At 41.3% G+C, this 72,089-nt stretch overlaps 1 protein-coding gene across 3 annotated transcripts; it reads left to right on the top strand.

Annotated features, from left to right (window-relative positions):
- Nucleotides 1–12,373: 12,373 nt before the first annotated feature.
- Nucleotides 12,374–69,405, top strand: Rgsl1 (regulator of G protein signaling like 1). 3 transcript variants are annotated; one of them, XM_090340304.1, is made up of 22 exons: nucleotides 12,374–12,432; nucleotides 17,177–17,259; nucleotides 18,753–18,827; nucleotides 20,537–20,570; nucleotides 22,142–22,246; nucleotides 23,127–23,288; nucleotides 25,149–26,101; nucleotides 28,989–29,051; nucleotides 30,324–30,543; nucleotides 34,304–34,411; nucleotides 37,097–37,202; nucleotides 41,308–41,501; nucleotides 43,229–43,346; nucleotides 44,378–44,492; nucleotides 46,956–47,085; nucleotides 53,239–53,398; nucleotides 61,087–61,225; nucleotides 61,464–61,588; nucleotides 63,979–64,088; nucleotides 65,917–66,018; nucleotides 68,150–68,247; nucleotides 69,127–69,405. In XM_090340304.1, the coding sequence occupies exons 1-22, from the start codon at nucleotides 12,420–12,422 to the stop codon at nucleotides 69,163–69,165; spliced, it is 3,252 nt and encodes a 1,083-aa protein (XP_090196430.1). In that variant the 5' UTR covers nucleotides 12,374–12,419; the 3' UTR covers nucleotides 69,166–69,405. The 3 variants fall into 3 exon arrangements, with proteins under 3 accessions (XP_090196430.1, XP_090196429.1, XP_090196431.1); XM_090340303.1 differs by having other exon boundaries at nucleotides 20,441–20,570; XM_090340305.1 differs by lacking the exon at nucleotides 65,917–66,018 and having other exon boundaries at nucleotides 20,441–20,570.
- Nucleotides 69,406–72,089: the final 2,684 nt, after the last annotated feature.

Genomic DNA, 72,089 nt, shown 5'->3' with positions numbered 1-72,089 from the left:
AGTGACCACAGGCACGAAGAGAAAGGCCAAAAGACAGCTGAGCAAGACCTTTATTGCCAGTTGTGTCTAACAAATCGATAGGAAGCTACAGGATCTTGAGTGGTTGGGCTATAATGGGAATGTAGCTTTTGTTGTTTTCAGACTCCACACTTGGCTTCTGTTCTAAGTGCTCAAGCTCTAGACAACCTAATGAAGTTTATGTTGTTATAATAACTCCACCTTTCAAACTAACCCTCAAGGAAATCCTGGGAACAAAATGATGAGGGTAAAGATGAAAGAGACATAGAAATTTTCTTTGAACACTTTAGGGGTGCAAGGGAAGAAAAGAAGAGTCCTGAGTGACTGACTACATTTCATTTTGGCTTTAGAACTGCTAAGTGTGGCGATGCATGCCTGCAGTCCTAATACTTAGAAGGTATAGCAAGTGGATTGCAAGTTCAAGGTCAGCATGGGTTACATAGTGATAACCTGTCTCAAAAAAAAATCCAAGAGTTCTTGCCTAACATTTGCCACCCTGGGTTTGATTCCTAGCATTGCGTGAACACAGAACACTGCATTTGCAGAAAGGTAGATGCCTATTTCTTGTTGGCCTATCACCAGCAGACTCTAGACTATAGGCAGGCCACATATGCCACTATCAGGGTGAGAAAACAGACCCAACCAATTTGTTTAGAGGCAGGGTGATATATCTTGTCACATACAGTACTGGCCAGGCAGGGCAAGGCAGACCTGAACTTCGATAACTTTACCTGACAAGTAAAAACGATGCTCATTATGAAACTTGGTAATCTCTAGCATGTGTTGCATAAGAAGAATGTTTATTACTGGTACTTATTTTACTTTGTGCTAGTCCTGGGTCTTGAATTCAGGATCTGTCCCTGAGCTTTTAGGCTCTACAACTTGAGCCACAGCTCCACTTCTGGCTGGTTTTTTTTTGTTGTTGTTGTTCTTTTTTGTTTTTGGTGTTCAATTGGAGTTAAGAACTTTGTAAACTTTCCTATCCAGACTGGCTGCAGTGATCCTCAGACCTAAGCATCTTGAATTACTTGGATTACAAGCATGAGTCCCTGGTGGTGGCATTTATTTTTTAAGGGCAACTTGTTGTAGTCAGTCAGCAATTGATAGAGCAAGTGGGTTGCTGTGAGGAGAAGCAGAAACACTTTCTGACTTGAATTTGACAGCTCTTCATAGTTAAATATCACTTGATTTCATCCTAGATAATAGCCTGCTCTTTTTCTGGTGGTACTTGACTTTGAGCTAGGGACTTTTTCTCACTTCTGGACTATTACTTTATCACTTGAACTAAACCCCTAGCTTTACTTTTCTACTCTTTGGCAATCCTATTTTGTTCACATAGTCCATGCCATTAATAAAGTTCTAGCAAGATATTGCCAATCATTCATCAGCTCACTAGATTACAATCATTTTTATCTTGGGGCTTTATATTTGGTTGTAAGGTAGTTTGAATTCAGACCTTATACTTGCTAGACAAGCACCATGCCACTTGAACCATGCCTCGAAAGCTTTTGTTTTAGTTATTTTTCAGGGAAATTCTTGCTTTTCTTGCCTGGGCCAGTCTAGATTGTGATGCTTCTGTTCTCCTGCAGGGCCCTGGAAGGGACGAGAGGAGCCTGGTGGGCTTGGGTGGAGCTTTGTCTTAGGGTGCATCAAGGTACATGGTATCCTAAAATGTACAGGATGAGTTTGGCTACTCAGGGAGATGTCCACTGCAAAAGCCTCACTGTCTGGGGCCGAGCGTAGGGTATGGTAGTTACCTGTTTCACTGGGCTGCAGCACCAGAGAAACAATGGAGTTGGCTCCCTGAAGAAGATGGGGTTGAGGGGCAGAAGTCAGTGAGGGAAGAGAGGGGGCTTGTTGTCATAGTGACAGCAAGTGCACTAATGATGCCTCTGAGAATGGATGTTTAGCATATTTCATGAGACTTCAATAACCATTAGCCTCAGGTTTGTGTCCTTTCTTGCCCAAGATTCACATAGTGAAACTGTTGATCTGATGGCTGTTCTAATGAGATACCCTGATGTCCCGGTTCAGCTTTCACAATGACCAGAAGAACTACAAATAGTTCCTTGGATCAATATAGAAGTTCTTGGTGGTACACTGAGAAGAAGCAATGCACCCACCTAGGCCTCAAGATAGCCTTCACTCTGGAAGACAGGCTTCTTTTTAATTCTTATTTCAAGGACCTCCATTATTGGAAATATTTTTTTTTTGCCAGTCCTGGCGACTGAACTCAGTGCCTGAGCACTGTCCTTGAGCTTTCTCAAGGCTAGAGCTCTACCACTTGAGCCACAGTACCACTTCTGCTTTTTCTGTGTGCTACCAATGAATCAAACTAGGTCTTCGTGCATGCTGGCCAAGGGCTCTACCACTAGGCCAAACTCCCGGCCTGGAAATATTTTTTACTAATTCCTAAACCTGTAGGGAAATACAGACTGGATAAAATAAATAAGATGGATCAATTTGTGTGTGTGTGTGTGTGTGTGTGTGTGTGTGTGTGTGTGTGTGTTTTAGCATTTTAGCACTGATCTAAGTAAGGAAACCAAAAATCCACAAATAATAAAATACAAAAATGTCACTTATGGTTAAATGAGCTCATGGTAGTGTTGATCTTGTGGCAAACTAGACAGAACTGGCTGGACCCAGTGGGAACTATCACAAGTTTCCTGCATAAAGACTGACCCTGGAAGTTTGGGAGTGTGGCCTTTTTGACACAGGGGAGAGTGAACTTCTCCTATCAACTCATGAAAGAGCAAGAAAGGTTTCAGGGTAGAAAATGATAGGAAGCCTCTTCTTTGGGAATCTAAATCTCTTCAAATTTACATTTCTCAAACTTGGAAGATTTAGAAATTCCCATGAAGATATGAATATAAGACCTGCTGCCACTGGCTGACTGAAGTTTGTAGAGTGTCCAGTGGAAGCAAGGGACACTGCTTAGGGAAAAAGTAACCCCTGTTGAGATAGGTTCATAATAACATTGACAGCCCCTGCCTGAAGAGACTGTTAGCAAGAACTACTGTAATAAAATACCATAGACCTAATGGCTTAAAAAACAGAAAGTTAATGCCAGGTACAGGGCTTATGCCTGCAATCTCAATTTGAGGTCAGCCTGTATGAAAGTTAGTGAGACCCACAACAAACAACATGAGCATAAGGGTTATCATCTGTCATTCCAGCTCCACATGTGCCAGGATCTGTAGCTAGGTACAATAACGCCTCTGACCAATTAACCACATGTCCTATAGTTACATCTGCCTCACTCCCATTTTCAATCTATGCTCTCAGATAATGTTGTCTGTTGAAGTTCTCAGAACCTGTTTTGATTCTGAAGAGGTTTGGGTTCGTGACTTGATGTTGTTTTGCTTTGCTTTGTTTGGCTTTGCTCAAACAAACTACTACATTTAATTGGCCTAAGGAATTTTCCCTTTATAATGTTTATGCGTTGTGTGATCTTGACCACGTTGCTTAAATTCTAACAATCTCAATTTCATTTCTTGTCGTGGTAACCATGTACCTTTTATGCTTGTAAAAAAAAACCATTCTGAATTAATGAATTAAATACTTTTCTTCTTTGGTATCTCTCTCCCCCCTCTTTCAGCATCTTAGGGGGCCTGGGCAGGGCACCAGCCATAGCTGCAGAGACTAAAGCAGATGGAGTCATGTCTGATTCATGTGATTCAAGTTCAGGGGATCCTGTGATTTCCTTTGCTGGGGATTGGTTGAGGTACAGGTATGAAATTCACATTCAGTCAGAGAAATGTGAGAAGTAGCCTTCTTAAGGGTCTCTGGATGAGGACTTCCTCCATTGTTAACAAGGAAGAAATACAGCTCCATAGACACACCTCTAGGTATGCAAAACATCACTATACCTCTGGACATGTGAAGATGTACTATCTGGACATGGGGAAGCCATCTTGAATTCATTTTGGTTGCTGGTCTAAGGACAAAGTCAGTGAGAAAGGCAAAGAGAAATCTATAATAACCTGGATCCCTGAAGACTTCCATTCACTCACCAAGTTAACCAGCACGGGAGACTCTTCCTCTAGAGTTCCTGTTAAATGAGAGCATAGCTTTTACTCTCTAAGTCAGCCAAGTCAGGATTTTCTACTACTTACAACTAGTAACATCCTAAATGATTGTCTTTGTGTGGCATGGACAAAGAAGTTAGAACAGTTATTTGACACCATAAAATGCTCCAATTATTATAACTAGAATATATTAGGGCTTGTAAAATTTCACCATCTTAGAGTTTACTCTTAGTTTCTATTATTCCATTTTGTTTTTTGTAACTCCATCTTAGCAGGCTGTACCCCCATCTGTGAGACTAGTTCCTCACAGTCTGACATTTAAGAATATACAGAGCCTTGGCTCCTTTCTGTTTCTAGATAGCAGCCACAGTAATGGGCTGTGGAAATGATCATAGTAATGAGTTATAAAAATGATCACAGTAGTAGTTATAGAAATGCCAATGTAACTGTCAGATTGCCTCACTTATGACTGCTTATAGCATTCTTTTAGCCTGCTCAGGTTTGTTTTAGTTCTGTAACTTCACCCTTGGCTTGCACCTATAGGAAAGAACCACTAGTTACTTTCCTCCCTTGAGTGAATAAGATTGGGTATCCCAACTGTTCAGTGTAGTCCGGTCTAGTTATAAAGTCTTTTGGCTGTACTCTTTGTCTTCATGGTCTTCCCTGGTGGTTTTCTCCCTTCAAGAACACTCCATTATGGAATGATATATGAACATGGGTCCAGTCTTCCAAATGTATGTGTCTGAATCCACCTCCTTGTTTCTCAACTGCTGGAGAAAATGCACAGGAGATAGTTAATATCTATTTCATCATTAATCAATGTATTTTCTGCTAAGGGTAATCCTGATAGACCATCCAACCCAGACTTGGGGTTTCTAAGAAGACGCTTATATTCTGGCACAGGGAAATACACTCTAAGAGACTATAAGTTATTTAGGGGGGAAAGAAAGAGGAAATCGTAGACCTTTATAAAACTATGTAAACTAGGATAGAATTGGAGACTGTGCAACTGACCTTTCCATTGGAAGGACACAAGACAGGAGGAGAACCCAGAACTCCAGCTCTAATCCTCTCCCATTATTTATGGTTACTTCTCAACTTCCTCCAGAGCCAACCTCCACTACAGTCTGAAAACATCCCCCAGAAGCTATTTGGATTGCTGGGAATCCATGAGAATGCATGCATTTATTTTACCAAAGTCATCTGTCAGAATTGCTGCCAGAAGCCAGGTGGCTTGGCACAAGATCTGAGACTGGCATCTCTTCCTGATTGCAAACAACAGCCCCTATCCCTAAGGGGTAACAGAGGGGGAGGAATAGGGAAATGATCTTGACCTGTCCACATACTGGTCAGCAACTAGCATGGCTGTCAGATGGTAGGGTGGGGAAATATACAGCATCCAGGGCGAGGAGGACCCTAGCATCTAGTAGCTAGGTGCTTCTAGGGATCAGGGGAGGAATGTCCATCCAAGGTGAGGAGATTTGGAAGCTCCTCCTGAACACCCTTTGATCCAATGTCTTCATCTGACCCTCCAACTGGTCTCTTTTCCACCCCCTACCAGAGTATCCCCACCCTTACCAGCCCCCTACCCTCCCTATGTCCAGTCTACTCACATTTCCATGTAAAGGTCTCACAGAATTCCCCAGTCTCCTCCCCAGCAGACAGCCAAATGAATCGCTCCCTCCTCAAGATTCTGACATTCTTTATCCCACTGCCACAACACTGAACTCAAGACAACTTGGGTTGAATCTTTCCTACAAGCTCAGTGCTCTTCAAACTTACATACAACTCGAATGGTGAACTTAGGAAAAGATAGATTTGGTAACTAACTGTAAGTCACGCACATCCAGGTGATCCTGATCTGTGCGCCACTTTAGGTAGCAAAGTTCGCTGATTTTGAGTTACTTACAGAGAGGTAACATTTACCTGTATAATGCCAGCTTTTAGCACAGTGTTGACTGATTATAAGTGATTAACATGTATTTTCTGAACATCAGTGGAGTGTGCTAAAGGTTTCTGCAATGTTCCTTTCAAGTACATCTAATGTGAACCTTCTTGCAGCTAGTATGACAAAAAGTGCGGCGAGGGAAAGTATGGGACAGATAAATCTTGAGATTCAAAATAGAAGTCTTGCCAATTTAAAAACCTAATTGTATTAGTGTATTTAGACTTCAAAGAACTAGCTAACATTAAAGGAACTGTTAGATGGAAAGGAAACCCATCACATGATTCAGGCAGAAAAGAGTTCATTGGGGGTGGGGAGAGCAAACTGCTAGCCTGCACCAGATGAAGGCACATGGAAAGAGGGGAAGGAAAAAGAGAAAGGGGAGGACTTGTGTTGAGCAGAATTATCTAGGGAAAAGTAGGCAGTAGGACCACAGCAGATGAGGAAGTGATCTCGGCGCTTAGGGAATCTCTCACTGTCCGGGGAAGATGTGACCATGGCAATTCAGGAAATGAGGATGAGGAAGTGATCTCAGAGCCCAGGATCCTTTGCTGACTCACAGTCAGGTGATGAACAGTTAGGTGATTACTGGTTTCAGGCAGGTGAAGAGTAAGAAGGGAAAGCCTGTTTTCCAGTACAGACCAAACATTCCAGGCTCTCTGGCTAGTTCTTGAGTCTCTTTGGCTACTTCTTGCTGGCAAGCAGTGTCAACATTAGGGGTAGGAGGTGGAGTTGTTGTCCAGTCTGGGAGAAACACCAAGTAGCAACTGTTCCATGGTAGGGAACATGTGTGCATCCTTGGATGAAGTCTGAAAGAAGTCTCATGAGGCAGGGGCTGGGCAATAAGAAAAATAGAGAGCACAGAAACACAATAATGTCAATTTTATTTATTAACATTAAAGCACATCTATCAAAAATTAACCACTAGATATTGAAAATGGAAAAAAGGAAAGATTATTTCCAGTGGAGAATGCTCCTTCTATACCTCCCCAGCCACACACAGGTATACACTTTTCCTTGTATCGTACATCAGGGATTCTACTGTTAAATACAATGTGGAAGAGGACATTGGTTTGGCCTGAGCTCTTCCACTAGGCCCAAGAGACTGAACCAAAATGCAGTCTCTCATGTTGCAGTCACATTCCATCACACTGCACCTAAGTGATCCCAAGAAATCAGGAGAGATAACAGCTAATCCCCAGACAGTTTTAGCAATAAGAAGTCCTTTCCACTTTATTATTTACAAGGAAAGAAACTCTGAAATGGCAAATCCACTTTTGATTCTTTTCCTGCCATCTTCAGCCTTTCCTGTCTGGAAAGCCACACTTCCTTGCTTAGCTCTCATGAGAATATGCACCCTATATTATAGAATGAGATGTTTCCCAATTCTAGAATCACAAACCCCAAACAACAGTTAAGATCTTTAAATTTGGTGGAACTTTGATTTTTGACCCTAGAGATAACTCAATTAGGACCTCCCATTGAACATTGACTCCAAGTCTAGATAACTAGATGACCTCAGTGGAAACAACAGCAGATAAAGGATCAACTTCATAAATTCCCTTCTCCAAAAAGATCTCACTTCCGTAATAAAGACCATTTTTCCCCCTCTCAAATAAAGTCTTCCCTCTTGGGAACACTGGATAAATTCAGATTTATTATTATTACTACTACTAATTACTACTATTTTTGCCAGTTCTGGAGCCTCAACTCAGGGCCTGAGCACTGAGCTTCTTTTGCTCAAGGCTAGTGCCCTTCCATTTGAGCCACCGTGCCACTTCCGGCTTTTTCTGTGTATGTGGTACTGAGGAATCAAACCTGGAGCTTCATGCATGCTAGGCAAGCAATCTACCAGTAGACCACATTTCCAGCCATAAGTAGCCATTCTTGTTCTACCGTTGATATATCTTGAAATGGATATATGGATGGCAGGTATGTCTGTCTTAGTGTGGGACACCTGTGCAGAGATGACTGGTCTTCTTCTTTGTCTGACCTTCATTGAGAAAGGACACAGTGAGGGCCAACATGTTGAGCCCTGTCCCATGGGTGCATTTGAGTGCTGGGTCTTCCTGTGAACTTGGAGTCCCAAGGGCCGCAGGGCTTCCTGGGAAGGTGGACTCTCTTGAGCAGCAGGAACAACCTTGGCCCACTTAACATTGTTGCTTGCCACTGAGCTGCTGTGTTTGTACCTCTAACGGACATTTGGTCTGGGAGAATAGCTCAACATATACTTTGTTACCAACTAGTCCAATGATCATGTGCTATCATTTAAGCTACTTCTCTTGGGCTAGCATTTCCTTATCTCTAGAAAAGACACATTTGAAGGGAATTAGTTTCCAGGTCTCATCCACCTTTCATGGCAGCAAAATTAAAGTGCTTAATTATTTAATATGATAATATAACTGTTTATAACATGCTTTAAATTGCAATATTCCACTCGATTTCCATAATGTTACATTTGAAAATGAAGAGATTGAGTCTTTTTTTTCCCTAGTCCTGGGGCTGGTTACTTAGGATGTGAAAACTGTCCCAGAGCTCATTTTGCTTAAGGCTAGCACTCCTCCACCATTTAAGCTGCAGCACCACTTCCGCCTTTTTTTTTTTTTGTATGTGTGGTGCTAAGGAATTGAACCCAAAGTTTTCATACACGTTAGGCACTAAGCCCCTGCAAGGCACTGAGTTTAAACAACAGTATTTGTGTGTGCGTGTGCGTGTGCGTGCGTGTGTGCGTGTGCGTGCGTGTGTGTGTGTGTGTGCGTGTGTGTACACACACACTTCACCAAGATCATTTTGATGTGTAGCCCTGATAAGCTTTACTATTAGGGTCTGGGCCCACCCAGGTCTCTCTGAGGTAAGCCAGAGAGTAGTTGTGTCTCCAGTGTTACAAATGTGATGTTGGTTTGAGAGGAAGACAAATGGACAGACCACAGAGTGCCATTTAGTTAATTCGTTGCTCCTTCCTCTTCTTGGGTGTTAGCGTACATCTATCTCAAGGAATAGAACTTTTGTCTGAAACATTTAGATAAGCAGAGTCAGAGAAACTTTTCACTGGGAGATAAGGAACAGCACAATACAAACAGCTCCCCAGGGAGACAAAGATGGACGCCACCAAGAAAAACTGATTCTTGCCTCTGGTTGAGAAGATGAAATTCCTCCAATCCATTTGCATCCTTTTATTCAGTATTTCTGTGCACAAGGAGGAAAGAGTCAAAGTTTGAATGTGGATGATATGGTTTCTCCAGCTGTTAATTAAGAATGATTGTGGGGCTGGGAGTTTGGCCTAGTGGCAGAGTGCTATGCTTAGCATGCACGAAGACCCGGGTTCGATTCTTCTGTACCCCACATACATAGCAAAAAGCCAGAAGTGGTGCTGAGGCTCAAGTGGTAGAGTGCTAGCCTTGAGAAAGTCCAAGGACAGTGCTCAAGCCCTGAGCCCAAGCCCAGAACTGGCCCAAAAAAAAAAAAAAAAAGAATGATTGTATTCGCTTTTACATGTAGTTAGGTTAAGTAATCTCCTTTAACTTACATACCTCAAGTGAATTGCTTCACTTATTTGTTACAAGGCATTAGTGATCTGGCCTTATTTGTAAGTATCTGTTTTGTGACCATCTGGTTCACCTGATGAGCTCAACCATTCACTGAACACCTCTAGGAATGGGGCTGAATTCTAGAGACAAGCGTCTTTTCTATGCTCTTACTATCACAATAGGTTTGAACATCCTCAGCACTTCAGAAAGTAAAGCAGTTAGTAACCAGTTAGGGGAAAGACCAAAACGAAACACTCCATTATAGATTTGTAGAAGAAGGTGTAGACTTTACTACCCTCCACCAGAGGGCACCCTCTTCATGTGAGCTGGTAATGGTATTTCCTCTCCACTGCATACAGAAATACCAACTTGAAAACAGTGAAGGAGGGGAGGGAAGGAGAGAAGGGGGGAAGGAGGGAAGGAGGGAAGGAAGGGAGGGAGGGAGGGAAGGAGGGAAGGAAGGGAGGGAGGGAGGGAAGGAAGGAAGGAAGGAAGGAAAGAGGGAAGGAAAGAGGGAAGGAAGGACACATCAGCCATGTTGTCCAGGTATTCAGTAAACATTATATAGATCTGTTTCCTGTTAGATGTATAGACATGAATAAGCAACACCTGAACCAGCAGATGAAAGAAGTAACTGCCCACAAGAGCACAAAAACTTCTTGGTCACCCAATCTCAGACCACCCTTCCTGTTTGGGGCAAAAAAAAAAAAAAAGCAATAATTATTGTGTGCGTCTCAGAAAGACTGTTTCATGCTATGGATGCCAGAAGGAGTCAGGCAGTCCCTTTGCCGTCCCTGGAAGGAAAGAAGAACAAGAACACTACCATAGAATCTTCAGTTGGACATCCCACCCCCACTTCCCCCAACCCCAAATTCTACATCATGCAGAGATGACTTCAAAGCTCAGGAGCCATGAAATTATGCATGCTGGCGCCTTTGACAAGTAATATTAAAGAGAGAGCCAAAAGTTGGAACAGCCATAAATAGTGGAAGAATATACTGCCATTGAGGTTGGCTTTGATTTCCCTGGAGAGTGATACTACCACAGAAGACCAATAGTGGTTATCATAACAGACATTGCACAGTGTGGCTATCAGAATGCATTCACACCGACTATTAAAGGGGCGAGAGATCATCTAGTCTCTTGGAAAAAAATAAATGTGGGCATTACCATTAAATTCTACTGGAGAATATAATCTTTGTGGTGGTAGATATTTTTGACTGCTTTATTTGTTAAGGTGTTCAAAAATAGGTTTGTTTGTTTGTTTCATGACAAGGCCTTGCATTTGCTAGGCAAATGCTCTACCATTTGAGCTACACTACCAGTCTCCTGTTGCCATTTTTCCGGGTAAATGCACACTGGGATAAAGAAGATGCCTAGAGCTGTGGGAAATTATTGCAAGTGAGAGTCAATTCAATACACATTTAGTAATTGTCATAGAGGAACTGTGAACTCCAATATTTCTACTTTATTAGCCAACTATATCCTATATTTTCCAGATTAAAATAATTAGCTGGTGTATAGGTTCCTAAGTCCCACTCCACATCGTATTCATCAGAATTGTCAAAAGAAGGTCTGATATTTTATGTTTTTTATTAAAGAATTTATTAACATTGATTTTTACATCATATTTCAAATGACGTGTTTAACAAACAAGTATTCAAGAAGGGAATCTCTATATACAATCACTGGCACTTAGTTTTTAGAACATAATCAATATTTTATGTTTTTAATAAGAACTCCAGTGATTTTTGTTGTCCCATAAACTTGGAAGTCATCTGATACTTATCCTTTTTAAACCTAGAAGGGCTTGATATGCTTAATAATGCAACCACTGTGCCACCAAGCCTCTAGCCAGTGATGTTAGTTGTTTTTTTTTTTAATTTTCTTTACTATGATTGGTATGATAACCTCTCCCTTGGTTCTTTTTTCCGTATATTTTTATTGTAATTAATAGAAGGGTTACAATATATTCATCAGATAGAGAGTGCATTGCTTCACAAACATTGATACCCTTTCTCATGTCTTGGTCCCTATTTCCCTCCCCTCACCCCTGCCCCTCATCTTGTTTTCCCCCCTTCCATATCCTATTTCAAATAACCAGATAAGCATATATACAATACACTGGATAACAAGGTGAAATACTGTAACAATATGAGATAACCAAGGGACAGCAAAAGAGATGAGAGACAACATAGTACATTAAGGACAACAATCACTCATTATATGGCTTTTGTATCCTGGGGGTCTTTTCATTTAGCATCATACTGTATGGCCTTATGTATCTAGGTTTTGCCCTATTGTAAATCTCTGCTAGGAGAGCCCAAGGTTTCTACTGATTATGACAAATGAGGGAAACCATTGAGTCTATGTTTCTTTGAGTCTGGCTTACTTCCCTTAATATGATCTTTTCTAAGTCTTTCCATTTTCTTACAAATGGGGCAATGTCATTCTTTCTGACAGCAGCATAGATTTCCATTGTGTACAAATACCACATCTTGTTGATCCACTCATCAACTTAGGGGCATCTGGGTTGGTTCCATATCTATGCTATGGTAAATAGTGCTGCAATGAACATCGTTGTGCTAGTGGGTTAACTTCAAAAGCTGAGTTCAATTGTGTGGACAGTTACCCTCTGATAGGAATCTGTCAGTGTACACAAAATAGAATCTACTGCATACAGGATGAGTCCAGTGCATTCAATGGAGTCTAGGAGGCCTGCTAAGATAAAGACTGGTCTCCAGATGGACGTCTACACAGAAAGTACTAAGAAGACAAGGCCTGTGGAATCTGGAACTTGCCAGTGGTGTCACTGTGTGCTCACGAGGGGTGGAGTTCCGTTGACTAGAGGCTAATTGGTTCTCCTGTAACCAATCACAGCGACGGGAAGAACCGGACAACATGAGCTCCGCAGGTAAGTGATCGAGAGAGGTGCCCAGAGGTGTGGAGCCCTCAAAGAAGGCAAACCACTCACCCTCCCAGGTCTTAACAGGAGTGAATCATTAGGGGTTCTCCATGGTTCTTGCGTGTCCTTCAAGTCTTTAGCTTTCCTTCTCTGCCTCTCCCCTTTCCTACCATCTGCCACCAGAACTTTAAAGGCCTCATTCCTAAAATAACTAAGGCAAAAGGGATGGAAATGGGGCCATCCTGCGCCCTTCCTTCTGTAAGGGAGAAAGCCAGTACCGGATTGGAACTATATAACGGTTCTTTCGTTGCCAAGTCAATTCTAACATAGTGTGAAATGAGTGCTGCCTGCCTTCTAAGCTAAGCTGGGGCGGGGGTGGGGGGGGGGGGTGGGAGAAGGGAAAATGAGCCCGGACCAGTGGTAGGATTGGTTCCCCAGAGTCTTGTTCTGGCTAAGTTTTCATTAGGACTATATGTCCAATGGCAAGTTTTATCATAGCCAAGGCCCGGGGCAACGGCAGTGGGTGTGGACATGGAATTCATAACATGATTGTAAAAGGGAGACTGTTTCTAGGGCTGAGAACTGTAGAAGTACATTAATTGGTGAAAATAACATAATGAATGCATTAAAAGGTGTCGAAAGGGAGAAAAGGGGCTTAAAAAAGAGTAATATAGGCAGGGTGATTGATCAAAACATGTACAATGTATGTAAATATGACAATGAAGTCCCTTGTACAATTAATTTGTTAACATTTAAAATTTTAAATAAACTTTAAAAAGATCCACTCCTCATGTGCATACACACATATATTATATATGCATGTGTATTATATATATAATACATGTATGTAGGTAAAAAATAGGTATGCATAGGCACATAACGGAAACACATAGTCACATGGTTTAAATGTAGAATACCAAGCTAGAGAGTGAGGCCCTAAGTTACACACACACACACACACACACACACACACACACACACAGAGTTTTCTTAGAACTCATAGCCACACTGACTTTTTCAATTCAAACTCACCTCCCTCTCTCTCTCCCACCCTGCCCCCTCTCTCTCTTCCAGTCCAGTCCTGGGCTTTGAACTCAGGGCCTGAGCACTGTCCTTGGACTTTCTCAAGGCTAGCACTCTACATCTGAGCCACAGCACCACTTCTGGCTTTTTCTGGGTATGTGGTACTAAGGAATCCAATCCACGACTTAGTGCATACGAGGCAAGCGCTCCACCACTAGGTCACACTCTGGGCCCTCTAACTCATTTCTCTAGAGATCCTTTTCCCTTTCCAATCTTATACTTATATGTCTCTTTTACAGAGGATTCTGAATCTCAATGGCTCTTTTTTTTCTCAGTCCTATAACACATCTCCCACAGAATCAGAATTATTTCACAAACACTACTACCATAAACCTACTAAAAAGATCTCTTGCAGTTCTCATTACCACCATCTCAACCTCACTACTCTAACAATCTCCCATACATACACCCACGTGCACAAGATCAAGATAAATTGAGTTCGTAAATTGAGTCTCTTCTTTCTCCTTTTCCTTCTCTTTTCTTTAATCTTAAATCCTTCCTCACATGTCCCTTATTCAAGGACTTTATACAACTGGAATAATTGTTACCATTTGCTTTGAGGTTTAGATTTTTCCCCTGATGATTTTACAAATGAGTTTTGTATAGTATTAAAAATAATAAAAAATAAAAAGTACATGTTATTCAATAAATGGCTGAAAACCAAACACCCAAAGATTAAAGATAACCTCACCAAGTTTGGTGAGACTGTGTGAGGGTGGGAACCAGCAGAGGGGAAGAGTGAAAGAGAGAGCCATATGATCAAAGTAGTTCATACATGTTTATGAAAACAGCATAATGAAACCTTTTAAAACTGTTTGAAAGGTAGGGGGGAAGAAGGAATAAGAAAGTTACAGGGGTACTGCCTTTTTTTCTATGTATGGAACCCGGGTCTCTGTGCATGCTAGGCAAGTACTCTACCACTAGGCCAAACTCCCGTCCCTTTATTCAGTTTTTAAAAAAATTTTATTATTGCAAAGGTGATATACAGAGGGGTTACCATTTCATAAGTCAGATAATGAGTGCATTTCTTCATGGACAATGTTACCTCTTCCTTTGCTTTCTCCCAGTTTTTCCCTCCCATCTCTACTCACACTAACAAGTCTTGAATAAGGTATAAATATTTTAATGCTAGAGGAAGAGAGAAGACAAAACCTAAATCCCTCCTTGATAGAACTTATTCTGAATAGGAAGCTGCCTACTTCAGTGAGTGAAAACCGTGTGTCAGTGTAATGGAAGACATACAGGCTAGGGCACAGGGTAGAGAACTAGACAGAGACACACTACCTATGCAACTTCATACCTATTGGTTTGATCTTCTAGCAATGAGGAGCAGAATTAGCCTCGAGTCACGTGATTGGTGGTGATGATACAGAAATCACAGCCAATCTAACACTGCAGTAGACTGGTACCATGCTTAATTCACCAGAAATTTGTGAAGCCAGCTGGGGTGGAGAGAAGACTTCTGGCAATGGTAATAAGGGAACAATGGCTTAAAGTAAAAGTAGTAACACTTTCAGGAGTGTCTTGATTTTGACTTGGGAACAGAAGGTAGCATAGTGTGAAATGGCAGGAGATGACCCCATAGGTCAAACAAAACAAAATAAAAACAAATGACAACAACAAAGACAAATAACTAAAGCCTGAGAACGCTTTGAACTTTATCTTGCAGAACATTGAAGGGTCTCAATAACAACATCAGTTTTGTTGCAGTGGCCATCTGTAGAAGCTATTTGGAATGGGACACCATTTAAGAAACTGACCACGTTTTCTAGTGGAGAGACAATAGGAAGTTGACAGAATTAAAGAACAGGAGTCAGACTGTGCTGGATCACATCTACAATCCTAGCTACTCAGGATGCTGAAATCCAAGGCTTATGATTAGACGCTAACCCAGGCAGAAAACTTCCTGAGTGTTATATCCAGTTAATTAGCAAAAAAAAAAATCTGGAAGTGGAGCTGACGCTCAAGGGCCAGTTGTTAGTGAAAACCTAAGCATGAGTGTAATTGAGTTCAAGCCCCAGTACCAACCACTACACACACACACACACACACACACACACACACACACACACACACACACAGAGTTAATGTGCATGAGTGGAGAGAGGCCGGAGAGACAGATTCCAGAAAAAGAGAGAAACCACAGAGCAGAGACCACTCTTGCCTATGAGAAGGAGAGGGAGCAGGAAAGAAGGGGAAAGACAGAGGAAGAGACAAAAATGACAGAGCAGGAGGAGTCCAGTCTCAGTTTTCTGGATTAGGCAACTGAATGAGTAATATTTCTGAGACTGGGGAATATAGAAGGTATGTTTGAAGGCTTGGACATGGACGCATTAAGATGCAAGTGCCTGATGCTCGTGAACAGAAACAGAACAACAAAAAAACCCCAAAACAACAACAACAACAACCCAAGAGCACAGATTTTGGAGTCATCTGTGTGTCATACATGAGAGAATGTTCATAAAAAAGAAAAGCGGGGAGGGATATAGGGAAAACACATGAAATTTTATGTTAGCTGGGAGGAAATAAGGTATCTGTGGAATAGAGTGTGGTGACTGACACCAAATCTACTGCTTATAACACTGTCTGGTCGTCTTGGTTGCTGTTTCTGTTTCTAGTATTCAAAGACAGCAACTACCTGATGTCATCAGGAAAAATGATGAAAGTCATTGTCTGGGCTTGTTGTTATACCTGTACTCCAGTGATTACTTGTGGCTCACTCTCTTATCAGATACGTGACCCGATGAAGCAAAGTGCCTGACACATATTACTTGTTATTCAGTTGTAGTCATTCATTATAAACTTTGGATATGATGGAGAAATTTTTGACCATTCATACGACAAATAGGTTATTATTCAATAAATTGAATGTTGTACTCTAAAAAGCATATTGGTGATTTGGAGTAAGTCCAAGGGATTGTCTAGTTCCCAATGGGTTCTTGTGATAAAATTTATGACTGTCAACATTTGTATTCTCTGATTAATTTAGACAACAACCATCAATGCCCAGAGAAGCATTTATTGCCTTGCATGACCAGATGAATATTCAAGAAAGTTCTTAACCAGCTTGTAATGCTGGATACTCATGTGGATACTAACCACATGAAGTTTGATTGAAAGACACAAGTTCCTGCCCTTGGCACCTTAAAGGAGACGCACAAATAAATAATAGTTGTCTAAACAGTGTTACAGGAGAACCTCCAAAGTAAATCCCATTTCAGAACATACTAATACAATATGCAATCAAACCAATTGTTCATTTGTGTTCTGCTCTTGGAAAGCATTTGGAGTGGGTTGGACTTAAGCAGAAGGCTAGATGTCGTAAATTTGTCTTAGGTAAGAGGATGTAGATGTCTTCTGCCACACTGTAAAAGGCAGAATTTTCACACATACACAGAAAGTAAAGAAAAGCTTCTCACACTAAGAAAAAGAATCTATGTTATCTCTCATTTGGGATAGCAGTCCTGTGAGACCAGGGGCTCCCACAGCTGGGAGTGTTTAAGCAGAGTGACAAGTGACAAAGGTCTAGAGAAGGACAAACGTGAGTTAGATGCCGCTAAAGGCTGTCTGCAGAGTCGGGACCATGAGTAATCTATTCAGTTGCTCATTTTCCACTTTATGATACAATCCTGCTCATGGGTATTTGTTTTAATTTGTTTTTTCCATTTAGAGGTCATCAGTTCTACAAACCTTATCATTCTTCTAGAGGATGAGATCTTTGCTGATTTTTTCAACACATTTCTTTCTCTTCCGGTAAGCATTTTTGGACATAAATCCATGTTTTATTCACAGCCGAACAGTACATCTCACTGACAAAATGTTTTTTTTTTTAGTTTTGATAGTGTTTTTTTTGGTTATTGTTGTTCTTAGTGGGGCTTGAACTCTGGGCCTAAGCGCTGTCCCTGGGCTTTTTGGCTCAAGGCTACCGCCATACCCTGTGAGCCACAGCACTACTTCTTGTTTTCTAGTGATTCATTGGAGATAAGTCTCACAGCCTTCAGTGCCCAGGCTGGCTTTGAACCGTGATCCTCAGATCTCAGCCTCCTACCTACTCAGGATTACAGATATGAGCCACTGCACCCGGCTATTGTTGTTGCTTGTTGCTGTTGTTTTTAAACAACATTCTGTGTCAATTCAACAACTTTTGCAATTGAATAAGACAAATTGAATAAGAAATTCCGCTTGTAAGGGGCAATAATGATTTCACTTTTTCAATATCTGTCTAGAAGAAGATGTATGTAGATTTTAACTTTTATCTAAGAGGAATGGACGCTTGAGCTGAATGGATTCATAGTAAACAAAAGGCTTAATCTTCCAAAAACTTGTTCTTGCTTTACTTTTTTGTGTGTGTGCCAGTCCCGGGGTTTGAACTCAGGGCCTGGGCACTGTCCCTGAGCTTCTTTTGCTCAGAGCTAGCATCCTACCACTTGAGCCACAGCAACTTCTGGCTTTTTCTATTTGTGTGGTACTGAGGAATAGAACCCAGGGCTTCATGCATTCTATGAAAGCACTCTACCACGAAGCCACATTCCCAACCCTTGCTTCACAATTTCTAAAAATCTGTATCTCCTTGCCAGAGAGAAAGTAGAAAAGATGGTGGTGCATGATATGGTATAGCTCTAGTCACCTTTCTTCTTTGTAGCAGATAAGTTCTCACAAGTCTCCAACAAACAGCCAAAAAAGTAGTGGCTCAAGTGGTAGAACATGAACCTTTAGCAAACAAGCCAAGTTAAAGTTTGAGGCCTGAACACAGGCACATTTATTTTATTATATATGTATATATTATATATATACATATACATAATTACAAATTTAGGATACTCTTAGTCTCTATATGTGATTTGTAACCCAAGTCTTCATATCTTCAGTCCTCTCTGATTATCCAGTTCAAAAGTTTAGGTACATCCAAAGCCATTTCTCATTACAAATAGCTTTAGACCTTTCTTATTCCATGGAGAAAGTGAATGATGCAACACATCAACACCATAATATCAAGAGCATTCTCCATTGCACACAAGCATGGTAACTCCCAAGACTAGGCAGGGTAGAGCCAAAAGATAAATGAATCTTGCAATTCAATACCTACAGCATTCAGAGGCAGAACAAGTTGGTTCAGTGGAGTACATTTAATAATCAAGGTCCCTGGAAACAGGAAAGCTCTGTTCCTCCGTGGCTATAGATAAGCTGGGCCATGCACCCAAAAAGCAACCCCACCTCCTTAGTGGTTTCCTGTCTTTCTTTTGCAGGTTTTCGGTCAGACACCATTTTATACTGTTGAAAGTTCACAATGGAGCTTGTGGCCAGAAATACCCTATGATCTGGTGAGAAGATTTTTGAATGGTGAAAGATTTGGAGTGGAGAAAGAGAGGCTTGTGTTTGAAACATGAATTGGGAAAAGGGGGAGGAACAGGGAATCCAAAAGGATAGTTTGGGGGGAAACTGTAAAGAAGGTAGACTGAGCAGACATTTAACAGATTTATCTGAGGTAAGAAATTGCTAGTGCATGCTTTCCTTCACATACTAGTCCATAGTTAAATGGAATTTATTTCTGATTCTTGGGTAGCAGGTGCTTAGAACACTATGCTAAGAACTTTGAGGTCACAGCTTAGCAGGAAACATAAGAGAATTAATTGATATTGTTTGCTATGGGTCTAGGATAGGAAGCAGTACCCCATAAATTATTTATAATCAGATATTAACTATCAGATATAGTCCAAGGTAAGATGTGACTCAGAAATTTCTATCTTCTTTTCTATTTTCTTCTCCCCTCTCCCTGTGTCTGTGGGTATCTATGTGGGCATCTTTGTGTGCTAGTACTAGGCTTGAACTCAGGGCCTGAGAGCTGTCCTTTAGCTTCACTCCAAACTGACACTCTACCACTTGATACATGGCCCCCAATCTAGCTTTTTGGTGGTTCATCAGAAATAAATCTCATGGTCTTTCCTTCCTGAGTTGGCTCCAACCATAATTCTCAAATCTCAACCACTTGGGTAACTAGGATTATAGACTTAAGCCACTGGGGGCTTGTTTATAACGCTTAAAATCCTGATAATTACTCGACTGTTCTCTTTTAGAAGCATTTTTTCCTTCTGCTTACACAGTCCTCCTTGTTTTCCTTTGTAAATTGGCTTTCTTTCTGTTCTCCTTTTCTACTGTGGATCTTAGGCCTGCCAATGCCTTCTCCATGAGAGTCCAATGGTATGTGGAACTGGAAAGGACACAGAAAGCCCTGCTCATAATAAGGTTTTGGTCATCTCTGAGATCTAGAAAGCTAAGAAGAGATAACCTACTCCAATTCTTACTTTTGGTTTCCATTAAAAAAAACCACCTGAAAAGTATTTTTTCCATTTTTTCTCCCTTCTCTCATGGATCCATCCTGTACTCTAAATTATGGCATGTGTGTCTGTGTATTTGTTTGTCACTATTTATATTTTTTAAGATAGAGTCTTACTACACAACCCAGGCTGGCCTAGAATTTGCTATCCTCCTATCTCAGTCTCCCAAATGCTCAGAGTATGTTTCACAACTCTTATTTCATTGTGTGCTTTGGCAAATGTGTAATAGGTATGGGTTGGAGACTTGTGAGATCTTGTGTATTTACAAGGAAAAAAGCTGAATAGAGCTATAGCCTGGAATGTAGACCAGAATCTTTGCTGCTTCTCTCGGGCAAGCAGATATAGATTTTTAAAAAAGAAAAAAATTACAGCAAATCTATTTAAGAACAAAGCCAAGTTTTGAAAGATTAAGCCTTTTGTTTACTATGAATCCATTCAGATTAAGTGTCTGTTCCTCTTAGATGCAAATTATAATCCACAAGCATCTCCTTCCAGATAGATATTGAAAAAAATAGGTTATTATTGTCCCTTGTCAAGCTATATTTCTTTGTAGTTCAGTTCTACTTATCTTTCTGTTGCTGATTTTCTTTGAACTCTAGATCTGCAAGTACAAAAAATTATTGACCTGGTTGGAAAAATATCGGTTACCTTTCTTCTGTAAAACAAACTTATGTTTCTATTACATTCTCTGTCAGGAACTCATCAGTTTCATCAAGTCTCAAGAAGGAGGTAAGGGTGTGTGTGTGTGTGTGTGTGTGTGTGTGTGTGATGTTAATTATTATGTGGTTTTATTAGAGGTGTGCGGTGCGGTGCTTATTATGTTGCATTGTGACATTTTCACACACACACACACACACACACACACACACACACGCATGTATTGTATTCTGATCAAATTCTTCCTTTGTCACTCCCCCTTACCTCAGTCCCCCATTTATGGAACAATGATAACAGATTTCAGTGCTCTAGTTTGCCCATATTCCTCACTAGCCTTTTCCCCTCCTACTGGATATCTATCCCCACCCCCTATTTATTTCCTATTACTTATTTTTGTGCATGGATCTTGCACTTGAGGCACACCTCAAGTCTGTCTTTTGTTTTCTTTTAAAGGTTAATTAGAAATAGAGTTTCACAATCTTTTCTGCCTGAATTGACTTTAAACAGATCACAGCCTCCTAAGTACCTAGGATTACAGGCCCAAGGCACCAACATCCAGCCAGTGTGTGTGTGTGTGTGTGTGTGTGTGTGTGTGTGTGTGTGTGTGTGTGTGTGTGCTAGTACCAATATAGGGACTCAGGGTCTTGCATTTTTGCTTGTTTTTTTTTTCACTGATGACTGGTGCTCTACCTGTTGAGTCATGCTTTCTATCCTGCCATTCATTTTTTAATATATATATATATTAATTAAATAGCATGTTTTCTCTCATATGCAGAAACTAGATCTAAAATACACCAGGACATGATAAATTACACAAGACTCTAGGTATTCATACACAGTGAGACCAAAGAAGGATACTCTTAGGGGAGGAACACAAAGGTACAATGCTTCTATGCCTCTGATCATATATATATACATATACATATATATATGATCATACATATATATGTATATATATCATACAGATATATATCTGATCATATATATGTCTCTATATATACATATATAGAGAGAAATAAATTCCAGAAAATGGGAATAAGATTATTTTTTTTCTTTTTGTCTTATTTGTTCATTTATCTGTCTAGGTGGGAATAAACAAGGTACAGAGATGGAGGGACAGAGTGCAAACAAATGCTGCAATGCATCACTAGACACTAAGTTGAAAATGAACTATGCAACTCGTGGGTGGGGACAGGAGGGGAAACCTGGGAGAGAACAAAAGAGGGAAGGGGTGGCATTGTCCAAAAAGAAATGAACTTATTACCTGACTTACAAAATGGTAACCCCTCTGTACATCCCCTTTGCAATAACAATTAAAAGATTTAACAGAAGTATTAATTAAACATAGGGGATTTAACATGGTATTTCAGACATGTATAGTTTAGATTTTGCTCACCATAACCCCTTCTGCGGCTTTCCTCGTCCCCCAGTGGAGGGGAGGGTGCTTCTGTGCACTGCATGCATGCTTATGGGTGCCTCACAAGCCACCTGTCAGGTGCCACAAGATGCCTACCTTTGAAGCCACCACCTTGTCAGGGCCCCATTCATGTAGCTGGCCGCTGCTTTTTCCTCAGTCACATTGGGCAAGGAGACAGGGCAGGGAAGAGTTTACTGTGGCTCTAACCATGGGCTTTACCTGACAGCCAAAATGATGAGATGGCAAAAGGCAGACCAATGGCTACTGGAGAAGTGTATCGGCGGGGTCAGAGGGATGCTGCGTTTCTGCTCCTACCTCAAAGACAGCGCAGGTGGGTTCTCAATGTTGTTATTGAGACGGTCACGAGTTCTTAACAGGGTCCAGGTGCCCTGTGACTCCAGCTGGCAGCTACAGTAAACATATAAAATGCTTAAACATGCAGTTTGGGTAAAAGCTGTCAGAGTCCCTCTCTCTATCCATTTATTCACTCTTGTATTTAACAACAGGATGTATTGAACAACAGCACGAAGCAGCCACTGCACTGGTAGGTTGCAATACAGAAGCAAGAAAGTCATTAGTTCCTGTTCATAATGCAGTCAGTATAGTGTGGGGGGGGGGAGAGGCAGCAGGGATAAGCCTGGGGACCCATTGTTCCCTGATCTAATAAGTCCACTTGTTTCTGGGGCTAGAATGTCAACACACCAGTTAGTAGATGAAGTTTCATTCAGGGAAAGACTTTAATTTTAAAAGGGATATTCTGGGTCCCCTAAGAGCAGATTAAGGAGAAGCAGACAGACTCTATCTTTCAGTTGACCATTATCGAGTTTAGGCTTAGCAAAGTTGTAAAATAAGAAATGTGGCTCTTGTCACCTTTAGGCTGCAGTGACTTGTCACTTGTTTAGAGCCCATAATGTAGAACATATTTCTTTCAATCTTCATCTTTCTTAGGAGGGGAATAAAATTCAAGTAGTCTTATATCTTGCAATATTATTTAAGGTGACCGTTTTTCAACAATAACTAAGTTGTCAAATGACCCTTACCCTCCCCACTGTTGGGATTTTTCTGGAGATGGTGTCTTAGCCAGAAAGAGGGACGATTGATGATGCAGTAGAGCCAGCTGGGGTGTGCGTGGAGGGCATACAGTGGTGTCACACCGGCGTGGAGAGCCATGGTAATGGTGTTGATCTTTGTCTGTCTTGCCTGGTCTGTAGGTGAAGAGTTGGTGGATTTCTGGATTCTTGCTGAGAAGATCTTGAGCATCGATGAGACGAACGTGGACGTGCAGAATTACTACCTGTCCCTCCTCCTTGCGCTAAAGGCCACGCACCTGCAGGAGGGCTCCAGGGTGATAACACTTTGCAACGTGAATATCAGTAAGCCTTGTAAAGAATACCGGAATCAAAATCTTCAGTTGATGGAACAAAACATGAAATCAGCGACTGATAGTCCTTAGTCTTTCACTTTTTCAGGCTGTCACCTGCTCCATTCGCTATGTAATAAGGATGTCATAGGAATCCCAGCCGTTAACCCAAAAGGGCTGACAAGGACCAGCTATCCTCAGTATTTGTCTCTTTCTGAGATATTACCTGCCAGCGAGGATTTTCTGGAAGGAATGGATAGAAACTGAGAGAGTAACTGAAAAGCACATGTACCTTCTGAACCCACACAGTTTCTTTTAAGAAAATGTTAAAGATTCCCTTCAGAATAGGGACATAGTTCATGGCTCAAGTGGTAGAGCACTTGCAAGTGTCAGGCTCTGAGTTCAAGTCCCACTATGACAGAACAAGGGTTGAGATTACAATCTGTAGGCCAAATGTAGTACATACATATGGTCTGGAAGCAAAGAAGGTTTTTTTTTATCTTAAAAATTATTTAAAGGTTCTGGGCCAGGAGTTTTGCCTAGTGGTAGAGTGCTTGCCTAGCATGCATGAGACCCAGGTTTGATTCCTCAGTACCACATACATAGAAAAGCTGAAAGCTGTGGCTCAAGTGGTAGAGTGCTAGGCTTGAGGAAAGCATAAGAACAGTGCTTTCCGAGTCCAAGCCCCAGGACTGGCCAAAAAATTATTTAAAGGTTTTAAAAGTGAGAAATCATATGTCATTCACAAAGCCTAAAATATTTGCTATCTGGCTCTTTACATAAAATTTTTATGATCTCCAGGAATCAGATTTACCCATATTGATTTATTTGATAAGTGAGACTATTTTCTTTTCTTTAATTCAATTTTATATACAGAGGGCTTACAGTTACATAAGTCTGATAATGGGTACATTTTTTTGCCCATCAACCCCTCCCTCATTTTCTCCCAATTTTTTCCCTATCAGAGACTATCTCACTATTTTTTTTTACTACTCCCTGGACACTATGTTGAAAATGAGACATAAAATTTATGGGTCAGGATGGGAGGGAAACACTAGGAGAGAGCAAGGGAGGGGTGACATTGTCCAAAAAGAAATGTATTTATTACTGATGTATGTACCTGACACCTTTCTGTCCATCATCTTTGTAATGACAAGGAAGAATGAAGAAAAAAATACAAGGAGTTATTTTGAGCCCAATATCACTGTGTTCCCAAGCTATATTGTTTCAGATTAGCCAGATGTCCTCTACTGGAAGAAATGGAGCTGTGGCTCAAGTGGTAGAGCATCAGCCTTAACAACTAATGGAGAATACAGGGCCCTGAGTTCAAGCCCCAGCACTGGCATGTGCACACACACACACACACACACACACACACACACACACACACTCGCATACATGAACAACTCTGTCCATATAGATCACTGAAAATTCATAGCAGTAGTCATAAATAGTGAGTACTGACAACAATTCAAAAGATTTTACTTCAAATTTCCAGCCCAAACTTCTCCCTTTGGTCACTTATCTGAAAAACATCCATCCAGATATATGCATCTCTCATTATTAACCATCTTTTCTTATAACCTTTGCTTTTTTTCATAATAACATTCAATGGCCTAAATAGCACACCAAAAAACGCAATGTAATATTTTATTCCATGAGGAAGTGAGCAGGTCGAAATTCCTTTGCAGAAAGACCCATCATTGTGTACAGAGAAAAATCTAAAAACATTTCTATGATATGTTTTACCTGCTCACGTTCCACAATTCTGTGCCGAACGAATGAAACACCAAGACATCTGTGAACATTTAAAAACTGATCCTCACCATCATCACATGACTTTTCCCCCTTCAACTCTGTATTCTCTTTCCAGAGTCCCTCCTGAACCTCTCCATCTGGCATCCCAACCAGTCAACCACCAGAAGAGAGATCCTGAGCCATATGCAGAAGGTGGCTCTGTTCAAACTCCAGAGCTATTGGCTCCCAAACTTTTACAACCATGGCAAGATGACAATGGCCAGCGAGGAAACATGCTGTGATTTGCTGCAGGAATATGAGTCGCGCCGGTTCAGTGTTTACACTACGCAATCAGGAGGTCTCCCTCTGAACATGAGCATTAAGAAATCCAAACACTCCCCAAAGCGCTACTCAAGTAGAAGGGTGAAGAGGAAGATGTGGTACTTGATCAATCCTGGCTCTTGGTCTATGGAAATGGTCCCCAAACCAGATATCTTCTCAGCAGGTCCACAAGAGCCTTCCAATGAGCTACATATCCCTCCCCTGAAAGTGGATTCTACAAAGGAGAGATTAATTTGTCTCCTGGAAAAGGACAATAACTGTGTCATGAAGTCCGCTGTGAAGAAGAGACCCAAAATCCTCCACATGGAGGGCCTCTTTGAGACAAAGTTCTCTTCCCATCTAAGAATGTCCACCCCTATCTTTAATCACTCCTCTCAAATGACAATCAGTAAGGTTATCAAGCAAAGACTGTCTTTTAGATGTACCTACTGGGCCTTGTGTGCTGATGCTTATGCAGGAAATCCTTTCCGCGACTTCCTGAGGAAGCGGAATTTGAACGTGGAGACCCAACTCCTAGACCTATGGCAAGACCTGCACCATTTCCTCAGCGTTCTGATGAGTTACAGGAAGAACGGAAATTCAGTCTTCCGTCACATGCTCAGTGACAGAATCTGTGAGCTCTACTTGAATGAGCAGAGTGGTCCATGCTTATCACTCACATCTCAAACTATCCAGGGCCTGAAGAAGATGCTGCCTTCTGGGGATGCCAACCCTTGGATTTCCAAAGCCCAGATGGAGATCTGCAAGGTAGATCATGAAATAGGTTAAAAATAGGTTAGAATATCCATGAGAAATAGTATTTTAGGGCAAGTCTGACTAAAAATCTTGTCTGATCAACTGTACTTAAATATTATTTGCAATAATGGCATAATTATATTCACATAAGAGCTGGTTCATTTCTTAAGGCCTAAGTTTTATAGTCTCCTATCAACAGTCAAAATTCCAAAACAGAATGCAGTGGGAAGTGGTCAGTATTTACCTTTTGTTTCTTTACTTCTTCCTTATATGGCCATTGCCCCAAACCATGAAAGTCAGAATATTTTTTGAAGGAAATTTTTAAAACTCTGGTCAAAGTATTGTGTATGGAAAAGCAGGGTCTCCTTTTTCTAAACTAGCCATTAAGAAAATGACCAATGGGGCCAACACATTACAAGAGAGCAAAGCAAAATTCTCACCATCAGCAGTGAGACCCACAGTGTAACTACTGCTTTGTCGCATGCTTGGCAGAACACAAATGGTAGGAGCAAGCTGAAGAGCAGAAAAGAATCAAATAAGAGGGACTGTTTCCAAAGAAATGAAGAGAGCTGAGAGAAGCATGGAATGCAATACCTACTGCAAAATCAAAGCTGGAACATCTTTGCCCTTTCTCAGCCCAAAGGGTGAAGAGCGGGAAGAGACTAGAACCAGAAGAAAAAATATCTGTATAGTTTCAGACACTTAGCTATAGCTGTAATCACCAACTGAGGGCTGTTGCCAGTCCACAATGATCTGGTTGGGAGGGATCCAGGGTTATAGTTACTGTAAGCTCCATCTCCTTCTCCTTTCCCATTGCCTATCAGGACACCTCATTTGAGGAATCCGATCAGAGAACAGCAGAGCCTGCTGATGTACTCTACTCAGGCTGCCTTCTAAGGCACAAGATGGTAAAAAAAAAAAAAAAAAAAAAGGACAGATGTGAAGGAGCAAGAATGGATACAAACAAAAATTTACTTAGTACATTATGTAATCACATCCCCAGATGCTGTCTCCTTTATGCTTCTTAGCAACTCCAGTGGGGGTAGAGAGGAGAGTTGTATTTTTGTCTTTGTTGTACAAATGAGGAAAATGGGATTCAGAGAGAGTAAATGAATTATGCTAAGGGTATACAGATAGTCTGGGGCTGAACCAGGATCCCAATACAGTTTTTAGCTCTAAGATGTAATGATTTCCAATATATCATAATCATCCAGCATTAATGGCTTTGGGCCAATTCCAGCCAGTGGATCAATAACTATAGCTTTCTTTTGCAAGGTTCTGGATTAATGCTGACCCAGAAGTTTCCTTGCCTGCTGTGGAAGCAACTGGAGTCCAAAAACCAGGCTGTGCTATGCTTCCTGAATCAGCAGATTTGGGGGGTAAAACCCCTACTCAGTCTTCCTAGTGTTTTGTAAAGATGATGAAGGGGTTGGTGTATAGAGGTCTTGCACATTAGAGCTATTCAGATTGAAGATTTAGTATCATCTTTGACTTAATTCTTCCCTTCCCTTGCTCCAGCCTCTCTCCTAGATGACTGAGGTGACTTTCTAACTTTTTGCTTCCATGCTTTCCTCTCCCTTCAGCAAGATGACTTCTACCAACCACTGTGATTCTACCAAAATACAATGGTGTCATTTTACTGACATTGGGTGAAAGGCAGGGAAAGAAGTCTTTGAAAAATAAGATAACATTCGACCTCAATAAACCCATTTTTCTTTCAGTGAAATCCAATGTCCTTACTTAAATAAACAAGACCCTATTATGATCCGTGTTTACTCTTGCCTCTCTGAATCAGTTTACTCCTCCCCATGCATATGGTTTTCTGTCCCTCAGGCACACTACTGGCCTAGCTCTGTTGCTACCATCATGTAACGTACACATGCATGTATACTCAATCTTTGGCTTGCTTACATTTCTATCCAGGAGACATCTTCTCATTGATGTGTTCCTTAGCCACTTTCCTACAAACGTTCATTCTTCCCCCATTACCTTAGTACTTGCCACTCAGAATGACGTCATCAAGGTGATCCTCAGGAGATTCCCAGTTCTCTTTCACCCATCCAAAACATTATTTGGCAACTATCCAGACCCAGTTGTATAAAGGGGTTTCAATTCCAGAAGTCAGGTTGCATCTTGAGCAGCATTACCCCTCTCATCTTTCTTCCTTCTCCCTCCTGCCCCTTCCCTTGGGTTCCCCTTAGGTTACGCAGTTTAATTTTTACATAGTGTACCTTCAGTGTGTGTTCCTTTGTGTTTCCACCCCCCACATCGTCCTTCACACATAGACCATATAAGTTGCTTTATTTTTAGGCCATTTTGAGAATCACAAGAGTACTTTGGAAGGGAGTCAAATAGTATGCAGATGCTAAGTAATGATTGTACAAATTATTATATATTTTTCAAACTATATTTACTAGAATTCTCTAAGACTTAGTGATAGACTTTGTAAGCTGTATATGACCAGCTACATTCAGAAGAATAAAGAAATGTCTTGTGAAGCCAGGGACAGTGGCTCACACTTGTAATCCTAGCTACTCAGGAGGCTGAGATCTGAGGATCAAGGTTCAAAGCCAGGCCAGGCACAAAAGGACCTGAGATTCCTATCTCCAGTTAACCTCTAGAAAATGGGAAGTGGGACTTGGCTCAAGGGTAAGGTGGGAGCCTTGAGCTGATGAGCTCAAGGGACAAGTTCAAGCCCTAGGACCAAGTTCAAGCCCTAGGACCCACACACAAAAAAATGTCTTGTGGTTTGTGGTAGCTGATCTTTGTTGTCCACCAGACCTCTAGTTGAGAGAATCTGGGATCTATAGCTTTCTCTATGCTGAAGTAGACGCAGACTAGAAAGATGCAGCAAGGCAAGCACTCATTTCATGATATTTATGTTGTATTTGGATTTTAGACCCTCAACCATTGGTATGATGAATTCCTGAATGAAGAGGACTACTGGTTTCTCTTCATTACAGTAAGACAGATGTTGGGTTGAGGAAGAATCTTGAGGTTGAGGGGAAAGAAAGCACTTTCATTTTAGTAGCCTTCTTTGCTAGAGTAAATGGGATGATGACTTTTTCCCCCTGGAGGCCATGGGAGATTGATCCACCCAGTGTTTGCTGTTCTAAAGAAGAATCTCTCAAGGAAAAAATATTCAGCTTTGATGAAGTCATATACATAAAAATCCTCTCAGATGAGGAAGTACAGCATATATGTATATGAAAAAGTCATAATAAAATCCATTGAAATTATTTTTGGGAAAAAAGATAATAAATGGACAGACTAAGATCAGGAACAAAAGGAAGAGTAGTAGAGGGGGTGGATATGATCAAATTCCTTATCTGCATGTCTGGAAATATCACAAACCTTACTTCAAACAACTAATATATGCTAAAAATAATTTTTGAGGGAAGAAAATGATTTTAATAGAAGAGGGAGAGAATTGGCATTTTTTCTTTGCCAGTCCTGGGCTTGAGCTCAGGGCCTGAGCACTGTCCTTGGGCTTTCTCAAGGCTAGAGCTCTACCACTTAAGCCACAGCACCACTCCTGGCTCCTAGCTTTTTTCTATGTATGTGGTACCAAGGAATCGAACCCAAGTCTTCATGCATGCTAGGAAGCACTCTTACCACTAGGCCAAACTCATGGCCCCAGAATTGGTATTTTTTTTAAAGAGCAATGGCTTTTAACATTAAAGAGAGTCAGACACCGGAGGCTCATGCCTATAATTCTAACTACTCAGGAGGGCTGAGATCTGAGGATAGTAGTTCAAAGCCAGCCAGAGCAGGAAAGTCCCTGAGACTCTTATCTCCAGTCAACCCCCAGAAAGCCAGAAGAAGAGCTATGACTCAAAGTCATAGAGTGCTAACCTTGAGCAAATGAGCTCAGAGAGGGCCAGGTTGGTCTAGTGGTAGAGTGCTTGCTTAGCATGCATCAAGAACTGAGTTCAATTCCTCAGTGCCACATACACAGACAAGTTAGAAGTGGAGCTGTGGCTCAAATGTAGAGTGCTAACCTTGAGGAAAGCCCAAGGACAGGCCCTGAGGTCAAAACCCAGGACTGGAGAAAAAAAATGAGCTCAGGGACAGTACCCAGCCTTTCAGTTCAAGCCCCACAACTAAAAGAAAATTACATTGAAGACAGTCTGGATAATTTGGTATCAGGGAGACCTGAGGACTGAGTTATTCTAAACTCTTGTTTGAGCTAATTCCTGTAGCAAATGCTATCTGCAGACTCTCCTTCTTTTAGACTCAGAAACGATATGTCAGCGCCCGGTGGCATAAAGAACCTCCAAGCCGAGAAGACAGCATTTTTCTTTACAAGAGGCTTCAGGAATCTTTGGCGTTAAGCCAGAGTTTGGCTAACATAGAAAAAATGGATTCTCCTCCATGGCAAACAGTAGCTACTGAGAACCTGAGGAAAAGTGGGTCTCTCCAGGTAGAAGTGAAGTCTCCAGTGTTTCTGGAAGGTAAGAGAGGTTACTATTAATTATTTTTGGTCAGCAGTGGGGCTTGAACTCTGGGTCTGTGCTCTGTTCCTGAGCTCTTCAGCTCAAGGCTAGTGCTCTACCACTTGAGCCACTGTGCTACTTCTGGTTTTCTGGTGGCTAATTGGAGGTCAGAGTCTCACAGATTTTCATGCCTAGACTGGCTTTGAATCACGATCCTCAGATCTCAGCCTTGTGAGTAGCTAGGATTACAGGCGTGAGCCACCAACTCCTGGCCTAATATATATATATATATATATATATATATATATATGCAAAGTTACATATATAATATATGCAATATGTTATACATATGCAACTGGGAAAATAATTAACTGACACCTAAGGGATTATGCAGCTCTATGCAATACCAAGATTGCTTGCTTTATTTGATCTCAGATATTGAGTAACTGAGGTAAAAGGATGTGACCTTCCTGAGGTCACACAGTAAGAGGCCGCAGCAGGATTTAAATCTAAACAAATCAGTAGGGCATCATCTACTAGCACTCCAAGTTGGGCAAAGCCCTTCCTACCACATATCATCACAATCACCAATGACGAATCCATTTCACACACCTGATGCTCCTAGAATCTGAGTCAAGGGCCTAACTATGAAATCTTTAGGCAGCCACTATCCTGCCTCTAGATGACACAACAACCCACTTGGGCAGTGGAAAGTAATTGCTAGTTGCCCAGGGCTTTTTGTGCTGGAGATTTGAGGTGATAGCCCTACTACTGATTCTGTAGACTTGCAAAATGTCCTTGACCTTCACCTGTGTTCCCATTTATAAGACTTCAGTAATGCCTAGTTACTTGCCTAGGCCAGCTCAAGGTAATCTACAAGGCTTTTATCACAATGTATAGCAGTAGGAAGAGCTCAATATATGTTGGCCAGTCTTGTGCACATTTAAGTAAATTTAATGATCCATGCTGAGACAGTATTTTCCAAACTTAATTCTACATCAAATAGATCTGACTTCATTATTCTAAGTGCATGACTGTGTATCTGTATATACATACATGGAAAAGATATCACAGTGCCTGTTGTTATATAATGTGGGATGATGTGCTCTAACATCCTCATTGTAAAAATGAGGAGTCTGTTTCTCTTTGGATGTATTAGTGAGTCATTACTTACACTTTGGAAACCACTGTTAAAGTGGGAACAAGAAAAACTAAGAGCTTCTTCTCTTTGAATCCCATTTCTTCATCTAGAGAGTAGGGACACTAGGCTGTGATCTGCAGGACTACTGAGGAAATTCAAAGCTAGTTCCATGCACACATACTGGTACCTAAATAAATGGTACTTAGTAGATTATCAAAGAAAATAGCATACTATTTTTTTCTGCCAGTCCTCGGGCTTACACTCATGGCCTGGGTACTGTTCTGATTTCTTTTTTCTTTCAAGGCTGATACTTGAACCACAGCTCCACTCTCAGCTTCTTGTTAATTAGTTGGAGTTAAGTGTTTCACAGACTTTCCTGCAAATCATGATCTTCATATCTCAGCCTCCTGAGTAGCTAGCTTTACATATGTGAGCCACCAGCACCTTGTGACTAATTCTTTTTTTAAAAAAATTTTATTAAAGAATTTATTAACATTGATTTTTACATCATATTTCAAATGACATGTTTAACAAATGACAAATTCTTTAAAAAAAATTTTTTTTGCCAGTCCTGGGCTTGGGCTCAGGGCCTGAGCACTGTCCCTGGATTTTCTCGAGGCTAGGGCTCTACCACTTGAGCCTCAGCACCATTTCCAGCTTTTTTCTATGTATGTGGTACCAAGGAATTGAACCCGGGTCTTCGTGCATGCTAGGCAAGCACTTTACCACTATGCTAAACTCCCAGTCCTGTGACTAATTCTTTTTTTTAAAAGATGGTTATTTTCATTGGGAGTATCAGTAAGTGTTATAGTATGTGCCTAATATTTGTGAGGACCTGGGTTCCGTCCATGCCAACACACACACACACACACACACACACACACACACACACACACACACACACGCGCGCGCGAAAAAAAAATTAAGCAAATATGGGCTGGGAATGTGGCTTAGTGGTAGAGTGCTTGCCTAGCAAGCATGAAGCCCTGGGTTTGATTCCTTAGTACCACAAAAACAGAAAAAGCCAGAAGCGGTGCTGTAGCTTAAGTGGCAGAGTGCTAACGTTGAACAAAATAAGGTCAAGGTCAGTGCTCAGATCCTGAGTTCAAGCCCCAGAACTGAGGGAGTGGGGGCGAAGCAAATGTGCACTCTCCATACACCACTGCTCCTTGGAAACCCAAATCTAACCTGATAAAGGTCTTCCATGGCATTTTCCCAAGCAGGTGGCCTTGACCCCCAGGCAGGATGACCTCTCCACTCACACTGTACCACAAACTCACAGAGCACTGGAACTAAGATACGATCTAGTTTTATGGAAGACTGAAAGTCAGAAAGGTGAAAATCCCTGCCCAAGGTTGCTCAGCAGAGTGGGACAGATACAGGGCTAAGAGCCTAGGTTCACTGCAGGATCAATTTGCTGCTCTTGACACTGAGGTCCAGAGTCTCCTGATTGACTGATGATGATGATCATGATGACATAAAGATAACTGTGTTTTATAGGTCCACACCCCAGGATTCCTACTAGGGTCTAGAATTTTTGCCTTAGTACTGGAAGAGAGAATTGGGAGAATTCTATGAAATTAGATATACTCTCCCTCTACCACCTCAACACAAATGATGGTTTTTCATCTTTTAGACAGCAAGTTGTTACTTTTCTGCTTCTATTGCCCCAAACATTGTTAGATCTTCCTCTCTTGACATTATTGTCCAAACACACTTTGAATACTAAAAGATGTTTTACTTTAGCACACATTACTAGAAATGATTTATGCCTGTTGTTAGAAAAGAAATCTGCCTCAGCTCAAAGAAATAATTTGCCATTATTGATAATATGTGAACTATCACTTTTGAAATTAATTCCCAAAGTTAAATCCAACAAGAAGTACAGGATGAATTATTTACTGTCCCAATATACTGCAAATTTTGAAGCAAAAACAACTTGAACTCCATTTGCAACTACTTCTTGCGGTGGCAGATGGTTATCTGAAAGGGATCAACATTCATCTGCATGTGTTTACTTCCTGGATCCCCATTCTCTATCAGTTCAGCCTTCTGTCTGTCAAGCATCCTGCCATGGGTCAGGCTGCCGAAACAAGGGCAATAGCCACTCACACACAGAGGGAGAGAAGACTGTGTTTCTTTGCTTCCAATTTGGTTGAGAAAATTTATGTTCTTTATGTAAGTATTCTACTAAAATGCCATTGTTCTTTGTAAATGCCACACACTAGTGGCTCACACCTGGATACCTAGAGGCTGAGATCTGAGGATCATAGTTTGAAACCAGCTGAGGCAAGAAAATACATGAGACTCTTGTCCCTAATAAACTACCAAAAATCTGAAAGTGGAGCTGAGAAAAAGAAGTTTGGGGATAGCACCCAGTTCCTGAGTTCAAGCTCCAGAACCAACACACACACACACACACACACACACACACACACACACACACACTTTAAAAAAATAAGTGGGGAATTGGGGCTGTGGCTCAAGGGGTAGAGCAGTACCCTTGAGCTGAAGAACCCAGGGATAGCCCCTGGGCCCAGAGTTCAAGTCCCATGACGAACGGGGGGAAAAAAAAGGAAGTGGATCTTCAAACAGGAATAGACAAATAAGCTGTCTCTATTTTTCCTTACTTTCCAGACTTTAACAAAATGTCCTTTGAAGAACTCTGCTTTAAGAATCCAAAGATGGCTATAGAGAAGATAAGTGAGGACTACAAAATATATTGTGAGAAAGCACCTCAAATAGGTAAGTGTTTTAACTCATGGGTAAATTAAAGGTAATTAGGTTTTCACAAATCTAAGAGGAAATTTTTCCAGCACAAGTGTCATAAGCCAAAAAGAACCATTCTTTTCTTTTCAATGGAGATATGGTCCAAAGTAATGAATAAGCAGGTTTTTCCCCTTCCTACAAAGCTGTTGCAGAGGGGTCAGGAAATGAGAGGCAGTCATAAATCATTGAATAATGATTAAGAGTGTTCATTCTTAACTTTCTTAGCTACTAAGGGTTTGAAATAACATCATCCTCTGTCAAGTCTCCCCAGAGTCAGAAATTGGTGGAAGGATATTTATCCAGGAGTCTTCTGGGAAATAACAGGTAGAAACAGTGAGGAAAGCCAAATAGTGGGATACCCAACTGTGAGGCCATCACCACGGCTCCTTTGCATCCCATAGGGGACTCTGAAGCTTGCTGTCCCTCACTGAGGCAAGGGACTTAGCTGGTGGACTTCCATGTGGACCTAAATAGGATGTGGATGTACCTGGGAGGGGGTCAGACAGCTTCCTTTAGTCTGGGTAACTCCCAGAGGAAGTGTGAGCTGTGAATCAACTGCAGCCAACACTCCAGGCAGCTGAGAGAATGGGTGTTTTTTCTGCTCCTAATAGGGGGCTGTAGGTGTAGTACTATAGGCTTAGTACAGGACTGTGGGTTGCTGTCTCTCAGGACTTCACTGATAGGGGGGCTGGATAGATTTCTGCAGATCATTAGAAATACCAGGCACTTTCTTTTCTTTTCTTTTCTTCCTGGCACTTGAAAACAGGGCCTAGGCTCTGTCCTTGAGCTTTCTCAAGGCTAGTCCTCTATCACTTGAGCCACAGAACCACTAGACCATACTCCCAGCCTGTGTTCTTTTTACTTTTTTTTAATCCAACATTTCTAAATGTTTTGTCTTAAGAAATATTTGTTTGTGTGTCTTGTGGGTTTCCTATCTCCTCCCCCTATATCTTCCTTTCTCCACCCCGCCCCCTCCCTTGTCAGTTGTGGGGCTTAAACTCTGGGCCTGGGTGCTGTCCCTGAGCTCTTAGGCTCAAGGCTACAATACTATCCTTTGAGCCACAGCACCACTTCCAGTTTTCTAGTAGTTAATTAGAGATAAGAATTTCATGGTCTTTAGTGCCCAAGATGGCTTTGAACCATGATCCTCAGATCTGAGCCTCCTGAGTAGCTGGGATTAATAGCTAAGAAACACTGCTCCCTGCACTTTTCCTCTTCTTCCTCTTCTTCTTCTTCTTCCTCTTCTTCTTCTTCTTCCTCTTCTTCTTCTTCTTCTTCTTCTTCTTCTTCTTCTTCTTCTTCTTCTTCTTCTTCTTCTTCTTCTTCTTCTTTTGTGGGTCATGGGGCTTGAACTCAGCCTGGGCATTGTCCCTGAGCTCTTCAGCTCAAGGCTACCACCCTACCCTTGATCCAAGCCCCATTTCTCATTTTCTAGAGGTTAATTGGAGATAAGAGTCTTGAGTCCTTTTGTGCCCAGGCTGGCTTTGAACTTTGATCCTCAGATCTCAGCCTCCTGAGTAGCTAGGATTACAAGCAAGAGCCACCGTGCCCGGTTCCTTCTTTCTTTTCTTGAAAAATATATCTAATTTTCTACTGTGTGAATTTCATTTTTAACTCATTTACATTTATCTAGATAGAATATATATATATATATATTCCTTTTACTTTCAGTTCTCTGGGTGTACATGAGGTTCTCATGCCCACTCAGTTTTTGCTCTCATGGCTGATGCTCTACTACTTGAACCATGCCCCCAATTAGGCACTTTGCTAGTTAACTGAAAAATGGAGTCTCAAAGACTTTTCTTGATGTTTGAGGCTTTGAACCTCAATCCTCAGATCCCCATTAGTCTCCTATCTAACATTCAAGGTGTGAGCCAATGGCACCAGGCTCAACCCTTTCTGTCGGATGCCTGTCCCTGAAAGTACCACCAAATGACATCAAACTTTCCTCTGCATGTACCTCCTATTTAGTGAACATCTTTAAATACTGACTATATGACTAGATTAAGCCCCACTTTCTGGCAATGATACTGAATAATAGCATTCCTGCTCCAGGTGAGTTCATAGATCTCTAGTTTTCATCTAGACATTAACCCCAAGGGGCTCTTGTAATTCTGACATCCATGAGATCTATCATTTCTTTTTTTAAAAAAATGGTGTTTTCATATATTTCTTAGAACAATTGTCCTCAGTGGATATAGAGAACCAGATACAGACTTGAATCATGTGTGTTGTACTCTGATTCCACTGCAGTTGGAAGCAATGTCCTTGGAAAGAAAATGGTCTTAGCTAAAGCAAGGTGAAGGAAATCTTGAAGATGAGGTCAAGGATCTGTAGTTGACAGAATATTGTATGGCATGTGAATCTGTTTAAACGGGGCTGGGAAGAGAAATGGAATTGGGGGTTGAGTAATATAAGGAGAAGTACAATGATTTTGATCTGTGAGGAGAGAGTGATTTGGCTCCACAATCTGCACTCCAACCTGACACAGCCTGGCCCTGTGCTCAGGGCCTGTGCTCAGTACTGGAACATGGGCTTTCCATATGCTTTGAGAAATATCCTTCCTATTTTTGCTCCTTTTTATTCTCTGCAATGTTACTTATAAAGTGTGGTTTCTCAACAACACTAGGAAATCCTTGTGTTTCTTTTTTTTTTCCTTAGAAATCGAAGTGAAAATTGTCAAAGAACCAAAGGTGATGTCCTTTTCACGCAGGAAAATGTCTTTTGCTAAAAAAGGGGGTTTGAGGAAGCCCTCAGTACGACCCAGGTGAGATATAGGCAGTAGCCACCATAACACTGCCATGTACAACCTTTCCTCTGTGCATAGCTGCGTTCCCAATTCTTTTCTCCATGTATTATACATATCTGAATAAGAACAATTTGCATTTTAAATTATTGTTTATTTTCTCAAATTGTCACCACATAATACATATTATGCAATAACTTTGTGTGTGGGGGGGATCATGGGGCTTGATTTCAGCCTGGGCGCTGTCCCTAAACTCTTCAGTTCAAGGATACTGCCCTATCCTTGACTTTGAGCCAAGCTCCACTTCCTGTTTTCCAGAGGTTAACTGGCGATAAGAGTCTCAGGTTCTTTTGTGCCTGGATTGGCTTTGAACCATGATCCTCAGATCTCAGCCTCCTGAGTAGCTAGGATTACAGGCATGAACCACTGCACCCAGTACTTTTTTTTTTTTTTTTGGTTGATCATGGGTCTCAAACTCAGGGTCTAGGCACTGTCCATGAGCCTTTCGGTTCAAGGCTAATACTTTACTACTTGAACCATAGTCCAGTTTTCAGGTGGTTAATTAGAGATAAGACTTTCCAGCTAGGGCCTGGCTTTGAACTTTGATTCTCAGATCTCAGCCTCCTGAGTAGTTAGGATTACAGGCATGAGCCACTGGCACCCAGCTATACAATAACTTTTTTCTGCCAGTCCTGGGGCTTGAACTCAGGGCCTGGACAATGTTCTTGAGCTGTCTCAAGGGTAGTGCTCTCCCACTTGAGCTACAGCATCACTTCTGGCTTTTTCTGTGTATGTGGTACCAAGGAATCAAACCCAGGGCTTCGTGCATGCTAGGTAAGCACTCTACTGCTAGGTCACACTTCTGGCTCACAATAACTTTTTAAAGTTACCACAGGGTATAGCCTGCTACAAGTGGCTCATATCTGCAACCCTAGCTACTTGGGAGGCTAAAAGCAGAAGGATTGTGGATCAAGCAAAGCCTAAGCAGTAAAGTTCATGAGACTTTATCTCAAAAATAATCAACAAAAAACCAGAGCTGGAGCTGTGGTTCAAATGGACAAGCATCAGCTGAGCAATCCTAAGGCTTTGAATTCAAATTTCCGTATATGTTTGTAATCATCATTACTTGGAAGATGGAAATTGGAAAGACTCAAGTAAACCTAGGCAAAAAAGTTAGTGAGACTCCCATCTTAACCATGCTAGGTATGGTATAGTACATGTCTATAATCGCAGCTATATAGGATACAAAGAAGGGAGATTGTGCTCTGGGGGCCAGCCATGGGGGAAAAACCCCACTGGATCCTATCTGAAAAAGAATCCAAGCAAAATATAAAAAAGCAGTAGGGTGTGGCTCCAGAACCCAAATACTATAAAAATAATCTTAAAAATATTATATGGCATAACTGAATAGACTTGATTTAATAACTATAAGGCTTTTTGGGCATCCCAAAATAAATTAAAATAATGTGGTATATCAATAAATGGAGGAAATTCAATTGACACAGAAAAGGCCTGTTTCAGTATCCAAAACCTATTTATGATTATTCTTTAAATTCTTGGACTGGAAGCATGGCAAAGCAGCAGAGATCCTGTCTATCAAGTGCAAGGTCCTGGGTTCAAATCCCAGTACCTACAAAAGAAAAATGTCTCAACAAAGTAGAATAAAAAAGATCTTGTCCTGTTAGAAACCTGTGGCTAGAATAGAAGATCCAGAAATTAACCCACAGTCCCAATATTTGATAAAGGAGCCACAAACACAGGATGGAAGAAAAACAGCCTTTTCAACAAATTGTACTGGCAGAATTGGCTATACAAGTACAGAAAACTGAAATTAGATTCTTATATATTACCCTATACCAGAATCAATTCCAAATGAATCAAAGACCTCAAAGAAAGGCAAGATATCATGGAAATATTGCAGAAAGGTATAGAGGAAATCCTGGGCCTCCTAGGCCTTGTTCAAAACTCCTTAAGATTCAGAATCACAACAAATCAAAGAAAGACTAGATAAATGAGATTGCATCAAACTGAAGAGTTTCTGCAGGGCAAAGGACATAGTTAGCAATGTAAGTAGAAAGCCTAAAGAATGGGAGATTTTTTTCTAGTTATGTATAAGATAAGAACCTCCTATCTAAAATATGTTCAGAGCTCAAAATATTAAACCAAAAAATCCTCAAAGAAACAACCCAATTAATAAATAGGCTAAAGACTTAAGAGAGACTTTGCAGAAGAAGTAAAAATGGCCAATAGACACATGAAGAAAAGTTCAACATCTCTGGCCATAAAAGAAATGTAAATCAAAACAACCTTGAGATTCCACCTCACCCCAGTTAGAATGGCCATGATCAAGAAAACAATAACAGATGCTGGGGGATGTGGCTAAAAGGGAATATAACTATACTATTGGTGGGAATGTAAACTTGTTCATCCCACTCTGGAAAGCAGTATGGAGATTCCTCAAAAAAATAAACTTGGAGCCTCCCTATGACCCAGCAATTCCACTCCTGGGCATTTATCCTAATGATTAGGCCACATTAAAGCTACCAGCACAACCATGTTAACTGTAGCATTGCTTACCATAGCCAAGATATGGAATCAACTCAGATGCCCCTCAGAGGATGAATGGGTCAAAACATGTGTTATATATACACAATGGAACTCTATGCTTCCATCAGAAAGAATGATATTGCTCTTTTCATAAGGAAATGGAAAGACTTGGAAGTAAGACTTGGATATGGAAGAGTTAAAGTAAGCCAGATCCAAAGAAATATAGGTTGCCTGATTTCCCACATATGTAGTCATTAGAATGTGCTTATAAGTCTACCAGTAAACACAATGGATAGTAAAAACAAAAAAATTATGCTTGGATATGATAAATTTAAACAGGACTCTAAATATTCACCCAGTGAGACCAGTGGAGGACAGTCTTAGGAGGGGATCACAAAGGCTCAACAGTTATGTGCATATGCTCATATAAAATGGTTTTTTTTTAATCAAAATAAACTCCAAGAAGTGGAGTTGCCACTGTTTTGGATTTCTGTACATTTTGTCATGTATGTAAGTTTATCTGTTTGGGGGAGGGTAGGGAGGAGCACAGAAATGGTGGAACAAAGGGTGACCTAATATAGCAGTGATACTAGATACTCTCTTGGAAATGAACTATTCAATTTGGGGGCGGGGAGAGGGAGGTTCAGGTGGGAAAAACTGAGAGTGGTGATGACCCAGTTTAAAAAAATGTACCCATTTATCTGACTTATGTACTTATAATCCATCTGTACATGACCTTTTCAATAAAAATAAAATAAAGGGCCAGGAGTTTGGTCTAGTGGTAGAGTGCTTGCCTAGCATGCACAAAGCCTCGGGTTCAATTTCTCAGCACCACGTACATAGAAAAAAGCTGGAAGTAGTACTGTGGCTCAAGGGTAGAGCAGTAGCCTTGAGAAAAGTCCAAGGACAGTGCTCAGGCCCTGAGTTCAAGCCCCACAACTGGCAAAAAATATATATATAAAATAAAACTCTATGGTGAATATCATGCATAAGAAAAAAGAACAAATTGCTCAACTTGTAGGCATGTGTAGAGAATTGGAAATAAAAACTGACAGAAAGGTGATATTCACAGAGAAAACTGCAATCTGAAAATGTGTCCAATGGAAACTAGAGGTACTATTCTATCACTGGCAATGAAAATCAAAACTACATTGAAAGGACAAATTGCCCATGAAAAACCATAAAGCCAAAGGAAATTTGCATATGGAACATTTGTCTTAACTCTGTTTAAGAAGCAATAAGAGAGCAAAGCAGTAAATGGAATTTAGAAATATGAATCAATTACTGATCATCACATTCTGCCTCACAGAAATGACTGTGCCAATTGGGTAGGAGTTGGAAAAATATTTATTTTGGAAAAACAAATAACACCTTTAAAATATCCCCTTTGGAAAACAGGAAAACAAATAGCCACTTTCTTCTATTAGAGTTGTTGATCTTAGGGTATAGCATAGGTCAAAGTTCAAGTTTGTTTGTCTTCAAGAGAACAAATAATCACCTACTCCTCATTTTCTAATCGGAACAAAATTTAAGTTCATCATCCTTTTTCCTCCACCAATGATGTTCTCTTATTTCCTAGAACCTTTATGGAGATCTTCCTAAATCAACAGCACTTGGATTTCTTCAGGGAGTTTCTCAGGGACCGGAAGTGTGAAGCCCCACTACTATTCTGGTTAGCTGTACAAAAGATCACTTCAGAGACGAATGAAAAGGCTTACAAGGCAGCACTGGACAATTTAATCAAGACTTTCTTCCGTAGCAATGTCCCTCCTGGTATGCATTTTCCCCCCTCCAGGTCCAATCTCCTTTCCCCTTAGATTCTAGGAAAGTTATCTAGAAACAACTAGTCTCACCAGACCTCCCAGATTAAGCAGAACTGAGCAGTGGCCACACGAGGGCAGAATCTATTGAGACAAGCCTCCAGCAATGAAACCAGAAAACAGTAAGTCTACAAAGCAGCAAAGAAGTACAAGATACAGCCACATAGATCCTCTCATTTTATTTTATTGTCACAGTAGGAGTTTATCAAATACTTGCAAGCTAGGGATAAATAGCTACAGTTCCTATTTTATTTTTATTATTGTGCTGGTACAAGAGCGTGAACTCAGGACCTGGGCATCTTCCCTTAGTTTTTTTCATACAAGGTTGGTGCTCTATTGGAATCACAGTTCCACTACTGGCTTTTTGATGATTAATTGAAGATAAAAGTCTCACAGACTTTCCTGGCCAAGCTGGCTTCAAACCATGATACTCAGAGCTTATCCTGCTGAGTAGCTAGGATTGTTATAAGCTGTACGATTATCAAATCAATGCTCCAGTTAGACACACAGGTCAGGGATGGTTATACACAAAACTGTAATGTCTGCCCTCAACAAATTGAGAAAAGAATTGTACTAGGTAGGAGAACTGTCTGCCTAAACATCTTCCAGAAGTTTTGTCTTATTTTCCTATCTAAAGTAGAAAGGTGAACATGACTCATTATAACTCATGTTGGCAAAAAAAAATAGAGGTTGCAAGCGAATAATCTAAAGAACCATTGGAGAATGATGAGCCATCTTGGGGGTCAGCAAATCTGAATGCAAAGCATAGTTAGAGCTTTCTGTTTAGTGAAGGCAATGGGACTCTGGGATGGGTTTTGCTTGCAGTTAGTTAAGATAAATGCCTAAGTGTGAAAACAGAGAAAGAGGTAAAATCATCAAATCTGGAATTATAGTTATGAGCACTAGACCTGGATCAGCAAATCTTCATTTCTAAATTAGTATTTGTTGCATATCAAGTGCTCTTTAAAAATTTTTCTTGGTCTTTTTTTTTTGTCTTTTCTTTTTTTGGTATTGGGGATCAAACCCAGGACATTATAATTGCAAGGCAAGAGCTTTGGCACTGAGCTACATCCCAGTCCTCAAGTTCTGTGCATTCATTTTTCTACACATTACAAAAGCATAGAAGAGAAAGAAGAATCCCCAGTTCCTCTCCTTGATGAGTTCTTCAAGTGTCTTCAAGGTACAACTCCAGGACATCCTGAGAATCATGTTGTCCTCAGCATATGTATCTGTTACTCTGAGTTCTCCTTCTGCCCCAGGAATTTAATTTTAATTCTTTACTCGCATCTTCCTAAATCAAAAGTATCATACCAAGGGCTGAAAAGAGTAATTTATAATTCTGTTTTCCCCTGAGCCCTCATCTTTGGAACACAATGAACATTTTTAGCTACAAAAGGCCCTTGCATATAACATTTCAAGTACACACTGAAGATTGTTCAAGTTGTGGAGGGCACAGAATGGAGCTATAGTGAGCACAGGATTCTGGGAGACCTCAATGAGAAGGACCCCTTCCTCAGCATTAGGAAACCAGGACAGTGCCTTTTCTCCTCTCTCTCTCTCTCTCTCTCTCTCTCTCTCTCTCTCTCTCTCTCTCTCTCTCTCTCTCTCTCTCGCCCTCGCCCTCTCCCTCTCCCTCTCCCTCTCCCTCTCCCTCTCTCTCTCTCTCTGTTGCATTTGCAGAAGAATTGCTCCAGTGTGATGCTAGTATGGTGAAGGAAATGGTGCAAGCAGGCAACATCACCACCACAGACTTGCTAATGCTCCAGAGCTATGTGATGAAATCTATGGAAGAAAAGTGGTGAGTATGCCTGGGAAGGCAGCCATTTCTTCTGGATGTATTCATCAAAGGTCTCCTAACCCAGTTCTCATTGCCGGATATCTGCCCCAATAGGAAAAGCATAATTGTCCTTCCTACCCACAGGACACACACACACACACACACACACACACACACACACACACACACACACAGGAACTGTTCCAATGCCAACACACTGTTGGTCAAAAAAGACACGGACATTAGTAAAACACTAAAATGGACTCAGGAGTACCTTTGACTCAGCATGCTGATAGCCCATATCTGTAATCCTAGTTACTCAGAAAACTGGGATCTGAAAATCATGGTTCCACCACCTCTGGCTTTTTCTGTGTATGTGGTACCGAGGAATTAAACCCAGAGCTTCATGCATGCTAGGCAAGCACTCTACCACTAGGCCACGCTACCGGCCAGATAAGTACTTTTGAGTCTTACCATCTTCCCCTGCTCACAGCAGCTACTTCCAAATGCTGAGGGAAAGTTTACTATTGGCTCGTATATGTCGAGTTCTTTCCTATACTTAATAAGTATTTTATGATTACAAATTAATCATTACAATATGTATACATACTTTGATCAAATTTACTCCTTTTATTCCTCTTTCATGGCTACCTTCCCTCTCTCCCCCTACTTTCTGATGAAATTAGTTTCACTGTGCTATTTTCATATGTATATATATATATATATGTATGCACTTATACTTATCAATATACTTCTATAATATTCACAGTCAACATCACCTCCTCAGAATATTAGTTCTTCCACCATAAAGCAGTCCATGTTTTACAGTTATGTCATATTTGGGAAGTGGACCTAGATTCTAATATTAGTTAAAATGTGATTCTTTGCTTTTCTGAACTTGGCTTATCTCACTTAACACAATATCTATCCATTTTGCTACAAATGGCAATCTTATTCTTTGTGACTGAATATGGGCCACATTTTCTTCATCCAGTCATGGATGGGTGGGTATGTCTGTGAGAATCCTTTGATGCTCTTGATCCTTCTGTTAGGTTTTTAGAATATCAACAGCTCTTCCCAGCTCGTGCTATGCTTGACTTAGAATCGATGATACAAAGCTCCCCTAGGAAGCCCTCAAGGACAACCATGAACCTACAGAGATCCCAGGTGAGTGAGGAAGATCTTGAAAACAAGGCCTTGGAGGCCAGAAAGATACTGAGCATTTTCAACCGTTCAAAAGATTGTCATTGCAACTACTCCTGGGAGCATAGATTTTGTTTTTTAAACCCTATTTTCTGAGGTTCAGAGAAGTTGTTATACTGGCCAGTGAAGCCCTTTTCTTCTCCCCTTACAATCAGAACCCGCTGAGAGAGGAACACCAGAGTTAGACATAGGGTGAGGAAGCCGTCAGTTTGTTAACTGCCACTGGCTAATTTGGCAGACCTTGACTGTCCAAACATCAGTCGGTTGTGGCCTAGGGACTTCACTAATGTCCTTTGCACCCAAATTTCAAAGCAGTTCACTGGCAACTGAAGCCCCCACTACTAAGGTGAGTTCCTCACTGCCTGACTAGGGGTGATCCTATAGACAGGCAGCTCCCAGAGAACAGAGCATGCTCATTCCTGTCTACCCACAATGCCATAGTTCATTCTTTGTCCCATAACAGAAAAAAATGGGGCAGGGCAGGGCAGGGCCAGGTCGGGGGGTGGGGGGAGTAGGAGGAAGAAACAGGAGACAAAAATTTTACTCAGAAAAGTCTTCTTGTGCCATTGGAAAGTAAAACACATGGGCTCCTTTAGAAAAATCTCTCCATCGGTGTGTTTCAAAGTCAGATCAGAAAAAAATCTGAGTCTTGGCTGGGCATCTGTGGCTATAATTCTAGCTACTGAGGTGACTGAGATCTGAGGATCCCAGTTCAAAACCAGCCTGAGCATATAAGTCCATGAGCCTCTTATCTCCACCAGAAAACCAGAAAGCTAGAAGTGAAACTGTGGCTCAAAGTGGTGTGGTAGCCATGAGCAGAAGCAGCTCAGGGATAGCACCCAGGCTCTGAGGATCAGAGAGAGAGAAAAAATTAACTCCAGTGCTACCTGACTGCAAAGATCCTGCTAACACATCTTTAAACATAGTGGTAAAATTCATTGATCCACTACTTTAGAAAAGGAGCCACTCTCTCCTAGCTCCTCTGTATAGGAGCTGACCCTGTGAGGGCCCAGTGAGTGGTCACCAAAGACACTTAATAATGTCATAGCTGGGAATGACTGTGCATGCCTACAGTCCAAGCTATTGAAGTGTATAAGTGGAGAGGGAGGTAACAGCTTCAGGAAGGCCTGGGCAAAAACATGAGACTCTATCTGAAAAATAAACATGAAGAATGATGTATACAGAGCTAAGGTGCTTAGTTTAATATCAGAAATTCCAATTGTTCTTAGTTAAACTTAAAGGAAAACAACATGTACTCAAAGCTCCTCAATGCCCAGCACTATATTTGAATTTACATCAGGTCTATAACCCCCACCCTCACCCCAGGAACTGAAGCTTGACCTCCGGGCCTGTGCGCTGTCCCTTCACTTTTTTCACTGAGCCACAACTCCACTTCTAGCTTTTTAGTGGTGAATTGGCAATAAGAATCTCACAGACTTCCCTGCCTGGACTAGCTTAAAACCTCACTTCAGATCTTAGACACTGACTGGGGCAAGCAAAAGGACCTAAATGACACAATTACCAAGAAACTGGTTCTAAGATTTAAAGTTTCAGCACCCCTTTACTTCCTGTAGTTGACCCTTGTCTGTCTGGGGTCATACCTTCTCTGTAGACTGAAACCACTGGACTTGCTGACCAACATTCTTTCTGGCTGTCAGTATCTATTGAGCTGGAAGTAAATGAACTGGGCAGAGGAATGAACACACACACATACACAAAAACATTTTGGGGGGCACCTGTGAGTGTTGTGAGTTCATGCTTTTAAAAAAATGTTTAGATATGGTTTTACTCACTTCCTTATTCAACATGTCAAACCCTGCCTGAGCCATTCAGCCATTCACCTGCATGGCATTTTTCTCTGGCTTGTTTCTTCCCTTTCTCAACCTTGGTATTTCAAAGTTTCACTGCTGAAAAGCTGAGGTAGAAGAGGACAGCAGCCAGAATCTTCCTCCTATAGCTTCTTCACCTGAGAAGCATTATTCAAGCTCTCTGACCTGACCTCTCTCTCTCTGACCTTTGCATTGGAGCTAAAACTATTCCTTTGTAAAATGTGATGAGGGATTCTGTTTTGTTTTTGTTGGTGTGTTTGTGTAGGGGATGGGTGATAGTACTGGAGATTGAACTCAAGGCTTTGAATTCTTGCATTTTTTTTTACTCAAAGCTGGTACTCTACACTTAAGCCATACTTCCACTTTTTTTTTTTTTTACTGATTAACTAGAGATAAGAATCTCTCGGACTTTTCTGCCTGGGCTGGCCTGAATCTCAATCCTCAGATCTCTGCCTCCCAAGTAGCTAAAATTATAGACATGAGCTGCTAGCATCTGACGAAGAGGGAGTGTTAAACATGATGAATTCCAGATACTGGTACACAATAGGGAATGGCAGTTAGATTAATTATTATATTGAGTCCCTCTTTTTCTCTCAAGAAAAAAGGCTGGCTGAAAATGATCAGCTTCATCAAGAGTTTCTGCAAGTACCGCAGATGTGTAGCAAATGCTGCAATGCTTCAAGAATTTACAGACTATCTTCACCGGGAAATGTATAATACCAAAGAAAGTAAGTTTAACCTGCTTTCCTGCTGGGATCTCAACCTAGTTTTCACCCAAATAAATAGCTGCAGTGTACATTACTTTGTGCCAGGAACTGAGTCAATCTAGAACAAGCAAAAAATCCCAGGTTCTGGGTGCCAAGTGATACCTAGGCCTACTGGAAAGCAGCCTCTGCTCAGGAAGCCAAGCAGCACATGGACAATCAATAACCAAAGGCCCCACAGGGTCTCACATTTTATAAAATCATATCCTTAAGTTATTTTTGATCTTAAAAACTTCTTTAAAATATTTTTCTGCCTATAAAATTAACATATGCTACTAATATAGGTAATAAAGATGAATACATATGCACACATATTTGTGTATATATGTATATATATGTGTGTGTGTATATATGTATATATATATCATACTAGTGAAAATTTCCCATGAGATAAAATTGCTGTTAGGCTCTGATAGCTTAAGCCTTGAATTATCTACTCAGGAGGCTGGTATTGTTCAAAGTCAGTCTGGGTAGAGACTTTGCCTACAAAATAACTGGCAGAGGTTAGGCTGGAGCTATGGTTCAAATAGTAGAGCACCAGCCAAGTAAGCGGAATAATCAAGAGAACCTATGTTCAAATCATTGAAACAAAGAGAGAGAAAGAACATTGTCAACTCTTTGTAAACCTACCTACCAATTTTTCCTCCTCATAAAATGCCATAACGTGGTTTTCCCTTCATGTTGTATCTTGGACATTTTTTAATGTCAGTACACATAAGTCTACATATTTCTGACCTCTCTAAAGAGTCCATTGTATAAATACAGTCAACCATTTCATTAACAAATTCCTTCACTCACAATGCTTTTGGGGGTGGCACTCTATGTGGCACTCTGCTGAGTGTCGGGGGTACAGCACCCAGCATAGGCTCTGTCCTTTGAGTACCTACAGTTTTGGAAAGAAAATAGAAGCCATGATTGTTGGAACTGCCAGAGGTGGGAAACCTTATTTCTGACAAGGGCAAATTGAAAGGCTATGAAAAATGATTAATCCAGGTATTCAGCCAAGAGAAGATGATGAGGAGCACAAAAGAAGCATCAGTGTCTGTCCCACCATGTACCAAATGATTCTGTGCAACTTCTAGCACCCTGGAGCTGGATGTGCCCATCCCAGACTACTTTCAGGTTGAATGACCCCCAAACTTGACTTTATGCTTCCATTTCTTCATCTGTAGAATGGAAATCATTACTTCCGTCATGAGTCTCCAGCAAAGTAACAAACACAGAGCATCTTAGACTTTGTGCCTGTCTATTATTATGTCATCGTGGTGAGAGATTTCGGTAGTAACTCTAGGTGAACGATAAGTAGCAAGTGAGGGGTGGCCCGGGAAAAGGTTTTCTAGAACATGGTATGAAGATGGCTTTTCCAGAATAAGCAAGTTATGTAAGTTAAGTGGGTAGGAAAGAAATGATTTCCACATACCCATGGGACCATAAATAAAATAGGAAAAAGAATGGAGTAATTCAGAAATGCACTTCAACCGTTGGAGTAGAAATTAATGAGATGATGAAGTACCAGAGATAGAACTAAAAAGATTGGCAGTGACAAATCATGTCTCTCGTGAAGACTTCTGAGTTGCTTCAATGTTTACTTAAATAAGACTTAAATAGAGAGCAAGTTGATGATAGAGATATATACAAATACATGCATATATATTGAATTTGTGTGTTTTTATAGAAGGAATTCCTTAAAATGGAAGTAATGAGTAAATGAGTAAAAATAGTTAAATGTTGTTCTTTTCAAGCCATAGCAATAATTTATACCCTTGCAAAGAGCATAAATATTGAATCTATATATTTTTATATATTATATGGTATCTGGTTCCTCAGATCATCACCAGTATGTAGAATATGTGCTTTAAAAAAAACTCTCAGGGCTGGGAGTTTGGCCTAGTGGTAGAGTACTTGCCTAGCATGCACAAAGACCCAGGTTCAGTTCCTCAGTACCACATACATAGATGAAAAAGCCAGAAGTAGTGCTGAGGCTCAAGTGGTAGAGTTCTAGCCTTACAAAGTCCAAGGACAGTGCTCAGGCCCTGAGCTCAAGTCCAGGACTGGCGGAAAAAAAAAACTTTCTAGAGAAGGGAAGGGGGAAAACAAGATGATTGGGAAGGGGTAGGGGTGGGAAACGGGGACAAAAACATGAGAAGGGGTATCAATGTACAAGAAGTAATACACCAACTATCTGACAAATGTAACTGTAATCCATACGTTACCCTGAAAATAAAATTTAAAAACTCAAAACAAAAAACTCTCAGCACAGTAAGTGAAAACTAGTGTACCATTCTTACTGATATTTCTTTAGTTGGACATTTTTATTTATTGGACATTTATATATTTGGGGGTTGAATTGTTTATATCTTTTGTCTATATTGCTGTTGCACTTTAACTCTGGTCTTAAATTCGCAAATATTTTATATCTTTTATGAATTGTTTCACAATCATTCAAAGATAATTCTAGCTCATTGGTTTCTTCTTTGAAATGAAATCAACTCTCAAGTTTTGGCCCAGAATAAGTACAAAGTTCAACTTCTTCTCTCAAGCCCTACGACCTTCATCATTGCCTAAAAGACCAAAAATGAGAGAGTTTATTGCATTCATTGGGATGTCCTCTGGTTTCCTCTTTCTTTTAGATGCTGGCAGGAGTCAGGTAACACTCAACCCACCACCAGTTCATCTTTTCTATTCTAAGGTACACTAAGTCTTCCTCATTCGCAGATTAATTACATATAATTTTGGTCAAGTACAGTCATCAAAGAAAAATAAAACACTCCCACACATGTTACAGAATTCAATAGACACAGAGAAGTTCTCAGTCTGTCCAATATTGGGAAGTTAGGGGGTTTTGTGGGGGCATCCTAAAAGGGCTTGAACTCGGGGTCTCAGTGCTGTCCCTGAGAGTTAATGTTCAAGGCTAGCACTCTACCACTTGCACCACAGCTCTACTTCCAGTTTTATTTTGGTAGTTAATTGGAGCTAATCGTCTCAGGGTCTTTCCTGCCTGGCTGGCTTCAAACATTGATTCTCAGATCTCAGCCTCCCGACTAGCTAGGATGACAGGTGTGAGCCACCACACTGAGCTTATCATCAGCTGTGTTGAAATTGTTCTGATATAACTCAGTGTTTCCCTGCCCTCATTCTGTGAAAATCTGCCTCCCTCAAAACAAGGTAAAAATAAATGTACTTTATTAAATGCTAAGGCGAACATTCACATTTACTTAAAAGTGGCATGTCTTTTGTGGAAGAAAGCTGGGAAGAGTTACAAGGAAATGTATCAAACACCTGCAGTAGAGCACTGAGTTGAGGAGCATGCATGGATTTTTCTCAACAGCAGTCTCCTGGAAATCACATATGGCAGACACCAGCGGGCTACTGCATACAGGCAGTACACACATCAGTGAGAGGAGGAACAGTGAACCATAGTGGAGAATACTCACCGTCTCCACCAACACCGAGGGAACTGACACTACAGATGACACCATGAGTCCCCTTCACCTATCCTACCTCTAGCTCGTACACAAGAGTTTGTTTTATTGGTCTCTTAAAATATACATGTGGCCAAGTACTGATAGCTCATACCTGTAATCCTGGCTACTCAGGAGGCTGAGATCTGAGAACTGGTTCAACACCAGCCCGGGCAAGAAAGCCCTTGAGACACTTATCCAAACACTAGCTTTGAGCAAAAGACCCCAGGAACAGTGCCCAGGCCAAGAGTTTATGCCCCACAATAGACAAAAAAATGAAATATGTGTGTACGTGTGTCTTGTATTATACATTGTCCCTATATGAAACTGCAATGCTGCTTTCCAATTTGTGCTTTAGAATGAGTATCCTGACAGTAATGTAAGGATTGTACTATAAAAAAAAAAAACAAGTGAAATGAGGTCAGGGATGGGATTAGGGTGAGGCCAAGAAGATGTATAAGGCACAGGAATGAAAATAGCACAGATTCTTGAGGTCATGAATGGGGTCAACTTTGAGAAAATGTGCATTCTTCTGGTTTGTTGTTGTTTGTCAGTCACGGAGCTTGCACTCAAGGTAAGGGCACTATCCCTGAGTTTTTGTGCTCAAGGCTTACACTCTACTTTGAACCATTTCTGGTATTTTAGTGTTTACTTGGAAGTGGGTCTCATAGAGTTTCCCGCCAGTACTGGCTTCCAACCATGATCCTCAAATCTCAGCTTCTTAGTAGCTAAGATTACAGGTGTGAACCACCAGTGCCTAGCTCATAATGTTTCCTTACCTCTTGGGTAAGGATCGAGGATCGAGGTTGAAAGCCGGCCCAGGCACAAAAGAACCTGAGACTCTTATCTCCATCTAACCTCCAGAAAATGGGAAGTGGGGCTTGGCTCAAGGGTGGAGCAGTAGCCTTGAGCTGAAGAGCTCAGGAACAGTGCCCAGGCTGAGTTCAAGCCCCATGACTCACCAAAAAAAAAAAAAAAAAGAAAGAAAGAAAGTGAGCTGTAGCTACTCACATGGGTAATTGGGAGAAAAGTGGTGAATATGTAGATGTTTCTGAGCCAATTGGCAGACTACCGGTAGCTTGAAGTCAGTTTTGGAAATGGTAGAATGAGTTCATGATGACCAGAGTCAGCTCTTCAGCACATAATGTCTAGGTTTCTTGGGCACAATTAACATCCTCTCCTAACGTCCTTGATTATCCTATCATTTTTCCAATATTCTCCAGATTTTTTTCCTTTTTAATTTCCAAGTTAAATCTAATGAAGAGAGATTATAAAACCAAGGACCTGGGACCTCATTCCATGTAAAATTCTAGGACCTAGCACTCAGCACCTGAAACAAAATAGGTCTTTGTGGAGTACCAGGTGTTGATGGAATACTACAGTTACCTTCCATCTTGTATGTGACAGTACAGGAAAAGGAATCATACCATGTTCACATGAACTGAGTACAAAGAGTTGACAGGAAGGACAGAAAAATCAACAGCTGGATAAGATAAAGTTCTTAATTCCAGCCTGCAGAACTAGAGTTTGCTTATCAGATCCAGCCACAAACGATTCTGTTCTCAACACAAATGCTGTCTGTGCATGATTTCTTTGGTGATATCTTCATCCAGAAACCTTCTAAAAATACTTGTTTTGTTTTTCAGACATGCAGTCTACATCTTCTAGAACTCTATCTGACCCTCTTATTCTTATCTGTCTTTTGTTCTAGCTTTCTCTCTGCTTTTTCAATACATTTCTCTGTCTTGTAAGTTTGGCTTTTTTTATGTTTCCCCTATTCACATCTATTTTACTTCTCTGAGATACCTGAAACAAGAATTATCCAAACCACACTCTATTTAGCCAGAACCCAGAAATAATGATTGTTTATAGTTTGATATACATTCTTGTGGTCATCTCTGTATGTGAGCACATGTGGGCAGACATTTGAATATACTTCTATTAACAGAATTGTATTGCTGGGAGCCGAGTAAAGCCATGTCTAATAACTTTCTGCTGAGACAAGGCAAGACAAGAGGCAGGGTGCAAGACTTGATTACCATTGGTTACAGATGTGTTATGGCTTTATCACTCTCTGCTGAGACCTAGAGTGAGGGTGCATTAGCTGGAGAGACTTCTTCAGGGGGGCAGGGGAGATTCCTGCCTTGACAAACCTGGCTGATGCATCTGTTTGTCCTCTGGGGAAGGAGGGCTGGATACAGATGGACAGTGAGCCCTCTCCTCGCTTGCCTTGTCCTGGTCGGGCGTGTTTTCCCTTTCCCTCCTGCTGATCGAGAGCTACTGGGGAAGAAGGACCCCGACATTGTATTATAGACAAAGTCCTATATTATGCTCTGTGTGTGTGTGTGTGTGTGTGTGTGTGTGTGTGTGTGTGTGTGTCTGGTACTAAGGCTTAATCAGAACCTCAAGCTTGCTAGAGATACTCTTCCACCTGGACTGTGCCCTCAGTCCCACACTATCCTTTTAGAAGTTGTTCACATCTCTATTCTCAGCTCTCCAAGTCTTTGTTGGGACACCCAATGATATGGAGTGCTTCTTTCCAATAGACCAAGACAGTTGGGCCTTCACAATAGTTATGCCAACAGGTTTAAAGACTAACAGGTTTGAAAGGGTCTTGATCAAACCAGACTGGAATTCCATTCCTTTTTTTTCCTAGACTTCACCACATCACCTACTGCATCAGGACGGCCAACCCCAGTGCCCCCAGGTTCTGAGAATGGAGATGGAACCCTGGTGAAGCGCCGGATACACGGACACAGGATTATCATTGTCAACTTCGCAATTAATGATTTGTATTTCTTTAGTGAAATGGAAAGGTAACTTTCTTCTCTTGCCTTCCTCTCTTAGCCTTTTATCTGTAATACTCACTTTTCACTGCCCTGATGAAATACCTCAGGTTAGCAATTTAAAAGAGGATAACACTAATTTTGGTTTATGGTGTCAGAGTTTCAGTCCAAGGTCAGATAGGACCTTGCCTTTAAGTCTATGGCAAGGCAGAAACATTACAGAGAAAAAGCAAGGTAGAAAAGCGCTTCCCATTTTATGGTGGTCAGGAAGCAGAGAGAGGAAGAGAAGCAAGGAACTGAGGACAAAATATATGATTTATAGGCATACCTACAGCAATCTTCTTCCTCCAATGAGGCTCCATCCTCTGGATCCTTCCAGCTCTAAATAATCTCATCAAATTATGAATCGCCAATGGATTAATCCATTGATGGGGTGAAAGTCCTATGAGCTAATCATATCCTCAAAGTCTCTACCCCTGAACATGACATTAGTGACCAAGCCTCCAATTCACTGGTCTTTGGTGGTCATTTCATATTTCAACCACCACGTCATCCTTAAAACCTTAAAGAAGGTAAGTATGGTGGCATATATCTGAATGCTAGCACTCAGAAAGTAGAATAGGAAGACTACAGTTTTGAGGCCAGCCCAGATTGTATAATAAGGCCCTGTCTCAAAATAAACAGTAAATAAATAAATAACTATGAATTACCTTCTGAGAAAATACTGATTTGATTTGTGTGAGGCTCAGTGATTTCAACTCTGCCAAGTAGAAATCTAATCTCCTAAAAATATCACTGTCTTCTATCACCACACCGAGTTCCACTATTCTTTATGGAGAGTTATAAAGTTCTTTAGTATTTGCAAATCCCCAGTGTTGACATTTATGTATTCTAAGGAAGTAAAGCACTGTTTTCTCTATAATTAATAAATACGGAAGTCTTCTTATGTAACACAAATGGGCCACTAATTCTTCCATCAAAGACAGGAATTGTCATAATAAGAGCTGTGTGTATGTGTGACATGTAACTGATAGTTTAAAATTAAAATATCCTACTTGCCAATTTTTTTCTGTAATGCCAAACCCAGCCCGCTAGTAGGAGAGTCATGTAGTTTTTCTTCTGTAAATTCTAAACTGTATTCCAAATACTGTCAACTAGCTTGAATTCTGAATTTTTTTTTACAGAATTCCATGATCCTTTTAATGAATTCTGTATTTTTTAAGTAGAACAAAAGACTTTTTTTTGAGGCCTGACCAATAGATAACAATGTTGTTACTCACCCAGGAGTCATAGTTCTAGTTGGGAATTATCGTTTTCAAGTAAGAATTTTCAGGGAGAATTTTGTCATGAGTAATTCCCAATAGAAAATTATTAAGCTATTTCTTTAAAGATTATTGCATACTCCGGTTGTTACAGAATTGGTTTTTAAATACAAAAATGACATTAGCCGCTTCATAATTGAAGCACATTTCCCATGAGTATTTTAAAGTGGCAATTAGTGAAACTGCTTGTTTATGAAGTAGCCATCACTACTCAACTTAAACTCAGAATACAGTATATCAGACTCAAAACCTGCCCTTTCCTGTACGCATTTATAATACAGTCACTATGTTCTGCAAATGGCCCTTCCTTTTCCTACTTACAATAAGATGGCTCCCAGCAAAAAAAAAGAACCATGGTGGCAACAAGCCAGCCAGAATATAGGATGAAAAAACATTTTGGTAAACCATTACCTTCTAAGGTACAATGACTTTTTTTCCAGACACATTTTGTAGAAACTTTATACAGACCGTGGGCTGTTTCCTTGCAGCCATATATAACCTCACCTCTGATGATTCATGCTCCTCTGTTTGTAAATTCTCCTCTTATCACACTGCACCTTCACAACTCGTGGTGGGATTTGGAGATGGGGTGGGGAATGAGTGCTGAGGATCAAACCCAGAGATTTTTACATGCTCAGTACATGCTCTACTATAAAGCTAGAACCTCAACCCCTCTCCCCCGCCACCTCTACATATACTTTTATTTTTATTTATTATTTTTATTTTTTATTTGAGAGCTCAGGGCCTGAGCTCTAAAGGCTAGAGCTCTACCACTTGAGCCACAGCACCATTTCCAGCTTTTTCTAGGTATGTGGCACCAAGGCATCGAACCCGGGTCTTTGTGCATACTAGGCAAACAATCTATCAGTAGGCCAAACTCCCGGCCACCATACTTTTATTGATATTAAATTTCCACAGAAGTAATGTACAGTGAGTACTTATTTTTATCCCTTATCTGGCTTTCCTTTATTCTGTGCACATTAAGCCTTTCTCCACAGTTTATATGTATACCCATCTGCAAAGAAAGCCAACTGGATCTTAAGTATATACAACATATTGCTTCTGAAGAGAGTGTATTGGTTAGTCCAGAGCATCTCTCTTTTTGTCTTTTTTCTTTTGCTGGTCCTATACTCAGGGCCTGAGCACTGTGCCTGAGCTTCTTTTGCTCAAGGCTAGCATTCTACCACTAGAGCCACAGCACCACTTCCAGCTTTTACTGCTTATGTGGTACTGAGGAACCAAACTCAGGGCTTTATGTATATTAGGCAAGCACTCTACTACTAAGCCACACTCTCAGCCTGAGCATCTCTCTTTGACAACTCATCATTCTTTGTCAGCCATTTTATCTGCCCTACTCATGAGCCCTGTCTCCTGTGGGCCATGTTCCACGCTTGATAGAACAATGTTGAGTGTCATAAGATATAAATGCTCTTGCTAACCATCATTGTACTGGCCTTTAAATCAGTGAACTTATTTAAGCATGGATGTTAGTTTCAGTAAACTTTTGCTTTGGTATTCATAATTTTGGGGAAAAAATGAACTTAAAGATAACTATAACTTATTTCTTCTGAATTTTATTTATGTTGGGGTTAAAACTAAAACCTTGCCCCTGCTAGGCAATTTTTCTACCACTGACTATAACCCAGCCTAATCCTTCTTGAGGTGTGCACTTCTGTGTATGAATTCAGGACCTGGCTGCTCTCCCTGAGTTCTTCTACTCAGGGCTAGTGTACTACCACCTGAGTTCCAGCTCCACTTCTAGCTTGTTACTTGGAAATAAGAGTCTCCTGGACTTTCCTGCCTGATCCTCAGACCTCAGCCTCCTGAGTAGTAGTATTATAGGCATGAGCCACTGTGCCTGGCTTTTATTTATTGGATAGCCCAGGCTGCCTCAGCCTTCTAACTACTGGCATGACTTGCATGGATTACCAATGTCTGCTCAAATTTATTTTCATAGTAACAATGAATACATTTCTTGTTATGTTTATTATTGTCAAATTAGAATTGCAGTTTAGTGATTTGTGATAAAGTAGAGTGACAGGCAAAAATATTGGGAAAAAAAGCCAGCTCTCATTCATAACCGAGGGAACAATAAAAACATTCCATTCCAGGGAAAAGCTGCAACATTATATAGCAACCAAACCAACATTACAGAAAATTCTCAAAGATGTTCTACACATAGAAAACCAACACAAATGTAATACAGAGAAAGAAATGGCACTTAAAAATCATACCATCTAAGTACCACACGAACTGTCAAGACACAGGCCCTAATGGAAGCTTTTAAAAATGGCAGGAGCTAATAAATATTTCTCAATCCTAACTCTCAATATCAATGGACTTAACTCTCCAATTAAATGGCACAGACTGTCTAGTTGGATCAAAAAGCAAGATTCATCGTTCTGCTGCCTTCAAGAGACACATCTTGACCCAAAAACAAACATTTTTTGAAAGTGAGAGGTTGGAATAAAGTTTATCAAGCTAACAGCCCCCATAAACAGGCTGGAGTTGTCATCCTCATATCAGATAAAATAGACTTCAAACTAAAATTAGTGAGCGAAGACAAAGAAGGTTACTACATACTAATAAAGGGATCTCTCCTCCAGGAGGACATAACCATCCTAAATATCTACACACCTAATGCCGGCGCAATGAACTTCATCAAGCAAACTTTACTTTCACTGAAACCATATATAGATTGAAACACAGTGATTGTTGGTGACTTTAACACATCACTCTCACCTATGGACAGATCAACCAGACAAAAACTCAACAGAGAAACCTTAGAATTGAACAACTGTATAGACCAACTGTATCTAACAGACAACTGCAGATTATTTCACTCAGCAACAACACAATATACATTTTTTTCACCAGCACATGGAACATTTTCCAAAATAGACCACATTTTAGGGCATAAGACAAACCTGGGCAGATTCAGAAACACTGAAATTATTCCCTGCACTCTCTCAGAACACAAGGGCATCAAATTGGAATTGAACACCCATCTCCACCAATGAAAACCCTGTAACTCATGGAGATTGAACAACACATTGTTGAATCACCAATGGGTCATCGAGGAGATCAGAACAGAAATGCATCAGTTTATGAAATTTAACAAAAAGGAGCACACAAAATACCAACTCCTTTGGGACACAGCAAAGGCAATACTCAGAGGAAAATTTATAGCTCTGAGTGCCTACAATAACAAATTGGAAAAATTGCAAACCAACAATTTAATGTGTCACCTTAAGCTCCTGGAAGAAAAGCAACAAACCAACCCTAATCCCAGTAGAAGGAAGCAAATTATTAAAGTCAAAGCAGAATTAAATGAATTCGAGTCCAAAAAAACTATAGAAAGAATCAACAAAACAAGAAGTTGGTTCTTTGAAAAAATTAACAAAATTGACAGACCCTTAGCAAATCTTTCCAAAAAAAGAAGGGAGCATACTGAAATAAACAAAATCACAGATGAGAATGGTAATATTACGACAGAAATTACCAAAATCCAGAGCATCATGAGGGAATACTTTTCAAACCTTTATGCCAACAAATTTGAGAATCTAGAAGAAGTGGATGAATTTCTAGCCAATATTAACATGCACACACTAAACCAAGAAGAACTAAGCCAATTAAACAGGCCTATTTAAAGCACTGAAATAGAAATGGCAATAAGAGACCTTCCACCTAAGAAAAGTCCAGGGCCAGATGAATTCACAGCTGAATTCTATAAGCAGAGCTCTTCAAAGCAGAGCTCACACCAATACTCCTCAAGCTCTTCAACGAAATTGAACACAAAGGCTCTTTGCCAAACTCATTCTGCGAAGCCAATATAACCCTCATCCCCAAACCAGACAGAGATTCATCAAAGAAAGAGAACTATAGACCCATTTCTTTGATGAATATTGATGCAAAACTTCTCAACAAAATACTGGCCAACTGTCTAGAACAACTCATCAAAAAAATTATACACTATGATCAAACAGGATTCATCACAGGGAGGCAAAGCTGGTTCAACATACGCAAATCAATTAATATAATTCAACACATCAACAGGAGCAAGAACAAAAATCACATGATTGTCTCAATAGATGCAGAAAAGGCATTTGACAAGATCCATCACGACTTTATGCTAAAAGCTCTGGAGAAACTAGGAATCCATGGAACATTCCTCAGTATAATAAAGACTGTGTATGACAAACCCACAGCTTATGCTTAATGGCAAAAAGCTTAAGCCATTCCCTCTAAAATCAGGAATGAGACAAGTATGCCCACTCTCTCCACTCCTCTTTAACATAGTATTAGAATTCCTAGCCAGAGCAATAAGGCAAGAAGCAAGCATAAAGGGGATCCAAATAGGGAAGGAGGAAGTGAAACTTTCCCTCTTTGCAGATGACATGATTCCGTATTTAAAGAACCCTATAGACTCCACTCCCAAGCTCCTTGAGCTGGTTCAAAACTTTGGAAGGGTAGCAGGTAATAAAATTAACCCTCAAAAATCAACTGCCTTCCTCTATGCCAACAGTGAGAGGAATAAGGCAACAATCAAGGAAAGCAACTCCTTTTGCAATAGCCTCAAAGAAAATAAAGTACCTAGGAATTATCTTAACTAAGAATGTGAAGGACCTTTTTGATGAAAACTTTAAAACCCTGAAAAAGGAAATTAAAGCAGACCTGAGGAAACAGAAAAACCTCCCATGCTCCTGAATTAGAAGAATCAACATCGTGAAAATGACAATCTTGCCAAGGGCTATCTACAAATTCAACACTCAATACCCATCAATATCCCAATGTCATTCTTTAAAGAAATAGAAGAGGCAATCCAAAATTTCATGTGGAATAAGAAAAGACCCCATATAGCAAAAACAGTTCTTAGCAGAAAGAACAGTTCAGGAGGAATTTCAATACCAAACTTTAGACTCTGTTATAATAATCAAAGCAGCTTTGTACTGGCACAAGAACAGGCCTGAAGACCAATGGAATAGAACTGAGGACCCAGATATTAACCCACAGACTGAGGGCCACCTAATCTTTGACAAGGGAGCCAAAAAAAAAATAGAATGGAAGAAAGACAGCCTCTTCAACAAGTGGTGCTGGTAGAACTGGTTAAGCACATGCAGAAAACTAAAGTCGGACCCTTCTTTGTCACCCTGCACTAGAATTAACTCCAAACGGATCAAAGACCTCGAGATAAAAGCCGACACACTGAAAACTTTACAAGAAGGAATAGGAGATACACTAGGCCTCCTTGGCACAGGTTGAAACTTTCTCAATAAGGACCAAGAAACACAACAAATCAGAGAAAGGCTGGATAAGTGGGACTGCATTAAACTGGAGAGCTTTTGTATGGCAAAGGACATAGCTAGTAAATTATTTAGGAATCCTACAGAGTGGGAGAAGATCTTCACTAACCATACAACAGACAAAGGCCTCGTATCTAAAATATATCAACAGCTCAAAAAATTGAATCAATCCAAAACTAATCTCCAAAGTAACAACCATCCCATTAAAAGATGGGCCAAAGACTTAAAGAGAGTCTTCTCTGAAGAAGAAACAAAAATAGCTTACAGACACATGAAGAAATGCTCAACATCTCTGGTCATAAAAGAAATGCAAATCAAAACAACTCTAAGCTTCCACGTCACTCCAGTTAGAATGGCCAGGATCAAGAAAACTAATAACAACAGATGCTGGAGGGGATGTGGCCAGGAGGGATCACTACTACACTGTTGGTGGGAATGCAAACTCATTCAACCACTGTACAAAGCACTATGGCTGTTCCTCAAAAGACTAAACATAGATCTCCAGATCCCATTGGATCTACCTGCATTCTAGGAGAGAGCAACACAAACTTCAGCCTTGGAGGTCCTCAAAAGGAAAGGCTGATGTAATTTACCTACATAGGTAAATAAGAACACAGGTTGAAAAAGGGGGGTTGTGGTACAGAAAAGCACTGGAAGGTGTATTAGCATGTTATCAGATATGTTGGTTGTGCCCAGTGTTTTCCAGTGGCTGAACTGGACGGATGACAGCACAGCCTGCCTCAGAATTGGCTCAGAATTTATTTGTGTGATAAAGTTCTGGGACTTGAACCTAGGGCCTGGGCACTCTCCTAAACTTTTGTGCTTAAGGCTAGCGCTCTACCACTTGGGAAACAATTCTACTTTTTGCTAGTCAATAGGAGATTAATTGACTTTCCTGCCTGGGCTGACTTTAAACCATGATCCTCAGATTTCAGCCTAGGAATATAGATATGAGCCACCAGTGCCTGGCTCTGTCTTTTTTCTTTCTTTTTTAATAAACAGGCCCAAAATAGGTGTGAGCTAGGTGCTCTATCCAACCACTGCTGACATCTTCTCCCTGCTAATTTCAAATTTAACTCCTCTTTTGTTTTAGGTTTAATGAATTGGTGAGTTCAGCTCACATGCTGGCGGTCAACAAAGCATATAATGAGAATGACGTGATCCTGATGCGGTCCAAACTTAACATTATCATAAAGCTTTTCCTTCATTCTGATATCCCTCCCAAGCTCAGGGTAAGGGGGGACTCCCTTCCACTTGGGCCTCTCATAAAGTAGAATTTTCCTCCCTACTCCTGGAACTGAATTGCCAAGTACCTCCTCAGTCCTGGCCCAACTCCTTGCCTTTCCCTAGCAAGCCCAAGAAAAGCTTGGCCTTTAAGAAACGGGGTGGTCTGGAGGGTCTTGGGAACCAAGAGAGGATATTGCCTGTTCTGGAAGACCCTGAAATGACAGGTTCCCACTCCATGGGTAGGTGAACCTCTCTGAGACTCAGAAGGATGTGATCATTGCAGCCGCTACAGAGGGCTACATGGACCGGAGCATCTTCCATGGGGCTATCTTGACTATCTTCCCCATCCTTATGTACTTCTGGAAAAGGTAACTATCTCCCTTTACCTGATGACTGCCACGCTAGAAAAACACCGTTCTCTATTGTCCTCTGGGCCCGTGTCTCATGGTTCCCAGTTTCATGGGGGAACTAAGATTGTTCTGATCCTACTCAGCCTACCCTAATCCTCACAGTGAATCCTGAACTGAAGGATGAAAACCTGGCTGGCACCAAGGACCAGTATTCTGGGCTCCCTATCTCTCCTGCGTGCTTATGGATTGAGTGTGAGTTCTTCTTAGCTAGGCTTCTTGTTTGGGAGTTGGGTAGGCCACAGCTCTTTGGGAACAGTTCTGTCCAGGTGAACACAATTGCTTAGACACAGGAGCCTCATGGAGGGACTAAGCTGGAGGGGTTTTCTGTTGTGTCCAAATCTAGCAATTATCACTGACATCACTGTTGCTTAATATTCTAATTTTCAACCTGAGCTAGAAATTTAGAATTTTATCTCATCTTTCTCAAGTCTAATGTGGCCAAGGTGGCAGCTAACTAGAAATGAAAAATGGTGAGAAGATCTAAAAGGCTGAAACAAACGCAGAAGTGAATCCAATAAAAGGCTATAGAGCACATGTGGCCCATACCCACTTGCCCCTCGCCTGTTTTGCCAGGATTCTGGCCAAGAGGGAAGTCTGAGCATTCTCAGCTGGTCACTGGCTGACTCCTGTTTATACCAAAGCCCTCAGTCATGTCCCAATGACTAGAGGACAACTGGTTGAGGTTTCCCCTAGCAGAACTAAAGGAATGTTTGGATCGTTATTTAATTCTGCTTTTAGGATTCCCATCCTCCGAAAAGAAATTATATTCTATTATAGTAATAATTGTAAAGATCGCTTAACAATGATTAGTCTTCAATGATTGGACTTGAACTCAGAGTCAGGGCACTGTCACTGAGCATTTTTGCCCAAGGCTAACATTCTCATACTTTACTGGTGATTGGTTGGAGATAAGAGTCTCACAAAGAATTTTCTGCTGGGCTGACTTCATACCACAATCCCTAGTCCTTATTTTTTTTAATCCCTAGTCCTTATTTTTTTTAATCCCTGAAATAATAATTCTTTAATCCAGAACTGAACATACACAAACATCTTACATCAAGATAAGTCATTAGCCTTTTGAATCCTCATTACTATCTAGCACTTAATTCTAGTGCTTCTAGCCAGGACTAAATACAAACTCTTAGAAGCTTTTAGGAAAAACATGTATCTCCTTGATTTAAATCTCAGCTCCTCTCTATGAATTTTAGAAAGATCCGAGTTGTTTCAGGGAGGTTTCAAATCCCTGATTCTAGGGTAGTTGGTTCTTTTCTTGCTTTCTCATAATCTCACAAAGAGTCTTATATTGTGTGTATTATCCCCAGCAAAGAGATAATCTCCCTCAAAGATCACAAAGAAGAGATAATCTCCAACAACCCTCTGAGGTGGGGTAGGCACAGTATTGTCGCCCTGTTTTCCACAAGGACAGTGAGGTTCAGAGGATCTAAGGCACTTGCCTGGGATCACTTAGTAAGAAGTAAAACTAGGATTAAAAACCAGGGGGATGGGCTGGGAGTTTGGCCTAGTGGTTAAAGCGCTTGCCTAGCATGCATGAAGACCCGGGTTGGATTCCTTGGTACCATATGCATAGAAAAAAGCCAGAAGTAGTGCTGAGGCTCAAGTGGCTAGAGCTCTAGCCTTGAGAAAGTCCAAGGACAGTGCTCAGGCTCTGAGCTCAAGCCCAGGACTGGCAAAAAAACAACAACAACAAAAACCAGGGATGCATAGAAAATAAATCCAGTTTTACTCAGAACTGACCCAATTTGGGGAAGCATGGGGAGGGGTCCAATCCCAATGCTGGCTGAAGGCAAAGATAACAAGGAGCTAGGGAAACAGAAGCAATGCAAAGTATGATATGGACTTCTGGGAGATGAGTTCACGGGCCAGGAGTCTGAGGAACCTAGGTGTATTCCAGGAATGTCCTCATGGAGTCAGGCTCTCAGGAAAGGGCAGAAAGGAACCAGTCACACACTATCTGCACTAGGGGGCGCTATAAAGAGAGCTTTGATGCCTGCTCTAACTCCATATGAGATTTTTATTCCCCGATGCTCAAGTGAGAACCCCAGGGATTAAATGGTGGCCTGAGCTTTGGCATAGCAAGTTCTTCACAGACTCCATCCACTGGTCGTTCCAGAAGAAAGCTCTGCCCAGGCCAGGCCCTCACTGGAGCCAGGCCTACACCAAGTAGAAGCCTCCAAAGAAGGGCCTCTGACAGGTAGCCCTCAGAGGTCAGCATCCTCTCCCTTTCTCTGTTGGACCCTTACACTGTAAGGACTGGTCCCACCCAGGTGTCCTCTATGATCTTTATTCCTGGGGTTTGCCCCTGTGACCAGAAGTCATTCTTCCCACAGGTTTTGTACCTGGAAGGCAGCCTGTTCTTATTTGCACCACTTAGGGAAGGTACGCAAGGAGAGAAAAATTCTTCCCAAAACTGCAAACAAGAGCCCTGTCTTGTATTCAGGTAAGTTTCCTCATGATTCACAGTCCTATTCTCTAGCCACTGAGATTTGTGGTGAGAGACAACTAGCTCTAAGACCTTAAGGGTGCAGGGAGTGTTTGCTGGTGCAGTGGGTATCTCTTTAACTTGACCCTCAGAGAAACAAGAGTATCACCCAGCCAGGTGCCTGTGGCTCACACTTGTAATCCTAGCTACGCAGGAGATTGAGATCTGAAGACGTCAGTTCAAAGCCAGCCCGGGCACTAAAGTCCATGAGACCGGAAGTGGCGCTGTAGCTCAAGGGGTAGGGCAGTAGCCTTGAGCTGAAGAACTCAGGGACAGCTCCCAGGCCCAGAGTTCAAGTCCCACAAAAAAAAAAAAGTATCCACACATGAACTTCTCCCCAGTCTAATAAAGGTGATGACATGATTCATAGCTCCTTGTTCCAAGTAACTCCACTAAAGTCTACCATCTCAGAAGTAGATGTGGCTCCAGTGGTAGAATGCTAATCCTGAGCAAAAGAGCCAAGTGACAATATGAGACTACACTGAGTTCAAGCCCGAGTACCAGCATAAAAGGAAAAAAGAAAATAAACTCTATCATCTGAAAAAGCCAATTTGATTTAGAGATATGTGGGAAAAACTAATTAAAAGCTAGATATAAGAGATTGTTTTAATGTGATATATATATACATATATAGTCATACTTCTCCATGTTTTATGCAAATATAAAAATAAGCTTAGAAATAAAGATAAACTATAAATAGGGTTATATTTGAAGTGTGATTATGAAGGATTTATAGGAATCTATATTTATATAACATGCATAGGAATGCATATGTTATATGCATCTATGTATGTGATATATGTGTGTGTGATGTATGTATATGATATAGGTGTGCATGCGCATATTTTCTTAGCAAAAATCCATAAGCTGAAAGAATTTTCATAAAGGAGAAGGAGTAGACGAGGCAGTGCCCGGCAAGGACAAGGAATGTTAAACACAGCAAGTGACTATCATATGTTAAACATTCTTCTGATCAAGCTCAAACCTGCTTTCTTGTCATGTCTATATACCCAGATGGCTACCTCTGCTCCCATACCAGCTGTCACATGCATGCATCCTGCCTTATGCTAAGAATGCAGAGGGGTTCCCTGGGGACCCAAGTCCATGCCAACAGCTGGGGAAACAAGGCTAGCTGGCTAGAGAATCTGTCTCCTGCCTCTCTGAGAGGGACTGCACCTCAATCACCTACCTCCCTAGCTGAAGTGGCCAATAATACATGAACACGACTCAGTATCGTTGTGTTTCTGCCTTGCAAAATGTCTTAGCAGCAGCTAAAAATTCAACAACTTCTTTAGAACTTAGGGCAAAACGTCCTGCAAGTGAAAGGACTTATTTAGGATGAGGACAGAGACAGAGAATGAAGAAGAAATCATAAGAAACAAAGGAGAGGCAGGTAGGCAGGGCAGAAAAACCATATTCAGGTAGATTGCTAATGACGCCCCTTCGTGGGAGCCTCGATGCTCCCAGCCTCTGATTTACTTCCTATAGAAGGTCTCCAAGGAAGTAACTTCCCACATTCTCTTCTGGTTTCAAGAGAAGGAAAGGTTGGTGCCAAGATGCCCCAAATTCTGGGTTCAGGGTCCCAGGTCTATAGAGTCTGGGCTTGAGCTGAGGGATCTTAAACATTACTTCCTATTCTCATCCCCAGACTACTGATACCGGGTGTGAGTTTGGATCTAGATAGCATTCTGGCATGCACATAGTGGAATCTGAGGATATGAGACCTGGGATGCTTATGTGGGAAGGTTGGTTCTGTCCTTAATGAGCTCTTCCTTCCTTCTCCCAGGTGACCATGCTCATGCTGTCTTAAGGTTCTCCTTAAACAGAGGTCTTGAGTGGTTAAGGCCTCAGCAACAACAGCGGGATGTAACAAATTCCATTCAAAACTGTGAGTTGGAACCCTACAATTAGACAGTGACTCAAGGCCAGATTATCCAGTCTGCTTATGAGACCTGGCCCCGCCCCTCAAATGGGAAGTGACTTGCTCAAGGTCACACAGCTTGTGAGTGGCAGACATGAGTGACAAGTGGTTCTCCTGGTCTCCTCAGGGCTCTGCAGGCTCTATGTCTTGTCTGCACAATTGTCTGATTCTTTTGGTGGTACTGGAGCTCAAATTTAAATCCTGGTTCTTGCTAGGCAGTTGCTCTACCACTGAGCTGTGTCTCCAGCACATCTTCTTGACTCTTTTCTGGCCCCTTTACGGTGCCATTAATCTTTTGCTGTGTCTACTACTCTGCCCATTGCAGACATGATAGTCTTTTTTTTTCTCCAGTCCTGGGACTTGAACTCATGGTCTGGGCAATATCCCTTAGCTTCTTTTTTGCTCAAGGCTAACTAGCACTCTACCACTTGAGCCACAGCGCCACTTTCATCTTTTTCTGTGGTACTGAGGAATTAAACCCAGGGCTTCACTCATGATAGGCAAGCATTCTACCAATAAGCCACAGTCCCAGCCATGATGTGCAGTCTTTAACAACCAAGAGTTGCTTTTCACACATACCGCTTGAACAGTGCCTCTGTCCTACACTCTGCTTCCTGGAGGCTCCTGCCACTGGATTTCTCTTCCCTATAGGAAGCCCCCTGGTCCTTATCTCTCAGGTGTTCTCTTTTCTATCTTCAGCTTCCAGGAGTCAAGTTCGCACTCATGATTGTACATGGTTTCTCCCAATAAACCTTTCCTTTCTATTTCAGTCATCAGCTTTGACTTGGGGAGTAAGTTAGAGATACTGCTTTGCTGTTTCTCATAGGTATGGAATGTCAGCTTGTAGGAGCTGCCTACATCTTTTCTTACAGCCTAATGGGAAGGCCGCTGTGAAACATGACCCCTGACCCATGAACCCTAGCAATCCTAAGGTCTTGTGATTCTGGTATCTACTTTCTATTCCCTTGCTTTTATTTTCAGGGTGTGTGTATGTATGTATGTATGTATGAATGTATGTATGTATGTATGTATGTATGTATGTATGTATGTATGTATGTAAGCATATGCATCAAATCCTTTATATCCAGATTGTCTCTGGGAATAAAACTATTGCAGCATACAAATCCTGTTTTCTCTCAGCCCTTTGCTGGAGGGTACTCCCTTCTGGATTAATCCTCTGCCATGGGCAGCTCCTCCAACAATGTCTGTGTGTCTCCTTGTATTTCTCTTTAGCTTCATCTAGCAACCTCACCCAACTGAAAGCTACACCATCTGTCGTGCAGCTGAATCCCGACCAGGGGTAGGCATGAGCCGGAAAATCTTCTTCAATCAGAGCTGCTCTGTTCAAGCATCCAATGAGAGATGAGATAAATTTTCCAGAGTCCTCGCTTCAAGTCTGACACTCCTACATGTAGAACCAAGTTGACCTGCTGCCTCTAGAGTCAGGGTAGTTAGGAAGAGATTTCTCTGTGGCTATCCTTTCTCACCTCCAATGGGAACAGGCACTTTCAGGAAGTTGAAATCCCGGCTACACCTGGAGGGAGAGTGTTCCAGATGATTCTTTTTTTGTTCCCAACTTCCCACATATACCAGTTCTAAGAACAAGAAGTATAAGGTGGAAAAGGCATTGTGTTTGGCAGAATACTGGTAGAAAAACCAGAAATCATTCCAGGCTACCAAACTGATTGAGCCTATCTCACTTCTGCACAAGCATCAAAGCAAAACTGATGCTAAGTTAGGGCAGGAGCCACGGTCTGCTGAGCACGACCAAAAGGTTGCTTGAAAGTCAGTGATATAGACAGCAATCTCTGTGAATGGCAGGCCTCACTTGTAGTTCCCACATGAACTTACAGCTGCCCTGTTGGTATTTGCCTGTGGTGGTACCTGGGAAACAAACCAGGAGAGTCTGGAGCTCTCTGCCCTGGAAAGACAATGCATGGCTTCAGAAGTCTTCAGCTTTGGGCCAAGAAGATGATACCAAGGAAGGGTATTATGTGTGGCCATTGTTATCTCTAAAAGAAATAACAATCTAGCAATAGTGGAGCTCTAGTCACTTTGCTGCTATTGGGATAACTTGTTATGCTTTTTTTCCTCCTAGATAAAAATCAACCCATGCTAAAAAGAAAAGAAAGCAATCAAGGCAACGGAAACAAATCATCTCCTGAAAACCACCCAACACCCACAGAACTTTTTCAGGTCAGAATAATATGCCCTGGCACCATCTTCCCCTGGAAAGATCAAGGAAGGGAATGGGGTAACAGGCAGATACCGCATGACAAAACTGTGGTGTGTCAGGTGTGGCAGAGAGCAAGAGACTGCATCTCTGCTCTATCCCACATCTCTGTTTTTCCCAACCCTGAGATATTTGAGATAGTCTTTTCACTGTGCTAAAGGAAGTTGTTATAAAATAATGATTTGATTTGGAAAAACCAATAGAAAATACAACTTAGATGAGAATCCAGTTGCCATTAACAAAAGGACAAATAGCCACCTAGTTTTGCCCCTTAGCACTATAAGCTATATACTTTGATCAGGCAGATTCCATGTTTCGTTTTTCTTTCTGCCTTCAGTATTTAACACAGTAGTATGCAGATACTAGTTGCTCATACATATGGATTGAGTGCAAGAGTAAATGGATTAGGATAGGTGCTGCAAATGCAGGAGAAAAAACAGTATGTGAAGTTTATACTGACCTATTACTAGAAAATCACCACACCAAGAAAATGTCATATTTTCAACAAAGAAAATACATGTCATATTTTGTCTCCTTGATATAAATTTGTCTGCGTGTGTGTGTGTGTGTGTGTGTGTGTGTGTGTGTGTGTGTGTGTTGGTACTAGGACTTAAACTCAGGGCTTAGGCATTGTCCTTAGCTTTTTTTAGTCAAGGCTAGCACTCTGCCACTTGATCTACAGCTCCCCTCTTGGTTTTGTTTGTGGGTTAATTGGAGAGAGGTCTCTCAGACTTACCTACCCAGCCTGACTTTGAACCATTAACCTCAGATCTCAGTCTCCTGAGTACCTAAGTGTACAGGCTAATAATTATGAACTTTAAGAATAGTTTGTTTTATTTTAGGAGTTCACGGAACCCACTGAAAGAGACAAAGAAAGCTGACAGCTCTGCCTTCATCATTAGTCCAAGCTTTTCCAGTGAGTACATCAGAATGAAATGAAGTCTTGCCTTTTGCCAAAAGTATGAAGACATCTGTTCCTCATGAGTGCCTCCTGCTGACCGGAGTGCTGTCCTCAGAGAAAGGGACAGCTGTATGTACAGCACCTCAGGGTGCAGGTCCGCACCCCTGAAGCTCAACCAGAGTTGCAGGTCATTAGCCAAAATAAAGGGTTTTCAAAGTCATTATCACAGGCCTGCCATCCTTTGCTTAAGGAAAGGAATACAGGGAAACCAGCATGCTGCTCCCAAGAGGATTTTCAACCCAAAACATTAGTGGACATTAGCAGAAAGCAGATCTCATCACATGACGGTGATGCCTGGATCTCCCCCTGACTTCGAGTCCAAACTAGAAGGCTCTGCTGCTATTCTTTTAGACCTCAAGGTATTCCATAAGGCAGAATGGATTTAAATCTTGTCTTTGTTCCTGAGTAATTTTGTAATTATCTTCGAACTACTTACCCTTACAATGTCTTTAGCGCCCTGATGTGTGAAACCCCCGTTGACAGCTTGTAGAGTCATTGGAGAACTAACTTGAGATAAGGCAGGGCATTGGCACAGCCCAGGACCAGGCACTTGGTTAGAGACTGGGGCCATGGTGGGTTGCCTCTCTTGCATCTTTCCCCTAAGCTTCCCGGAACACAGGGAAGTGACTGACCACAATGCAATGTTAATTTGCAGGTAAATTCCAAATGCTTTTCCTCCAAAACACTACATCATTTGGGGGTGGGGATAGAATGGTCAGGACATTACAAATCTAATTCCTAATACTCATGTGGTCTTTTGGGTGAGTTTTCATGATATATGTTGACAATCAACAGTGAACAAACAAGACTTCTTCCCTTTCTCTAAATGGTCACCCTGAGCTCTAATAGAGCCTTTGAAGATATCAGCCTTTCTTTCAATAGTTACTATGTGAGAGCAGGAAGAGGAGGCAGAAACATCATTTTACAGGGAGATACTAAAGGGAAGAAAGAGGTCAGATGACATCCAAGTCTTAGAAGACTGGCATGCAAGCTGGGTGCAGTGGCTCACACCTATAATCCTAGCTACTCAGGAGGCTGAGATCTGAGGATCAAGGTTCAAAGCCAGTCCAGGCACAAAAAGACTTGAGACTCTTATCTCCAATTAACCTCTAGAAAATGGGAAGTGGGACTTGGCTCAAGGGTAGGGCAATAGCTTTGAGATGAAGAGCCGAGGGACAGTGCCCAGGCCGAGTTCAAGCCCCATGACCCATTAAAAAAAAAAGCATACAGCTTTAAGATCTGTGATTCTTCATGGTACCATGCTTAAATTCTCCAAAACTATTTCATGTAAATGTCAGCGGGAAATCAGGGATCTATAGCTGATTCTTTTTTTTCTCAGGAATTGTGCCAGAATGTGGGTTTGGGTGGCAGGAGTGAGAACAGACAAAAAAGACTGGAAAGTTGTAGACTTGATAGTCTTAGCAAATAAAAACAAAAGGGCATTTCCATCAGCAAATGAACTGAGAAAGAAGATAAGGGGAATAGAAAAGGAGCCTGGCTAGGCAGTCAGGCAAAGGCCTCTCCCCTAGAGGCTCTCCACTTCTCACCACGGCCTTGAGCAGTCTTCTGTAGGGCCCCTGGTCATCATATCATGGCTCATTTCCCCTGGAAGACCTGCTTGCAGACTGATTGGATGCAAAGGGTATGTGATGGAATGGGCACCCAGTCAGAGGAGCTAAAGGAGCGTGTAGGAGGCTGTGTGGAGTCTCTGATTGCATCTGGGGACTGTTATGACCTGCAGGTTGTCCAGTGATCATGGGGGTCATGTAATCCTCTACTAGAGACACCTTATTAGCCTCTGCACAGAACATGCCAGATGGTACCCTAACAAGTTCTGCTTAACTAATCTTTTTGGGGGGTAGGGGGAAGTCGTGGGGCTTGAACTCTGTGCCTGGGCATTGTCCCTAAGCTCTTCAGCCCTTCTCCTTGAGCCACACTCCATTTCCGATTTTCTGGTGGCTATTAGAGAAAAGAGTTTCACGGACTTTAGTGCCTGCTTTTGAACCTCAATATTCAGATCTCAGCCTCCTGAGTAGCTAGGATTATAGGTGTGAGCCACAGGCACCCGTTTCTTCCCTCCTCCTTCTCCTCCTCCTCCTCCTCCTCCTCCTCCTCCTCCTCCTCCTCCTCCTCCTCCTCCTAGTTCTGTAAATATTTGCACTTTACTTTTCCCTCTCTCTCTGTGGAAGTAATTCTTAGAGCCATGGAACACTGTCCAGGCAATGCAGTTTTTCAGTAACAAGGCAGTACTCAGGAGGCTATGGGCAGGAAGACCAAAAGTTTGAGACCAGCATGAACTACATAGCTCAGATGGCTACACAATTGTGTTGAAACACAATTGGGATAATGGATAGCTATGGGGAAAAAGGAAATGCTATCAATTTTCAGTAACATGGATTAGCTTGCAGGACATTATGATAAATGAAATAAGTCAGGCAGTGAGAGACAAACTTAGGATCTCATAGAAGTTTGCAGTAGCTCAGTGCTGATATCAGGCTCATGTATGTAATCAGAGCTAGTCAGGAGATCTAAGGATTGCAATTTGAATCCAGTCCACTAAGAATGCCTGTGAGACACTTATCTCCCAGTAACCAACAAAACATCCAGAAATGGAGGTGTAGCTCAAGTAGCAGAGTGCCAGGTTTGAGCCAAAAAGGTAAGGGACAACACCTAGGCCTGCCTGGGGGTGGAGGGAGAGGAGAAGAGAGAAGAGATAAGAAAAGAGAGGAGGGCTATCTACAAATTCAACGCAATGCCCATCAATATCCCAATGTCATTCTTTAAAGAAATAGAAGAGGCAATCCAAAATTTCATATGGAATAAGAAAAGACCCCATATAGCAAA

This window comes from Megascapheus bottae, chromosome 10, assembly GCF_031878675.1.
Source record: "Megascapheus bottae isolate mThoBot1 chromosome 10, mThoBot2.hap1, whole genome shotgun sequence".
Taxonomy (NCBI): Eukaryota; Metazoa; Chordata; class Mammalia; order Rodentia; family Geomyidae; genus Megascapheus; species Megascapheus bottae.
This window is presented reverse-complemented; position numbering and strand designations above follow the sequence as displayed.

Coding starts and splice junctions, on each gene's coding strand:
- Rgsl1 (XM_090340303.1), top strand. Junction 41,502..43,228: donor CCGTAGCAATGTCCCTCCTG/GTATGCATTTTC, acceptor TTGCATTTGCAG/AAGAATTGCTCCAGTGTGAT. Junction 68,248..69,126: donor CACCCACAGAACTTTTTCAG/GTCAGAATAATA, acceptor GTTTTATTTTAG/GAGTTCACGGAACCCACTGA.